The sequence below is a fragment of the Symphalangus syndactylus genome, chromosome 14, assembly GCF_028878055.3.
Source record: "Symphalangus syndactylus isolate Jambi chromosome 14, NHGRI_mSymSyn1-v2.1_pri, whole genome shotgun sequence".
Classification (NCBI taxonomy): Eukaryota; Metazoa; Chordata; class Mammalia; order Primates; family Hylobatidae; genus Symphalangus; species Symphalangus syndactylus.
Genome location: NC_072436.2, coordinates 65,566,343 through 65,627,290, shown reverse-complemented (window position 1 = coordinate 65,627,290; position 60,948 = coordinate 65,566,343). Strand labels below are relative to the sequence as shown.

Genomic DNA, 60,948 nt, shown 5'->3' with positions numbered 1-60,948 from the left:
GGCCCACGCGCCGCACAGTAAAAGCCCAAAATGCTATGATGGAGGGGGTGGGCCGCTGGCTGCAGAGCCCTCCATGCCACAGAGCATCTCTGGCTGGGAGAAAGGAGCAGGCTGAGGCCTGCAGCAGAGCGCGGGGTTGGGGACCGCTCCTGCTGGGCCCCAGCCTGGCGCCCTGAGGCCCCTGCTCCATCCCTGCCACTCCCCACCCGCCTGCTCCTAGCCTCTGTTCCAGCTCTGCCCGCCGCGCCCGCCAGCCTCCCCGAGCCGCCGGCCGGGCCCTCTGCTGCCCTCTGGCGGCCAGAGCGCGCGGTGCCGAGCTCCGCGCCAGAGGCACCGAAACCCCGCGTCCGCCCGGCGGTCGCCTCCCGGGAACAAGAGCCCGGCTGGGGACCGGAGCGGAAGGGGGCTGGGGCTGGGGCTGTGCTCTGAGGACTGCAATATGCGGTCCGCGCCAGCACCCAGCAAACGCTGCTGCGCTTACTGGGTTACTTACTAGATTCCTATTCTCTGGGGAAACTGAGAACCAAAGAAAGTAAGTGTACGCGCGCGGGAGGTGCAGGAAGGGGGGTCCTTGCCCGAAGTCGCAGAGGGACGGGGGCACCGCCGGGACCAGAACCCCGACGCCCCTAAGGCCGCCGAGCCCGCGGCAGTGGAAAAGCGGAGTCGGAGCGCCTCCAGTCTCAGCCCGACCCTGGACTGCTCCCCCCAGCCCCCGCGCCCAGAGAGCAGGAGCCAGGCAGCGGGCGGCGAGGTCGCCGGGGCTGGGAGCCGGTGCGGGGGAGGCGGGCCCTGCGGGGCGTGACGCACCGAGCTGGGAGGGCCGGGGCGGGGCAGCCAAGCAGGCTGCATATAAGGGCGGCGGCCGGGCGCCAAAGCCAGAGCAAGCGGCCTGTGCTCAGATCTTGGGAGAGCCCGATCCGAGCCCAGCCTAGCCCGAGCCCAGCCCGAGCCGCGCCCAGCCCGAGGACAGCCCTCCGGCCGCTCACCCCGCGCGCCACCCCAGCGCCCCTCGGCCGCTCTCCACCCTTCTCTCTGCCCCGCGCCCGCCCTCGCGGCCCCTCTGCCCAATGAAACTGGCCGCGATGATCAAGAAGATGTGCCCGAGCGACTCGGAGCTGAGTATCCCGGCCAAGAACTGCTATCGCATGGTCATCCTCGGCTCGTCCAAGGTGGGCAAGACGGCCATCGTGTCGCGCTTCCTCACCGGCCGTTTCGAGGACGCCTACACGCCCACCATCGAGGACTTCCACCGCAAGTTCTATTCCATCCGCGGCGAGGTCTACCAGCTCGACATCCTCGACACGTCCGGCAACCACCCGTTCCCCGCCATGCGGCGCCTCTCCATCCTCACAGGTGAGCCGGAGGCCGGGCAGGCGCGGGAGGGAAGGGCGGGGAACCCTCTGCCAGGGCGCCCCGCGAGCGCCGGTCCTGCTGCCGCGCGCCGAGTAGTGCGCTTCGCGCTTAGAGAAGCTAGCGCGCCCCGCGCGGCCTCAAAGTCAGCCCGACTTGTCCCCTGGGCGGCCACCCTCACCTTCTCCTTTTCTGCTCTCTGTGCCCCCTCTAGGAGACGTTTTCATCCTGGTGTTCAGCCTGGACAACCGCGACTCCTTCGAGGAGGTGCAGCGGCTCAGGCAGCAGATCCTCGACACCAAGTCTTGCCTCAAGAACAAAACCAAGGAGAACGTGGACGTGCCCCTGGTCATCTGCGGCAACAAGGGTGACCGGGACTTCTACCGCGAGGTGGACCAGCGCGAGATCGAGCAGCTGGTGGGCGACGACCCCCAGCGCTGCGCCTACTTTGAGATCTCGGCCAAGAAGAACAGCAGCCTGGACCAGATGTTCCGCGCGCTCTTCGCCATGGCCAAGCTGCCCAGCGAGATGAGCCCGGACCTGCACCGCAAGGTCTCGGTGCAGTACTGCGACGTGCTGCACAAGAAGGCGCTGCGGAACAAGAAGCTGCTGCGGGCCGGCAGCGGCGGCGGCGGCGGCGGCGACCCGGGCGACGCCTTCGGCATCGTGGCACCCTTCGCGCGCCGTCCCAGCGTACACAGCGACCTCATGTACATCCGCGAGAAGGCCAGCGCCGGCAGCCAGGCCAAGGACAAGGAGCGCTGCGTCATCAGCTAGGAGCCCCGCCGCGCCGGCGACGCAACCTAAGGAGGACCTTTTTGTTTAAAAGTCAAATCCAACGCGCGAGCGCGCGGACTGGCGTCTCCCCTCCCCGCGATCCGCCCCCAGCACTGGGGAGGCGCCACTGAACCGAGAAGGGACGGTCATCTGCTCCGAAAAGAAAGAGAACTGGCCAAGACTGGGACTATTCCCCCACCCCCGGCCCTCCATTGAGGCCCGCCACCCCCGTAACTTGGGGGGCGAGGGCCCAGCCGAGGGTGGATGTCTTCTCAAAGACCTAAGAGTGAGCGCGGGGTGGGGGAGGGATGTGAAGTTATCCAGCCTCTGCTAGGCTTCAAGAAACCGTCCTGCCCGCTTGAGGGTCAGGACCCACGGGGCATTATCTTGTCTGTGATTCCGGGTTGCCGTGACAGCCGGTAGAGCCTCGGCCCTCCCGAAACTAAGGGGGGTGGCGTGGGTCAAATCATAGCCAAGTGACTTGTTTACATGTGAGTGAAACAGCACGAAGGAACACAAAACAAAACTTGCACTTTAACGGTAGTTCCGATGTCAACATGGACACGAACAAAACCTTACCCAGGTGTTTATACTGTGTGTGTGTGAGGTCTTTAAAGTTATTGCTTTGTTTTTTTAATATACAATAAAATAATTTAAAATGGAAAACCAGTTGTTTTGTTTTCGTTTTTGCTTTTAGAGATGGTTGGAGTGGGGAAGGGTGGGGAGAAGGAAGGGGCTGGGCTTTGACTTAGGTGGAACCAGAACTTACCTTCCCCGGAACTGGAAGATAACCCTGGCCTTCTGAAAGCAGCTTCAGCTGCCAGAAGAGCCCCAGATGCCTGGGGTATCTATGCAGGGGATGGTTCCCTAGAAAACTAGGACAAATATAAAGGATTTCAGGGTCCCCCCTGGAGACGAACTCTTTCTAGCCATCCACCTGCTTAATTTTCTTTGGGTTCGATGACAAAAGGCCTCATTTTCTGAGAGAATGTTCTGAATTCTTCAGCGTAAAAGCCACTTGAACTGTGCCTAGCCATTTTGTCACCAGACTCAGTGTGGGCCCAGGCAAACTTTCAGACTGTTGGAGGCATCACTCAGGCCCCTGGGGAAACAGCCTGAGACTCCATCTGGAAGCAGGACCATCCTGGCGCCCACCCCCACCCCCTCACTCCAGGGTGCCACCCTGTCTGGAAACAGCTAACTCCTCAGCCTCTGCTCCCCTCTAGCTCCAGGAAGTGCTCATGCCAGGTGTGGAGCCCCATCCCCCCTCAGCCTTGCTGTCTTCCTCTCATGGCTAAGGCACCCCAGAACACTACTCTCTCTGCCACTAGTACTGCAAACCTGTTGGTGGGTGACACCTGCCAAGCCTCTAATTCTTCACCCCAGGAAGAGAGAAGAGAACACCCTCGGCATGGGCTCGCTGTGGGGATTAAGTGTGATGTTTGAAAAGTACTTAGCACAAATGCCGGCCACCCAGTAATCCAAGTAATTGGTGGCTTTGAGAGGGCGCTCAGCCCTGTGAGAGACACTCAAAATCGTCCTAGAAGGATTTCAACCCTGCTCCGTTGAGGGCGGCTCCCCACAGGACTGAACCGCCTCCAGTCATCAAAAGGCACCCCCCACCTCCCCCCTCCAAAAATAAAAGGCAACTAAGGACAGACAGCTCAGGGGCCTGTGACAGGCAGGGGCAGGGATGACCCGCCAGGCAAACTGCCCTTGAGGCCAGCCAGGAAAGAGTTCCTGTTGCACACTGGTTCAGCAGGTGTGTGTGCTGGGGCGGAGGGAGGTGAGGAGCAGAGGTGTGGTTCTCTGTCTGAACAGTGAGAGAAACATTTTCCTCTCAACTATCTGAGAGCCATCCACTATGAATTTCTCAGTACAAAAAGCATGATATCCTGAGACAGCAGAGCATAAGTCCTTTTAATTATGTGTTTGAAAAATGTCACAAGTCAAAAAAGGAACACAAGGCAGGCTCTGGCTCCCTCCACCCCCGTGAGGAGCCCTTGTCCATTTCAGCCTTGCACTCAGAAAGACCCCGGGGGTCTTGTAGTTCCACGTGCTTCATGTTTCATGGTATCTGTCAGAGCCTTAAAACTGGCCCACCCACTACTGTGAAATTTCAAGGAAATAACTGATTCAGTTAAATAACAGTCCCAAGGTAGACCTGGTCTCACAGGTGACCACCCGCTTAAATCCAGAGTCTTCTTTTCTGTCCAAAGCCACTGAAATTTGATCTCCTCCTTCACACATTCCCAGGTCCCCAATATGCCACCCACCTTCTGACAGGTGGCTACAGGTCTACACTAATGGAAGCTTTGCTAAAAACATCACCCAATCCTCCTGCCAACGAGGTCAGCTGGCAGGCATCTGCTAAGCCCCTCAACTGGTCAGCGCAGGTTATGTGCCCATTCCTAGACCCAAACAATACTCCAGGACTTCGCACCTCCTCCTCGAGAGGCAACAGAGAGAACTGCTCTTACCTCAATCTGACAGTCAAGGGAGAGCACACAAATAAAACATCCCATCTGGAAAAAATCAGGGAAGCTGGGGAAATGAGGCCTGCTCATCAACTTCTAAGAGCTCCAACTTGGCTGTGTAACTTTCAGACCTAGCTCATGGTTGGGGACCACCTGAACTGGCCCCCAGGGTTGCCTCTCTCTCAACACTGAACCCCTCTGCAGTGTAGCACACGTTGCTGCTGCAAGTGCGAAGGCCACGAGGGAAAGACCTTTTAACCAGAGCAATGGGAATCTGAAATGCCAGAAGGGTGAAGGTCCGTTCGCCTGAAGACCTCTTCTAGCCTGCGTGGAAAGGACGGCCCCTCGGCAACCCTGGGGAAGCACTGCAGATGTGAAGCGGGTTGGCCACTCTTGGGCACTGACTGAGGATGATGAACAAGGAAGGGAGCAAGAGCTGAAGGCAAGGAGAGCGCTAGGAGGCAGGGAACCTGGAGCCAGGGGCTGCCTGGCAGGGCTGTAGGCTGACACCCCACAGCATAGTTCCCTTCACTGGCTCAAACATAAAAGGAACCAAACTGTTTGGGGAAAAAGGCCACCCTCTGGCCTTTCAAAACATTCTCTCACAGTTCTATGCCATATGAGTGCAGGCTTAATTCGTCCAGCGAATTCTATGCAAATGTTTCAAGAAGCTGCTGTTAACAGGAACAATGTGTACCTGGTACACACTGATCCTATGGGGGTGGAAGGAGAGAGAGGGAAGGAAGCAAAGAGGAGCCACCTCCCTTCCTACTGTGCTCTTCAGATCTGTCAGTGGGGCCGGGTGCAGCAGATGGCCCCCTCCCCAGAGGCAGGGGAGAGTCCTCCACCCCCTCCACAGCCTCAGGAGCATTCTGACTTCCACCAGCAGGCACTCCAGTTATTATGCATCTAGACATATGGATCTACACAAGGAAGCCCCGGTGCAGCCAAGCTCTGCGCTGGCTCCCACACAGGCGACACGCGCGCAGCAGCACAGGAGCCCCGCCCCTGCAGCTTGATGTTCTGGGCTGGGGTCCACAGGAACCACGCCCCAAGGAGCATTTGGGGATGGTAGTGGGGAGACAGGCCACTGGCTTCCCCTCTTTCTCAGGAAGTCAGCCTCACTCTACTCCTTGGGGATTTCGAACATGCAGAGGCTCTTGTACTTTTGCAGAAGCTCGTTCTTGGTCCTGACTTGCTCCCGGAGGCTCTGCAGCTGCTGCTGCTGCTGCTCGGGGCTCAGGTGGATGCCGGGCAAGGTGCTGATGAGCTTGCGCATCTCCTGGAATTTGCTTTTGAGGGCGTTCAGGTCCTGGTGGACCTCCGGGCTGTCCTTGTCCATGCTGTGGGGGAAGAAGAACAGCTGTTAGCATTCACAGCTTGATACACGTCTTGGCGTTCCTGCCCTGCACCCCCTAGAGCTGGCTGTCATTCCTGCCATAGCTTTTAGAACACTTCGTTTTATATGTCTATCCCCTGACTAGGCTGTCCACCCCCAGAGGGCAGGGATGGGTTCTTTTTTAGGCAGCTGGCAAAGAGCTCCCAGGCCTAGCACACTTGCAGATCACACACAGACACTCTTGATCTTCTGTCAAGTCAACTGTCACTCTGTGAGGTCAAGAACTGTGTCTGCCTGGTCACAGGTGTCTCCCTCCCTACCCCCGGCCCAGTGTGTAGGGCACTGCAGGCACTCAAGAGATGTCCATGGAAAGAATGAATGCTTGGCAAATAAGCTCATGAACATGTTGGTTCAATGAACAAACCAATACCAATATCAGGTGACAAATGCCAAACAAAACTTGCTGAAATACGAAATTTTGTCTAATTGGAGCCATTTCTAGGCCAATCAGGAGGCTTTACCAGCTAGCAAGAGCTAATTTTAGCTGAGGTTTTGATGCTGGCTTGAACCTGTTAACATAAAGACTAATTTCCACAGAACTGTTCATAAATGTTAAATTAGTTAAAATGGAACTGATTTAAATGTCTCAGCAGACACAGGCTCTCTTCTACCACGGTCATGGACAGTCCTTGTCTTTGAGTCAAGTTCACTTTCAAGGCAGACTGTTCGCTCCATCTCACAGCTATTAGCTGCACAGAGGTCCTACTCAGTGAAAAACGAGGCAAGAACAATCTCACTTAAGATCAAAAAAACAGCCTGGCAGTTGCTCCTATACATTTTTTGTTTGTTTGTTTGAGACAGGGTCTCACTCTGTCGCCCAGACTGGAGGGCAGTGGCACGATCTCGGCTCATTGCAACCTCCACCTCCCGGGTCCAGTTCAAGCAATTCGCCTGCCTCAGTCTCCTGAGTAGCTGAGATTACATGCGTGAGCCAACACGCCCGGCTAATTTTTGTATTTTTAGTAGAGACGGGGTTTCACCATGTTGGCCAGGCTGGTCTTGAACTCCTGACCTCAGGTGATCCACCTGCCTCAGCCTCCCAAAGTGCTGGGATTACAGGCGTGAGCCACCACACCCAGCTTCCTATACATTTTTTTAAAAGTTAGTAAGTGGATGGGCTTTTGAAAACAAGTGGTTGAGACCAAAACTACAAGGCAATTCAGTAAGCTGTTCTGAAAGTAAGCCACTGAGGCATAAGAGGGAAAAACTGTCAATGATCATTAATTTTTTTAAATAAATGTTCATCCGTAGTGGGAAATATCAACCCAGATGGTGCTAATTCATGTTTACTATTCATCATTTCTCTGCTTACGCAGGCAGAATATCCATCTTTCCTGGCGATCCATCAGTTACGTCTCACACCTTGCAAATCAGATGGCCACCATGGCCAGCTCAGTATTTACCAACAGCTCTAAACTCAGAGGGAGGGTATGGAGAATCAATCACTTCTTCCAGGAAATGAGAGGCCAGGAAATGATGCCCTCAACTGAGAGACACCATTAACAGTATACCTGATCTCAGATTCTAGAGAGGATGAACTGGTATTCATGAGAACTACAAATCCTTTGGAAGGAAGCAAATAGGGAATGTCTTTTATTTTAATTCTTTGAAGTCTCAGCTCTGATCCACAAATGTGGACAGAAACCATCCGGACTTCTGAAATCCTTCTACTCGGATGGCATGCGTGTTAACATACTGTTACGAATTTAAGTCCCAAAGAAGTTTTAAAATTAAAATATAGTTTTTAAAAAAACCGACTCACATCACATGAGTCTCAAAGGACATGGTAAAACAAACAAAAAAGTACTTAAAATAGAAATTTGGATGACAGACAATTCCATTCTTGAAGCAAACATAACCTGGCCCAGAAGAAAATTTAGTTCTGAAAGTTGAAAGTGGGTCATGTTTAAGATGCTCATCTCTGAAAATCCCCAAATCGCAAGGGTTGCCTGTTCTTTGGTGAACTTTCAGGAAAGGAGACAGTCTTCAGATAATAAAAAAGGAGCTGTAAGACAAGCTGCCTGGAGGGCAGCTGAGCCAAAAGGGGCCGCGCAGCCCACAGGGAGGCCCCTCTGCAAGCCCAACTGCCCTAGTTGGTGGAGGTAAATAGCACGGAACTCCTGGAGTGAAGAGAACATGCTATTCAGAAGTGGGCACCTGCTAAGCCAGGATGACTGTGAAATATTCAAGCCAAAAGAAAAGGGACAGGCCCAAATACCAGGCGAATAAAAGCAGAAAGCTCTAAGTGGGCCTGCCTTTGTGTTCAAGGTTAGTCATCGGCCAACTATAGAAGGAATGAAAAAAGCCACTAGGTCAAGGAGGATGAACGTCGTACAAACAAGGCAAGGTCAGAGCACTTTGGTCCCAGCTACTGTGGTTTCTTTTTTTTTTTTTTTTTTTTTTGAGACAGAGTTTCACTCTTGTTGCCCAGGCTGGAGTGCAATGGTGCGATCTCGGCTCACTGCAACCTCCGCCTCCCGGGTTCAAGTGATTCTCCTGCCTCGGCCTCCTGAGTAGCTGGGATTACAGGCATGCGCTACCACGCCGGGCTAATTTTGTATTTTTAGTAGAGATGGGGTTTCTCCATGTTGGCCAGGCTAGTCTCCAACTCCCGACCTCAGGTGATCTGCCCATCTCAACTTCCCAAAGTGCTGGGATTACAGGCATGAGCCACTGCGCCCAGCCCCCTACTATGGTTTTTTTAAAGAGTGGACAAAAATATTACTGCCAGGGGTGATCCTCTGAGCATCCTTCCCATGTCTGACAGACAGTTGTATCCGTGTCGCCAGACTCACAGGCAAACATCACAGGGTTTAGGCAGGTGTCTGAGAATCATGCCCTGATTTTCTTTGTGGTTCTTCTTTTTAGTATGGACGCTTTAGTACAGATGCAAAGTGGCCAATAACTGTGCTAGAACCACTGACACAGACTTCCTCCCAAATCTGACAGTCATTTCTTTTGACCTTTTGGTGGCATCTGACTCAGTTTCCCATTTCTTCTTCCTCACAACTTCCATGCACCGTGCCTCACACTCCACTGTCCCAGCTGCCTTGCCCTCAGACCAGCTCTTACCAGTCCACTCCTCTGCCCACAAGCTCTCCTCGCACCGTACTAACTCCAGTGGCTTTCATTTTTCTAAGATCACTTTAAAAAAAAAATGACAGTAATAGGTACTTGAGGGAAAAAATTCAAAAATGACAGACAACTGAGGCTTAGAAAAGGGAAATCTCATTAACCCCTTGTTCCAGAGATAACCTCTGCTAACATGTGGTGTCTACTGTTTCAGATGGCTTTGAAATATACAACAGCATACAAAACACACAAACTTTTCTTATTTGTTTTGACAGAAATGTGACCATCCATAGTTCACATTCTTGCTTTTTCTACTTAACAAGGCACCTCAGATGTCCTTCCATGTTAACACATATACAATTAGACAGCGAAATTACCCTGGCTATTCATGGGTGGTTGTACTGTACTAGAATGACAGTGAACATCTTGTACTTATACCCTTATGTACTTGTGCAAGTATTTTGGTAAGATCATTTTCTAAAAGTAGGGATTCTGGGTCAAAGGTTACATATATTTAAATTTTTGACAGATATTACCAAAATGTCCTCCAAAAAAAAACTGTACTGATGTAGATTATCTGTAGCCACGGAGGACGCACTTCTCTCTCCTGCCCTGGATGATACTGGCTACTACTTACCTATCAACTGTGTTTCTCTGCTCCAGTTCTGCCAAGACCTATGAGGCCTTCCAGAGAGGGAGGCCTTGAACTCACACCCTTGCTTTCATCTGCTCACAGCATTACATGTAAAAAATACTCTTTTTAGCAAAGAGTGACAAAAGGTGCCGCTGCTAAATGGAGTATGAAAAATCACTGCCCTATAAAATGCCCTGAACGTGTTCATCCACTCCTGAACCCTCGACACAGGGAGCACCTCCCCAGCCAGCCTTCCTTCCTGCACTTGAGTTTCCTCCCTCCACAGTTACCAAGTCGTTCCTGCCTGGAGTCTGGCAGATGGCAAATGTCCAGCATAGACTTGCTGTCAGCAGGGGACAGGGGGAGGGTGCAGTCCCACCTACACACTCTACTGGCCGTGCTAGGACCCCTAGACTCACACCTGTGTGCCCCCTTCTCCCAGGCACCATCCTGCCAGCTCCATCTCCTCTAGACCAGCCACCTCCCATTGCCACTGACTTCCTGTGGACCCAGGTCCTCCCCTCTTCTGAAACACTTCTGCCCCACCCACCTTTAGAAACCCAACTCTGAGCAGGTCACTATGCTGCTTAAAAATTCCAGATGGCAGCCCGGTGCGGTGGCTCACGCCTGTAATCCCAGCACTTTGGGAGGCTGAAGTGAGCAGATCACTTGAGGCCAGTCCCATCTCTACTAAAAATACAAAAAAAAATTTTTTTTTTGTATTTTTACAAAGGCGTGGTGGCGTGTGCCTGTAGACAGAGACGAAACCCTGTCTCTACCAAAAATACAATTTTTTTTTTTTTTTTTTTTACACAAAGGCATGGTGGCGTGTGCCTGTGTCCCAGCTACTTGGGAGGCTGAGGCACGGAAACCAAGTGATTCAAGTGAATCTGGGAGCCAGAGGTTGCAGTGAGCCAAGACACGCCACTGTACTCCAGCCTGGGCGACAGTGAGACTCCTTTTCAAAAATAAAAAATAAAATAATTCCAGATGGCCTCCTACCCACAGACAACACCTTTCAGGCAAATTCAAACTGTGAAGGAGACCCCCCAGTGCCACCACAAGCACCTCCAGCCTTCCCAGGCAAAGCTTCCCACTCTTCCCAGGACCCATGTAAATGCTTGCCTGGCATTTCTCACGCCCACTAAGGAAGTGCTGACTCGCGAAGGCCCGCCTTCGTGGGACTTGCCTTCTGCTGGGGCCCACCTTCTGGTTATAAGTCATGCTGAGCGGATGGAAATGACATGGCAGAGGAGTGAAGAGGCTTTTAGGCAAATGGGAAACGCCTTTGCGAGCAGTCTATGAACACCCCCTATCTGTGGCCGCTCATCCTGCTCCCTGGGGTGTGGCTGAGGGAGAAGAAAGTGAACGGCAGAGGCCTGCAGTAACTGTGTGCGGACTATCCCCGGGAAGCCAGTGTGGGCACTTAGTGGGGGCCGCTTCCTGCACAACCCGGGAACAGGTCTCAGCTGGCATGGAAGGCCGGGGCAGATTAATAGATACTTGAGTGGAAAGAAGACAGTCAATAACACCCTGTTCCCACGAAAGAGGTCTGGCTGGGGCTCTTGAGGTCTTGCTGAACTGCTGAAGCGGCCAGGCCAAGGTGGAGGGGCCGGACAGCGTGCTCATCACTTGAGCCCCGTCTGTGGTGGCAAGGACGGCTCCCCTCTACCTACCTAGCAGCCTTAGACCTTGTAAAGAATTAAAACATTGAATTTTAAAAATGTTTTTAAAGTACCCAACATCGACAGATTACTCTTACAAAGTGAGCCAAAACCATCAGGCAAGGCAGCAACAACTGTAATTCAGAAGGCCTAGGCTGAGCTACTTCGTTCCAAACTCAGATTCGATTTGTTAAGTTTGAAGGAAAAAATAATAATTTTCCCCAATCTAACAGACCCCATTTCATTACTCCTTTATGATGCATTTTTAAAATGTAGCATCTATATATATCAAGAAAGTCTCAAAGTTGGGATTTATAATATTTCTTATAGGCATGAAAATGTGATTTCTTTTCCCTTTCCTCATTCCTTTTTTTTTTTTGAGATGGAGTCTCGCTCTGTCGCCAGGCTGGAGTGCAATGGTGCCATCATGGCTCACTGCAAACTCCGCCTCCTGGGTTCAAGCGATTCTCCTGCCTCAGCCTCCCTAGTAGCTGGGACTACAGGTGTGCGCCACCACATCCAGCTAATTTTTGTATTTTTAGTAGAGACGGGGTTTCACCATGTTGGCCAGGATGGTCTCGATCTCCTGACCTCGTGATCCACCCGCCTCGGCCTCCCAAAGTGCTGGGATTACAGTTGTGAGCCACTGTGCCCAGCCTCCCTTTCCTCATTCTTTAAAAATAACATAAATATGTAGTTTAATTTTTCATTCAACTGTGGGAAAGACACTAGAAGAGAGGAAAGTGCTATGGGTTCCAACTCCAAGCAGGACTGTCCCAGCCAGAGCACTCCCAGAACCAGGCGGGTCCCTGGGGGTACAGGAAAGGCTCTGGTTCACAGGGCTCTGTGCAGCATTTCTGTGGGCACTTCTAGCGGAGGGGCTAGACGGTCTGCCAGCCTGGAGGACTCCGCCCACCCAACAGCACCTGCAGCAAGAGGACCCTCTGTGGGCTTTGTGTTGGGTTATTCGGGCAGGCAATCTGAAGATGGTCTGCAGAGATCCCTGAGTAAAGGCCTAAGTTTGGGCTCAATTTGAGAAGAACGGAGAACAAAGAAAAATTAGCCAAATAACATTCACAAGATAAAATGAGCATAAAGGCAAAGAGACTAATTAAATGCTGATTATAATACTCAAAAGCGAGGCTGAACGACCTGGCCAATGAGTGGTATCAACAGGCTTGGAAGTAAAGAAGCAGATTAAAGAGGAAATGTTCCACTAACCAAAAGCATCATGATCTAGCATCAGGCAGGCTGCTAGAAAACTCCACGGGAAAGGAAGGGCCAGGGAAATACTGACGAGAAAGAGGAAGGGCGAAAAATTAACCTTAAAAGATAATTAAATGTATCATGAAGATTTAAGAACTAAAATAGTTTGGTGCTGGAGGAGAGAATGTCCATAAGTAGATCAGAAAACATATGGGAATTCAGTGCATGGTAAAGGTGGCCCTGCAAGCAGGGAAAATAACAAATATTCAAAAACAGCAGTGGGAAGATGTGGCTAACCGGGGCCCCCTTACTCTTTCCACCAAAATAAATTCCAGGAGCCTCAAAGAATTAAAAGTAAACAATGGAACCATGAAAGTTCTAGAAAAAAGAGATCAATACCTATAATTTTAGAGTGGGAAAGCCTTTCTAAGTAGGACCAAAACTCAGAAGCCATAAGGGAAAGGCTTAACAAATCTGACTACATGAAATTACATGCATCTGAATGAAAAACAAATAGAAAAACCATGACTATGAACAAAGTCAAAAGAAAAGCAACAACCTGGGGGAAGTATTTACAGTACATTTGACACACATTATTTCCTTTCTGTACATAAAGAAATCTGACAGAGAAATGGGCAATTTATAGGGAAAAATAAAAGTGACATATAAAATCGCCTATGAAGGGATGCTTTATCTAACTTAATGAAAGATCAATATATCATTTCTGACCTATGAGGTTTGCCAAAGTTAAAAGTTTAATGGTGATGGCAGGTGATGGGGAAAGACACAAAAACTGTTGGTGGAAGCACAGATCAGGGCATTCTTTCTGAATTTGCTCAGTGACCCAAACGGTAGATTCACATATCCCATTGCTAGAAATTTACCCCCACAGAGACTACCAAGAGTTCACCAAGATAGCATGGGCAAAGATGCTTGCTGCAGTGCTGATTCCAGCAGCAAAATGCAGAAACAATGACGGTGTCCTTGAGCAAGAAACTGTTTACATAAACGACAGCACGTTTATAAAGTGGAGTATTACACAGCTTTGCAATGGAGCTGGGAGGAGTGAAGGGAGAGGCCCACTTTCCATTTCATATCCATGGGTACTTGTAGAATCCATCTACAACTTTAATTTTTGTTTAATGCTTTCTGGGTGGCAGATTTATAGGCCATTTTAGGTTAACTGAAGCAGTCTAGTCTACAAGGGCTGAATTTTGGAAAAGAGTTAGCTAAAAAGACGTAATGCTCTAAATTTAGCATAACTATCACTATAAAAAATGTTTGTACCCTATGCTCCAGCAATTCTACTGCTGGGATTTATCTGATCACAAACTTACTCCTATACAAAGATGCTAACCCCAGCACTGCTGATAATAGCAAGAATAAGAAAAACACCTAGAAGCCCATCAACAGAAAACCAGTTGCATCAGTTATGGTGCATCCACAAGATGCAATTTTCTGCAGCTGCCTTAATGAGGTAGATCTTTATGTGCAGTATGGAAAGGTGGCCAAAAAAGACTAATCAGTGAAAAAAGTCAAGTACGACATGGTCTCAATTTGTATACATTTTTGAAATGACATTCATATGTAATTCCCAGAAGGAACTTAGGAAAGTATTAACAGCAGTTACTACAGGTGGGGGGACTTGGGGGAAGGAAGCTTTTTCCATTTTACATTTCTCTGTACTTCTAAACTTGCAGTTGTTACTTTTATTAAATAATTTTTCAAAAACTCTGAATTCTTTATGAGAACAAGAAAGGCTAAATTCACTACTTCAGGTTTTACCTCCTTACTCATTCCCTGTGCAAGAAGTAAACAAAGAATAAAAGGATCATTGGGGAAGTTATAGGAAAGGAAGGGACCCAGGGCCAGAGAACACCACCTGGGTGGACCAGACATGGTCCCAGCCCTCATCTCCACCTGCCAGGACTGTGTCTTGACTGGCTTCCAGCCTGACAGTTTCACTAGCTCCCCATCCCTCAGAAGACCCCTGCACTCTGTTTCCTGGCTCTTCCCTCCTCCCCAGCCCCCTCTTCCTGCCTTGGATGTATGCTCAGCACCACCAAGTTAGAAGCTGACTCCCATGAGTAGATGCTATTTCTTGGCTTCGTGTCCTTACATGTTTTTCCTATACCAACCTTCCTCCTGCCTCCCTTTCTTATTGTTGGCATCACTCTTACCAAGCCTTCTGACTCCCCCAGGCTTCACGAGGTCTCCTCTCCCTTCCTCCTCTGCCCTTATTCCTCCCTCATTCACCTATAAACTCAAAGACATGCCTATACTGAGGGTTTTCAGATTGCATCCTAGCCTCTTCTCATGTTTACAGCTGCAGAACCACTCCATTCCTTTGTGACTACTGTTTCCTCCAAGTGGCTTTTTCTGCTCTTCTGTCTTGCCTTTCTCTTTTTCCCTCTCTCTCTTTCTCTCCTCCGTCTCCTCTCTTTCTTTCTTCCTTCTTCGAGACAGAGTCTATGTCACCCAGGCTGAAGTGTAGCAGTGCGATCATGGCTCACCGTAGCCTCAGCTCCCTGGGTTCAAGCTATCCTCCCATCTCAGCCTCCCCAAGTGCTGAGCTTGCAGACAGACATGAGGCACTGCGCCTGACCCGTGTCTTTCTTACCAGGGGGTTTCTTCCTATGCTTAGTGGCCTTGGCCATCCACTCATATATTTAAGAAAACACTAAAAGGCTTAGTGGAAGCTCTGCAAATGAGTGATGCTTGTTCATTTTCTCAGAATTAATTGACTAGGCTTTTTTTTTTTTTCAATGTCTTTTTTCTTAATTGGTCACGCACCATAGAGAGGGCACTTCCACTCTCTTTGGTTGCCAAACTAGAAGCCAGGTGGGGGAAGGCTCGGGTGGGGTCTCTCTTCAGACTGTGAACTTTCTCTTAATCTCTCTTTTCAGTATGGCTCCCCCTACCTACCCCTGCAGTGTGCCTGGTGTCCCCCAGTCTAGGTACTCTCTGGCTTACTCCTTCCTAACAATAAATCTTGGGAAAGTAACCTTTTAACCATCTGCCAAGTTGGAAGAAGGGTAGTCACCTGGCCGCTTGGAGGGGATGGGAGGTGGGACAGCACTGTGGGGATCTGCTTCTTAAACAGACTTCCAAGTAATCTTCCTGTTCTTAGACCCACCTTCACCCCTATTTCCAGAGGGTCCTTGCACTAGAGTTCCTGAGATCTGGGGATAGGCCATAGTTAACAAGCCAGGTGCTTAGGAGTTGGTAGATGAATTAGCCTGGTCATCCACTTTGTGGCAATCATCTCCTGTCCTATTCTTTTCGGTTTTATGCTTTTTATTTTATTTTTGAGACAGGGTCTCATTCTGTCGCCTATGCTAGAGTGCAGTGGCATGATCTGGGTTCAAGTGATCCTCCCACTTCAGCCTCCCAAGTAGCCAGGACTGCAGGCACACACCACCATGCCTGGCTAATTTTTTTTGTATTTTTTGTAGGGACGGGGTTTTGCCATGTTGCCCAGGCTGGTCTTGAACTCCCAGGCTCAAGCGACCTGCTCGCCTCAGCCTCCTAAAGTGTTGGGATTACAGGCATGAGCCACCGTGTCTGAAGGTTTTATGCTTTTTTTTTTTTTTAAAAGTCCCTTCTCTGTCCTTTTAGATGGAACAGAGACAAGCACATGTGATCAATTCACTATGTTTCACAGGTACGCTCTTAAGTACATCTCCCAACAATCCTATGACATAAGCATTCCCATTTCACAAGAAAAAAACAGGCTCAGAGAAGCTAAGCTACTTGCCAAGGTCACCCAGTCAGCACATTATAGAGCTATTACATAATCTGAACCTCTCTTTTGAGGTCCACTATGGACATATTAGAGATAAGAAGATTATGGCCTAGAAAGGTTAGGCATTTATATGAAGATTAGAAGGCAAGAAAATGTCAGTACACAGATTTGAACTCAGGGCTGTCTAACTTCAAAGCCTGTTCTCTCTAGTATAACTTACTACTACATCTTTAAGGCCAACCCAACCCAGCTGCTCTACCAGGGCTCAAGAATATACTCTTGGGGAGTTCAAGAGCTGTCCTTGTGAATGTGTACATTTTGTGTTTTCATTTTTCCACATTTTTCTTAAAACCAGTAAACTAGGGTTAATCTGAATAAACCCTTTATAATCCAGCACTGCCCTAGGATTACAGGGGCTCCATATGTATTTCTGTCTGTGATCATTATCACAGGCTCACGAAAACTGAACAGGCTGCCTTATCCTATAAACATTATTTATTTATTTATTTATTTTTTTGAGGCAGAGTCTTGCTCTTGTTGCCCAGGCTGGAGTGCAATGGCATGATCTCGGCTCACTGCAACCTCCACCTCCCGGGTTCAAGTGATTCTCCTGCCTCAGCCTCCTGAGTAGCTGGGATTACAGGCACCCGCTACCACACCTGGCTAATTTTTGTGTTTTTAGTAGAGATGGGGTTTTGCCATGTCGGCGAGGCTGGTCTCAAACTCTGACCTTGTGATCCGCGCGCCTTGGCCTCCCAAAGTGCTGGGATTACAGGCATGAGACACCACGCCTGGCCCCTATAAACGGTATTTAAACACCAAGCGAAGCCAAATGAAGCCAGGGTCTAATGTGAGAACAAAGCCTTTGTAGTTCTTTGAAAAGTGGCAGAAGAGCATCAGGTCATCCCACAGCAAGTGAATCTAGTTTGCTTAAACTCAAAAGTGGGTGGGCCACTAACAGTCAAGACCTTCACGTTGTAACAACTCCATTTCAGTAAAACAGTGAAGAGCACATTCATGTTCACCTGAATGTTACTGGAATCGTAATTTTCTTTTAATTTACTTTGTTTTGGTCTTTAATGGCTGAGTAAGAGTTACAAGCCTAGGGGTTTACACCTAGTGTCACGTGGATATACAGTGAAGTAACATAATGAAAATAATTTACAGCCTGGACAACATGGTGAAACTCCATCTCTACAAAAAATACAAAAACTCGCTAGGTGCCGTGGCTCATGCCGGTGGTTCCGGTTACTTGGGAGGCTGAGGTGGGAGGATGGCTTGAGGCCAGGAGGTTGAGGCTGCAGTGAGCCGAGATCACGCCACTGTACTCCAGTCTGGGTGACAGAGCGAGACCCTGTTTCAAAAAATAATAATAATTTAGGCAAACATGAGGGTCAGTGAGACTTTTGTGTTTTTGTTTTTGGTTTTTCCTTTACAGAGTCACTCTGAAAACTCAGGCTACCCTGAAGTCTGGCCAAAAGGATGAAAATCATTTCCTTTGGTACTGTTAGAACAAAGTCAGTACAGTTGGGTCTAATCATCTGAGGCAACTTCTGTGTTTTTGTTTAGTCTAATGTTTCCCATCGCCACCGCTCCCCGCTCAATCTTTTTAAATTATGGGTTATTCCCAATCATGTCTTTTTTTCCTTCTATCTGGTGAAACCTTTGGGGGTGAAAAGTTGGCCCCTTTTACTGTGTCCATCCCGTAGCACTTGGCACAGGGAAGATGATGCTTATCTGTTGAGTTTGTTGAACTAAGGAACTAAAGTGAGTATTATCAACATTAAAGGTGAGAAAACTGAGGCTTAAAGAGATTTAATTTGCTCAAGATCGCTGGGATGCATATATGAGCCGCTGGACAAGAGTCTGCATTTAGTCTCCAAGCTGGCTTCATTCTTAAGGATTTCCCACCTCTCAGGCTCAAATCGTTTGCTTAACTCATGGAACGTCTCTGTGGTCTTGGCAAAGGCCTCTTCCCGCTCTGGGTCTGAGTTTCCCTATCTGTGAAACGGGGGCGTGCCCCAGAGCGCCAGGGCCTCTTGCAGCTCTGAAACGGCTGAGCGGAGAAGCTGGAGGGAGTATGGGGCCTGGTCCTCTCCTAGGTTCTTACCATTTGATGATGTTGTGAACCAAAGGTAAAAAGGAGTAGTTCTCTTCCTCCCTCGCGCGGGCAGGTGACTGAGGCCGTGGCGCCGGCGACTGCTGCGGTTGAGGCGCAGGGACCGGCGGCGGCTGAGGGGGCGGCAGCGGCTTGGTGTCAGGCAGCGGCTGATCGGACGTCGGCGGCAATACATCCTCCGCCTGTCGCCCGGCTGCCACCCCAGCAGAGGCCATGGCTCCTGGGTTAGGTTAGCCCAGAGGTCGGCTCGCCGAAAGCGTCGCGGACTCTACACGTCACCACCGCGCGCCCTGTAGGGGCGGGGTGTGGAGGAAGGCTCTGAGCGTGCGCACTGGGCACTCGGCGGGAAAAGGCGCGGAGGCGGGGGTGGGGAGGCTGTTGCTAGGCAACGGGCCGTGGGTGGGACTGGGGTGCCTGGATTTGGGTTGTGAGTCAAGATTGTTAAATTATTAAATAGTGAGAAATAGGGGTTTATTTCAGAAATAACAGTCTTCTTTTTTTTTTTTTGAGACGGAATTTCGCTCTTGTTGCCCAGGCTGGAGTGCAGTGGCGCAATCTCAGCTCACCGCAACCTCCGCCTCCCGGGTTCAAGCGATTCTCCTGCCTCAGCCTCCCTAGTAGCTGGGATTACAGGCATGCACCACCACGCCTGGCTTATTTTGTATTTTTAGTAGAGACGGGGTTTCTCCATGTTGATCAGGCTGGTCTCGAACTCCCCACCTCAGGTGATCCGCCCGTCTCGGCCTCCCAAAGTACTGGGATTACAGGCGTGAGCCACTGCACCTGGCCAGAAATAACAATCTTCTTATTCCTATTCACACGATGAAGAGGGCCCCAAAGCCACAAACACAGGAAGACTTGAGATTAGTAAGGCGCAGCCTGGCCCAGTGCACCCAAGTCTGGAGAGGAGCCAGTGGACCTGCGGGAGGCATAGACAGCACTTACCTGCTGGGTGAGGCACCAAACCCGGCCCAGCCCACAGTGCAGGACATCGAGACCTCGTGCTTAGCCCTAAGGACGCAGAGGCAAAGGGATTGCGGTCCCTTCAATGCTGCATGGTTGCTTAGAGAGAGTCTAATAATCCAACTCAATGCACATTTAGTATGCACCTGCTGGATGGCCACCTGTATGTGTGGTTGCAGGCAGGCTGTCCTTGCTTTCAATACAAGGTAGAGGGGATTGGTGCCAGGAATCAATATCATATCCTGGAAGAACGACAAGGTCAGGTACTCTCCATACCCTCGGGCCAGTTCCCCAAGCCCCTAGGTCCCAGTTTCCTCACCCCTAAAATCATATTTAGTTCAGAGTCATGGCACAGCCTAAACTGCAGTCTAACTTCACATGCGTGGCTGACCCCAAAAGGTCTTGTTGGCATGAGGACTCCCTAGGATCATAGGGCAAAGATGGGTTTATGGTTATGCTTCTCAAAACAAGTTTGATATGAGGGCTATGTAGTAATTTTCCGGGCAATGGGGACACCCACCCTAAGCTTAGCTAGTGAGTAGAAGACTTGAGTGGAGAAAGCTGTCAACTGGTGAGCCCATTCTGCTGTAATCCATCATCATGGGCAGTACAGAGAGGCGAGGAGGTCCACATCCACATAGCATGATGAACAGGAGCCTTAAGAGCAAGGTGGCCAGGGAAAGGATCAATGCTGATATTTTCAGTCCTATTGGGAGGGCTGTGCGGAGGCAGATCCTTGGGGAGTAGGACCATAGACGGAAGTGCTGTTGGAGGGTGCGCTGTACAGGTTCTGTAGTAAAGGGCCTCAGCACAGCTCTCTGCAGCAAGAGCTGCCCATGGTGCTCCAGAGAGAGAGCAAAGGGAGGGAGTGGGTTGCAGAGTTTTCTTCCTTCTAACTATTGACCTCTCCAACTAAGGGAAAGTTCAAGAGTTCTGGTTGAGCATGGAGGAGAAAAAGGCCAGATGTGCTTGAAGAGACTGTATACCCTTGGAGTCATCTGGGGAAAGATAATATAGTAATAGTAATAATAATAGTAATTACCACAACTATCATGGAATAAAAGTAGATACAGGGAACAGAGTTACAGTCACTGTCTCACTTAATCCACAAAAAGAGGTCTAGAAGATGGATGTCAGGATCCCCATTTTCTAGACGAGAAAACCAAGACTTACAATGGTTAAGATCCCAGCCTAAGGGTCAGCGCAGTTGCTGACTCCAAGTCTATGATCTTAACCAACACTAAAGAGACTTCGGGTCCCTACCAGTTCTGTAACTTTATGATTCAAAATGTTAAAGTGGGTTTGAATTCAGAATTCAAAAACCAATCCAATATTCATCAATAATATCCCCATGGCAATCACACGTCATCTTTGCCCTCCCAGCGTGTTTTATAACTTAATTATGAGCCACAACTATAGCGTTGTCAGAAAAATGAGGACACCTCTTAAAAGAAAAAAACACTTGAGGTATAAATAGATATAGCTAAAGAAAACAAGTTGAAAACCTAGGAAGCATGAACCAGTATGGTGCATTGACAGTTTGCCCTAAAAATAGTTAATATAATTAGTGGCGAAGAGTAAAGCTGACTTCATAATGTTGCAAGCGGATGTCAGAAAAATACTGCCTGTGCTGGTTTCATTAAAGCTGAAATTGCCGCAACAAATGTGTGTCTGTTTATAACCTGCTCTGTTAAAAGTCAGGAAAGACAGATGCTCCATTGATATGTAAGGAGAATGTATTGTGGTGAAGGAAACTTCACCCCACCACAAGGGAAGCTCTAAGGTCAGTGCTTTCTTAGGTGAATTTATGCCGTTTCTCATGGGGCCTTGTCCGGTTAGCGGTTACAAGGTCAGGCTTTGGAGCCAGCAGCCTGACTTCAGCCTCAACTCAGCCTCCTTGGAGCTTCGTGACTGGGCAATTGCTTAGCCTCACTTCGTGCAGCCATGCTACCTCGCAAGACTGAATGGGCCATTACTTGTAAAGCACTTAGAGTAAGTATCTGTGCACAGTAAATAGTAATTCTTCTTACTATTCAGATTTAGGGCTTATTACTTCACCAATTAACAAAACCCAGACAGACAGCAGCTAAGAGGAATGATCCACATCACTGCCCTTTGATAAAAATGTAAGCCAAACATGCAAGCCGCAGAGGCGGTGTTCAGTTTTCTAGCAGCCATATTAAAAAATAAGAAAACAGGTCAGGTGTCATGGCTTATGTCTGTAATCTCAGCACTTTGGGATGCCAAAGCAGGTGGATCACTTGAGGTTAGCCTGGCCAACATTGTGAAACCCCGTCTCTACTAAAAATACAAAAATTAGTCGGGCGTGGTGGCGCACACTTGTAGTCCCAGCTACTTGGGAGGCTGAGGCAGGAGGATTGCTTGAAGCTGGGAAGTGGAGGCTGCAGTGAGCTGAGATCACACCACTGCACTCCAGCCTGCGCGATAGAGTGAGACTCCGTCTCAAAAAAAAAAAAAAAGAGAAAACATAGGTGAAGCTAATTTTAATGATACATTTTATTTAACCCAATACATCCAAAATATTATAATTTCAACATGTAATCAATATTAAAATTATTAATAGGATCTTTTACTGTTTTTCCTACTGTCTTTGAAACCGGGTGTGTGTTTTACACTCATGGTATATCTCAATTCCAGCTAGTCACATATCACTGCTCAGCATCCAAATGTGGCCAGCAACTACAGAACTGGATGGTGCAGAGAAATGGATTCATATCAACATAGATGACACTCACATCATAATGGTGGAAATGGAGGAAAAAGCGAGTTGTACAATGGATATAGAGCATATATTTTTTTTCTTTTGTTTTTTTTGAGGCGGAGTCTTGCACTGTTGCCCAGGCTGGAGTGCAATGGCACTATCTCGGCTCGCTGCAAGCTCTGCCTCCCAGGTTCACGCCATTCTCCTCCCTCAGCCTCCTGAGTAGCTGGGACTACAGGCACCCGCCACCGTGCCCGGCTAATTTTTTTTGTATTTTTAGTAGAGACGAGGCTTCACCGTGTTAGCCAGGATGGTCTCGATCTCCTGACCTCGTGATCCGCCCGCCTCGGCCTCCCAAAGTGCTGGGATTACAGGCGTGAGCCACCGCACCCGGCCGGATATAGAGTATATTACCACTTATGTAAATGTTGAAACATGAAAAATAACATTCTCTATTGTCCATAAATATGACATCTGTGCAAATGTATTTGAAAAAGGAACTGGAGGTTACACCCCACATGGATGGGACAGGGGATGAAGCAAGGACTGGGAAAATAACAGGCACAGCAACTTTCTACATGGTGTTTTACCTCTTGTATATGAGATAACTTGAAGCAGATAGGATAAATATGAACAATGGCCAAATAGACGGGTGGGTGCAAGGGGGTTTGGCACATAGAATCCGTGCTCTGCTCCTCTCTGGCTCTATGACGTTGGGCAAGTTATTTAACCTCCCTGAGCCTGGGTCTCCTCATCTGCAAAATGGAATCATACAGTACCTACTTAATGGGGCTGCTGAAACAGTTACAAGAGTGAATGTATGTCAAGAGCTTCAAACAGTGCCTGGCACATAGTAAGCATCTATGTTTTAGCTACTACAGCTACTTAATTTTTTTTTTTTTTTTCAAAAAACCCCGGAGTAATTATTCCTTATGCAATGAACTGCTACTACAAGAACACATACAAAAACCAGACTGCACCCAGAATTGAACTTTCAGATGCTCAAAGTGGACCCGTATTGCACATATCTATGAATATTCTTGTGATACAAGAATTCTGCTACGTGAAGTCCAAAAATAGTCACGTCTCCGTCAGACAAACACCATGGGTCTTGTTAAACCGATCATGTCATCATATGATAGAGGGCTTTTTCATCAAAGCTATATTCTTACTTATGATTCATCCTTTTCTTTTCATAACCTGGAGCCTCAGGCAGGTGGAAAAAGCTACACGATACTTTGATTTTTGTGAGTTAAAAAAAAAAAGGCGGCAATCATTGTTCTGGCCAAATGTAGTGCAATGTATACCAGGACTCAGCTCACTGAAGCCACAATTCATTGCATAAACCTCAGACAAAAGCCCTTTGCTCGGTCCACCCTGCTGATTGTCTTTCTTCTCTCTCTGGGCTCTGCTTGAATCTCTCCTTTTTATTCTTTGCAGCCGTCCTCCCCTTACTCTGAGATACTCCATTATGTTCATTTTCTCAACTCATTTCTGTTAGTGGTTTCATTTCTCTTTTTTTTTTTTTTTTTGAGATGGAGTCTCGCTCTGTCGCCCAGGCTGGAGTGCAGTGGCGCAATCTCGGCTCACTGCAAGCTCTGCCTCCCGGGTTCACGCCATTCTCTTGCCTCAGCCTCTCCGAGTAGCTGGGACTACAGGCGCCCGCCACCACGCCCGGCTAATTTTTTGTATTTTTAGTAGAGACGGGGTTTCACCGTGGTCTCGATCTCCTGACCTTGTGATCCGCCTGCCTCGGCCTCCCAAAGTGCTGGGATTACAAGCGTGAGCCACCGCGCCCGGCCTCATTTCTCAGAATCATTTGTTTTGGGGGCATTTCAGCATACAAATCCAACTGTATTTTTTTCAGACTGAATGTTCTCCTTGAGTCTCTTCTTTTAGTCCTTCTGTTTGTGATCTTTCATCAGACCTTCACCAGCTGCCCTTAAATTACCAAACAGCTTTTGATATAATACAAATGAGAGGCAATCCATTCCAGGAACTAGCTTTTATCAAAAATGGTTCATTATTGTTCTGACGCCATATTTTTTCCTATCTCTTTACTAAGTAATTTTCATCCGAATTATTTGTTAGCCAATTTCTTTTTCTGTTTACCAGCTGCTCCCCAAAAGCCTCAATCTTAACCCCTTCTGTTGATCCTTTTTTTAAGAAAAATACCCTTCTTCTCATGGTCATCTTTTTGTTTTTGTCACTCTTCCCCCCAGCTTTTTTTTTTTTTTTTTTTTTTGAGACAGAGTTTCACTCTTGTTGCCTAGGCTGGAGTGCAATGGCACAGTCTCAGCTCACTGCAACCTCCACCTCCTGAGTTCAAGCGATTCTCCTGCCTCAGCCTCCCGAGTAGTTGGGATTACCAGCACCCGACACAATGCCCAGCTAATTTTTTTGTGTTTTTAGTAGAGATGGGGTTTTGCCATGTTGGCCAGGCTGGTCTCAAACTCCTGACCTCAGGTGATCCACCCACCTCGGCCTTTCGAAGTGCTGGGATTACAGGCGTGAGCCACTGCACCTGGCCTGACTCTTCCCCTTTTCTAGAAGTTGTTTTGGGTTTCACTTTACTAGATTTATTGTACATCTTTTGACTCTTAACTCCAGTTTCAAAATTGTAAATAAAAAATTAGCCAGGCAGGAGAGTCGCTTGTACCCAGGTAGCAGAGGCTGCAATGAGCTGAGATTGTGCCACTGCACTCCACCCTGGGTGATGGAGTGAGACTCCATCTCTGGCTAAAAACAATTAGACAGGCATGGTGTTGCCTATAGTCCCCAGCTATTTGAGGGACCAAGGCAGGAGGATTGCTTGAGCCCAGGAGTTGGGGGCTGCAGTGAGCTATGATGGCACCACTTCATTCCAGCCTGGGCAACAGAGCGAGACCCTGACTCAAACAACAACAACAACAACAACAACAACAACAACAACAACAAAAAGATTATGCAACTGGAATGCCAAAGAGGCTGGGATTTTTGCTGCCTCAAAGTGTGGTGTGGCTTGTGAGGTCCCAGCCTGATAGTCACAGGGAGCACAGAGAGTATTACGGTTGTTTATTGACCAACCTTGTGCTGGGCATTTTGCGTAGATTTGCCTCCTTCTTATGAAGCTCTGAAATATCCATTACCCTACCTGCCAGAGGGGGAAACTGACGTTGAGCCTTTCTCTTGAAGGCTCGCACCTCGACTCTTTCTGAACCCTGAGCCGCCGAGTTCTTAGATACAGCTTACTCATCTTGTCATCTACAGGGACCTGACTGCCCTCCTTCCTGCTAGCTTTCTCTGTGTGGGACGGAGCACGCTGGGGGCTGGAGGGCTGAAGGAAGAGTGCAGCCAGCCAGGAAGGTTGGATGGCAGCTCTGCTACCTCCCAGTAGTGTTGGCTCATGCAGGTGCTGACCTGGAAGGGTGAATCGTGGCATCGGTGTGCGGGCGATGCAGAGTGAACCCTCCCCGATCCCTCCTCCTTTCCCTTCTTTAAGTGGGTCAGGTGGAGGACGCAGTGGTCATAATCTATGACACTGCTGTCCTCAGTCACTTCTCCCTCCCACCCAACCAGCTCCCTCATCTGCAGATCAGGAATCCTCGCACTGGGGATTTTGCTGCTTTCATGAGGAGGCTGCAAGTGAGATGATGTAGACAAAGGGCTCTGTAAATAAACCAGTTAGAATTTGGGGACCTGGTATGGGAAGCCCTGTGGCCACCTAACACCTGGTAGAATGAATCTAGGGGTCACATACTCACTTCTGGCTCCAACAAACGGTGTGGTCCCTCACCTAAGAGCTGCGAGGAAATACCCCTGGCCATCCGCAAGCCAGGTGTGGGCACCGGCTTCATGCCCAGGTCTTGCAGGATCTGATAGACAGAGGGGAGGAAGGGGTGCTCCAGGCCAGTCCACACTAGAACAAACTGAGCTTCAGAATGAAGGGGACCCTGGCGATGGTTTCATTCATTTTTCAAGTGAGGACGCAGAGGCCCAGGGAGGCCAAATGACTCACTCACGGTCATGCAGCTGGTGGTGGGAGAAGGGAGATATCATTTGCATATTTTTCCCCTCCAACTCTCATGTTGAAATGTGACCCCCAGTGTTGAAGATGGGGCCTGGTGGGAAGTGTTTGGGTCATGGGGCAGATCCCTCATGAGTGGCCCTCCTCACAGCAATGAGTGAGTTCTTGCTCAATTAATTCACATGGGAGCTGGCCGTTAGAATCGGAGAACTCTCTCCTCTCTCTTGCTCCCTCTCTCGCATGTGGTGCACCCACTCTCCCTTCACCATCTGCCACAAGCAGAACCTTCTTTTTTTTTGAGAGAGAGTCTCGCCCTGTTGCCCAGGCTGGAATACAATGGCACAATCTCGGCTCACTGCAAACTCCGCCTCCTGGGTTCAAATAATTCTTGTGCCTCAGCCTCCCGAGTAGTTGGGACTATAGGTGTGTGCCACCATGCTCGGCTAATTTTTGTATTTTTAGTAGAGGCAGGATTTCACTATGTTGGCCAGGCTGGTCTTGAACCCCTGACCACAAGTGATCTGCCTGCTTCGTCCTCCCGAAGTGCTGGGATTACAGGCGTGAACCACCATGGCTGGCCAGAGTGGAAACTTCTTGAGGCCTCACCAGAAGCAGATACTGATGCCATACTTCCTGTACAGCCTGCAGAACCACAAGCCAAATAAACCTCTTTTCCTATAAATTACCCAGCCTCAGGTGTTCCTTTATAGCAACACACAATGGACTCATACAAGGTGGGATATGGAAATAGGAACAAGTACATGACCTTGACCTCAGGAAGAAATCAGGAACCAAAAGGGACAGATGGCTTTCAGGATAATGTTTCTAGCCTGTGTTCTACCTCCCCATTGTCTTAATTGGTTTTAAATCTGCAGTTCGCGGGGCACAATGGCTCACGCCTGTAATCCCAGCACTTTGGGAGGCTGAGGCGGGCGGATCACTTGGGGTCAGGAGTTCAAGACCAGCCTGGCCAACATGGCGAAACCCCATCTTGACTAAAAATACAAAAATTAGCTGGGTGTGGGGCCGTGCACCTGTAATCCCAGCTACTCGGGAGGCTGAGATAGGAGAATTGCTTGAACCCAGGAGGCAGAGGTTGCAGTGAGTCGAGAACGCGCCACTTTGCTACAGACTGGGAGACAGAGTGAGACTCCAACTCAAAAAAAAAAAAAAAAAAAAAAAAGAGAAAAAGAAAAAAATCTGCAGCAAATGCCTATCATTGTGGTTTTTCATGTTTTGGAAAAATCCAGGGCTGGCAGTCATGAGAGGGCTCAAACCCAGCTCCAAGCAGGGGGTAATGAGCATGCGGGGCTGTCCAGCCTCTGGTGAGCCATTGCTGGCTTACATATGTCTTGATTTTTCCAGTGGCCTTGGTGACAGCTGGCAAGGGACACTGCTTATGTAATGGCCTTGCCAGAGATTGCTTTAACTGCGGGGAGAGAAAAAGCGTGGGAAGAGCCATCCCCAGGCTAGGAAACAGAGGAGCTTCCTTTTTCCTGCAAGGAAAATTCAGGGGCATCTATTAAAAACTTCTCGGCAGACAAGCTTATGACCCTATAGTGACCACCAAGCCTCTAACTAGATGTCACCCTAGAAGCCAGGTGAGAGAAAAGCCAGCTGTGGGGCAAGTGCTCCAAGTTGGCCCCAGGCCTGCATGTTAGAGTTAAGCTAGTTGCTATGGTTTGAAAGTTTGGGTCCCCCAAAAGTTCATATGTTGAAATCCTAATCCCCAATGTGATGGTATTAGGAGGTGAGGCCTTTAGGAGGTGATTAGGTCACAAGGGTGGAGCCCTCATGAATGGGATTAGTGCCCTTATCAAAGAGGCCCAAGGGAGCTCATTGCCCCTTCTGCCATGTGAGAACAGAGTGAGGGGACATCACATGTGAATCGGGAGGCGGGCGCCCACCAGACACCACAGAATGTGTTGGCACCTTGAGCTTGGACTTCCCAGCATCTAGAACTGTGAGCAATAAATTTCTGCTGTTTATAAGCCACCCAGTTTATGGTATTTTGTTATAGCAGCTGGAATGGACTAAGACACTAGTTTCCTAGGTGGAAGTTGGCTTTTCTTGTAGTGTGAATCAGTGGAAATGGACTAAATATGCAGAGTTACACTGGGCAACAACGAAAAGAGGCCACAAGCCAGGCATGATAATCAGCCACAGGGCAGCTTCTCATCGTTCCATCTTGGGCTGCAGAGAGCACTGGCCTGAACTGTGTCCCCTAAGGGACAGATCAGAGAACAGGCCCACATCTGCCAACAGCCAGCTCCGTGACCTTGGGTGAGTAATTCAACCACCTCATACTTGAGTATCTCAGCAATAAAATGGGAGTCACGCCCCTCCCATCTCAGTGCTATCCGGGGGATGGGAGGGTGCATATGTGCAGTATCAGGCCAGGTCTGGTGCTCCTGAGACACCCAGGAAACAGAGTTAAGGGAGCGATTCCTGTTCACTTCCTCAGTCTGCTTTCTGTTTTTTCTTCTTATGTTTGTTGTTCACACATCTTGAGAGTTGTTCATGTGCATGGTTCCCAATTAGCCAGCAGTGCAGAAAAGAAAATCAGAGATAAGTTAGGGTAAACAGAAGTCATGTGGTTGCATTTTTTTTCCTGCACTTTTTGCATTTCAGCTCTCATTTTGTGTCATATGCAACCTGACTCACAAGCTCATCATCGGTGTTAACACTACCTTAGTGATGAAAGATTAGGATACTAATAAATATTTATGGAACCCCTGCTCCATGTGAGGCCATGTTATCAGGTGCTGTGAGGATATGAAGGGTATAAGAAACGGTGTTTGGCTCATGAAGCTTTTTAATCTTGTGGGTAAAATGAAATGTTGCATGACTGACAAGGCTCACTGGCGTTAGCCAAGGATTAATTTCCCAGCTGAGACACCTGTTCACCCTCCATCCATTCAGCCACAAGCAGATGCCACTGAGTCTGGTCTGAATGATGTGGGCCATGTCAAGGAACCCAGCCAGCTCAGCCTCCTGCAGAAGAGGCGTAAGAAAGAGCAAATGTGGAAGAAAAGCAGCTCTTAAAACAGCCTTAGTCAGGGGATCAGAAAGGAAACAATTGCAGGATTATTGTCTGAGGAAAAGAGAGATCACACCAGATGGCAGGATGCAGGGGGAACAGATCCCAGGATTGGCACAGCTCAATTTAAGGAGCTAAAGCCACACAGATGACAAAACAAAATCCTCCAAAAGCTCAAGTTTAGATCCAAATGGGTTCAACCCCCCATGACAAAACCTCTAAAAAGTTAATCAAATCCAGAGAGAATGCATATAAGTGAAGGAAATTATTTCATAAGGATAAATAAATCTATGAGAAAAACTAATAAAACTAGAGAGAGGGGTGCATCCTTCAAGGTCCTATTCCCTGCCTCCTGAACGTCTTTTCTGGACACTGGGCTTACAAAGTCTCTCCCTTTCCAGAACCCTCCATGCGTCTGAAGCTGCATCTGGCCCTTCAGTCTGCCAACAACGTGGCCATCCATCCTTCATCCTAATGACCGGCGTTCAGCCATTATTCCCAAAGAATCAGCCATGCGTGGTGCTGATAACACCTAGCTGCTGCAGCTGGAAGACAGGGATTTAAATGATCTGTAGTGCCATGGGGACGTTTCTGGCAAAAACAAAACAAACAAAAAAAAAAAACACTTTGTAGTCAAATATCATCCATTCCCTACTCATGCCCTACCCAGCTTCCATTCCAGCCCTGGGAGATGAAATGTCACTGGGTGGAACTAGTCATGATCATCACGTTCTCCTTGGCCAGTGGCTGGTCTTCAGGTGGCCATGGGACTCAATTTTGGCCATTAATATTCATTTATTTACTTCTAATTTTTTAATTTTAATTTTTTTTTGAGACAGAGTCTCACTCTGTTGCCCAGGCTGGAGGACAGTGGCACAATCTTGGTTCACTGCAACCTCCGCCTCCCAGGTTCAAGCAATTCTCCTGCTTCAGCCTCCCAAGTAGCTGGGATTACAGGCATGCACCACCACACCTGGCTAATTTTTGTATTTTTAGTGGAGACTGGGTTTCACCATGTTGGCCAGGCTGATCTGGAACTCCTGGCCTCAAGCCATCCACCCACCTCAGCCTCCCAAAGTGCTGAGATTACAGGCGTGAGTCACTGCACCCAGCCTATCTTCTCCTACATTTTAAATGTATATGTGTGTTTTGAAGATAAACTTGAGCTCATTTTGTTTTGTAATCTGCTTTTTTTCTCCTAACAATTTGCTGTGAATGACTTCCCATGTAAGCTAATATTTATTTACAACATGATTATCAATAAAACAGTGCATTAAAAACTAAGCCAAAGGAAAAAACCCAGCAAATTCCTGTAAAATGGCAATAATAGGTTAGGATTTGACAGAATTTTAAGAATCATAGAGATGGCAGGTAGCTTTTGGGGACCATTTTTATTGAAATGAAGCAATTTTTACTTCCTCTGGGATTCATATTTGTTGAGCTGTCCTGGAATCTCAAGATATCCCTGGAATTTTTAAAAGGGGGAATTATTTATTATTAATAAATAATTACTTCATTAATATTTATTAATATCCTATTGTTCCTTCCTGCCAAAGGAAAGTATTAGATATTAAAAGTTAAATATACCTACATATATGACCATGCATACAAATGTGCTCTCTATCAGCACTGTTGCTGGGTGAGAACACCAAGGGTGGCAAACCAAGGAGCAGGATCCATGCTGCTGGTGGGTGGGGAAGGTGCCTGCATAGAAGGAAGGCACCAGGCCTTGACAATCTTGCCTTCTGGCCACCCAGTCTCATGACTGACATTTTGAATGAGTATTGAACAGACCAATCTTTGCCTTCATACTCTTCTCTACCGTTGCTTCATCAAAGTCTAAACAACAACTGGTAGGCAATGCAGTATTTACCTCAAGAAGGCACAGGGAGGGGATATAGCCCTCCTCATTACATGTGTGTTTACTTTCCTGGATGGGCACCATTATGAAGCCCCTGTTGGCAAGCAGCAAAGCCCAAGTCACCCATCCTAGGCTCAGCAGGTCCCTGAAGACTTGAGAAGGACCTTAATGGGTGTCTCGTCACACCCTCATCATCAGATAAAACAGAAATGTAAGTACAGTTCCCACCAGATGAGTTTACAGTCCAAACACATGACCACACATGAGAAAGAGAAAGAGAAGATTAGAAATTATACCCAAGGACAGAGTTGGGTTTTATTTTCTGGAATTAAAAAACTAGTCATCGGAATTCCCAAATCATTCTCCAAGAAGTTGGTTACCAGGGTTACCAGATAAAACTCTAAGTTTTGAAGTGTGAAAATGAGGTCTAGCTGGCAAACCAAGGGTGGGAGGAAGAGAGAGAGAGACAGAGAGACAGAGAGAGATATTTATTTATTTTTTATTTTTATTTATTTATTTATTTATTTATTTATTTGAGACGGAGTCTCGCTCTGTCGCCCAGGCTGGAGTGCAGTGGTGCAATCTCGGCTCACTGCAAGCTCCGCCTCCCAGGTTCACGCCATTCTCCTGCCTCAGCCTCTCCGAGTAGCTGGGACTACAGGCGCCCGCCACCACGCCTGGCTAATTTTTTGTATTTTTAGTAGAGACGGGGTTTCACCGTGGTCTCGATCTCCTGACCTCGTGATCCGCCCACCTCCGCCTCCCAAAGTGCTGGGATTACAAGCGTGAGCCACCACGCCTGGCCGAGAGAGATTTATTATGGGCAAGAGAGAACTGGTTTCACCTTGTAGCCCTGACCACTAAGAAAGAAGCTTGGCAGGATGCTAACTTTTGGAGGCAACATCTATTCCCGTGCACTTGAGAATACCGTTCTAATTCATTTAGGGGTTAACTGAATAACTACTAGTTTCAAGGGGAGCCCAGAGCAAGAACACAGCCTACAGTAAAACTAGACTGCGATGGAAGCAACTGTTACCACTCAGGTTATGGAACCCTGATCTGAGAGTTTTAGAGACAGCGTGGCAGACAAGGATGCTGTGTAGATATCTGGAAAGTGCAGATAGGAGAGTTGCGGCAGAGCCCGAAGACAGGAGGACCAGCATGTCTAGCAGATAACTACTTCTGATGTTTTACTGGGCCCAGGTACAGACTAAGCACCTGGCCATGGGGCATTAAATGACTCTGTGGCCAAAGATGACCTTCATGAGCTGGGTATTAAATTCAGGTGAGTGTAGAACAGTTAGTCAAATATTTGGGAAATGGTACATTTGGGTTTAGGACTGCCCCATGGTGGGCAGACAGACCAATCTCAAAGCAACTCAGAGAGCTTCAGTAAATTCATGAATAGATGACCCAGAATCCGATGTTGTCCAGCTCCGTTGCACCAATACCTCTCCCCTGACACACATCTATGGCCTCATGGTAGGGACGGGGAGCTCTTTATGACCAGCTGGGCTAGTTCACAGCTGTGCACTCTGTTGGTGCTGGCTGAAAATGGGCTGCTGCTCACTACAGCCCCATTCAGCAGTGGCCCGGAAGGACAGTGGTCAAGGGAAATCCTTCTGGTGGGTAGAGTTGGGAGCACTAAGCCTGGCTATCATCTCACTGTAGAGGGTGTGTCCTGAGATGTGCATAGGCATGGATTCCGGAGCAGTGGCATCTGGCTTGCCTGGCTGATAGGGGCCTTGAGTGTGGCAGTCCCAAATTTAGCAAATAAAATTAACACACCCAGTTAAATTTTCCAATAAACAAATGACTTTTTAGTATAAATATGTCCCAAATAGAGTATGAGACACACTTATACTTAAAAAAAATTATTGCTTATCTGAAATTCAGATTTTACTAGTGTCCCAGGTTTTATCTGGCAAAACTACTTGAGGGAGCGACTGGCTGTCCAGTATTTTACCTGCCAAACTTCTTTATGAACCCACCTGAGGGAGTAACCCTGGAAGGCCACAGACAAGGAACTCTGGGGAAGAGGCACGGAGCTGGATCTATGGAGTGGGCACACACGTGTGGATCTTCGTGTCTGACATAATGCCCCGCAGAATGTCCTCTGCAGGGAGGCACGGAGCAGCAGGCAGACAGGACGGCTTGTCCTGTGGATGCAGCCAGGCTCTCACCACCACCTCCTCAGGGATGACAGTGGCCCGTGATTAGAATGATCATCCTGATAGGTAGGGATGCTATGCTTGGGCTCAACAGTGTGGGATCCATCTCACCCACACCAGCTCAGCTGCAGCCACTGATGAATGCATATATGCCCAGTGGCAATCTATGGAATAGAAGAAATTTATGCTATGTGTTTTTTGTTGGTTTGTTTTGAGACAGAGCCTCACTCTGTTGCCCAGGCTGGAGTGCAGTGGTGTGATCTCGGCTCACTGCAACCTCCGCCTCCCCGGTTCCAGTGATTCTCCTGCCTCAGCCTCGTGAGTATCTGGGATTACAGGCACGCACCACCACGCCCAGCTAATTTTTGTATTTCTAGTAGAGACGGGGCTTCCCCCTGTTGGCCAGGATGGTCTCAAACTCCTGACCTCAGATGATCTGCCCCTCTCGGCCTCCCAAAATGCTGGGATTACAAGCATGAGCGACCGCACCCAACCGCTATGAGTTTTTTTAACCAAAATAAAAAAAAAAAAAGTGATAACAGCGTATTCCACTGGGCTCTGTTGGAACCCGGTGAACACTCTCTCTTGGAACCTGGCAGCCATGGTGTGAGGAGGCCCAGACTAACTCTCGCAGGAAATCACGTGGAGATGCCCCAGTTGTGGGTTCCAGCCAACCGCCCAGCTGAGGTCCTAGGTGCCACATATGTGAGTTGAGGCCACAGCAAGTCACCCTTGGCTGCCAAGGCTCCCCAGCTGGGGCCCCAGCTATGGTGGGGCTGACAGACCAATCCCTTGTGCCTGTCTTCCTGCCAGACCCACAGAGCCCATGAGCATCATAAAAGGATCGTTTGACACAGCTCAGTTTTGTGATGGTTTGTTGCCAGCAATAATGGCTGGAGCAGGTGTCTTAGAAATCATTCCTCCCCAAGGTGTTTCTTCCCTAATTCTGTACAGGGTTTCCCAAAAGGGAATCTTAAGGGCAGCAGGAGCAGGTAACGTAAGACCCGCCTCATTCCCTCCTGTTCTTTACAGTCACACGGAGGTCGGCTTCTGAGTACAGGTCCTGGGGCACGTTCCTCTGCGTTGCTCCCCCACAGTGCAAGAGGCCATCTGGGACTGAGGGTGTCCCTGGGGTGGTTGCTGATAGCCTTGCACTTCCCTTTGACAACATGGACCTTGCCTCAGGGCATTTAGAGTTGCCTCGGTGGGAAGGACAGCGCCAGCACACCTCTGCGGTTATTGTGGTCCTGAGTGGGTCCAGCTGGTCTCAGCATTTCTTCACAGTCCACTTTCCAAGGGGGTGAGGAGGCTCTTGCAGCATTCCTTATTTGGAGGGAGGTGGTGCAAGAGAAAGGGGGAGAGGCCAGGAAGCTGCTGAGGGACAACACAACAGACACCCAGATGCCAGAAAGCACAGGTGCCAAAGCCGGGTGTCACTCACTCATTCTTCAGGGGATGTTTCCCATGCTCCTGCAGGCTCTGTCAGGCTGAGAAAGGCGAGCAGCTCAGCGCTCAAGACAGACACATTAGAACCAGAGAGTGTCCAGGTGTCTATGAGGGACATTTCATCACTTTATCATTTTTTTCTGTATCCCTTTTTTTTTTTTTTTTTTTTTTTTTAGGAGTTGGAGTCTCACTCTGTGGCCCAGGCTGGAGAGCAGTGGTGCAATCATATTTCATGGCTGCCTTGAACTCCTGAGCTCCAGTTATCCTCCCACCCTAGCCTCTCAGGTAGCTGGGATCACAAGCACGTGCCACCACACCTGGCTCTCTAGCCTTTTAAAATTGGTTATTTTCAGTAAGTCTTTCCTTCTTTCTTTCTTTCTTTCTTTCTTTCTTTCTTTCTTTCTTTCTTTCTTTCTTTCTTTCTTTCTTTCTTTTTTTTTTTTTCCCAGAGTCTCACTCTATTGCCCAGGCTGGACTGCAGTGGCGCGATCTTGGCTCACTGCAAGCTCCGCCTCCTGGGTTCACACCATTCTCCTGTTTCAGCCTCCCTAGTAGCTGGGACTACAGGTGCCTGCCACCACACCTGGATAATTTTTCTTGTATTTTTTAGTAGGGACCGAGTTTCACCGTGTTAGCCAGGATGGTCTCGATCTGACCGCATGATCTGCCTGCCTTGGCCTCCCAAAGTGCTGGGATTACAGGCATGAGCCACTGCGCCCAGCCTATTTTCAGTAAGTTTTTCTAAAAATTTTTCTGAAGTCTGATTTTCTGATGAGTTTTTAATTGATTCTTTCGAATTTTCTAGATAAGCCGATCACATCACCAACAACTGATGGGCTTGTCTCTTGCTTTTTAATCTTAATAACACTTACTTCTTTTCTTTGTTCTATTTGATTGGTAGGACTTCCTGAATAAAAGTGAGTGATAGCTTCAGAGCTCTTGTCTTGTTCTGGACTCAATGGGAATATGGTGGATGCTTTACTATTAAATTTTATATTTGCTATTGGTTTTTGATAAAAACAAGAGGTTAAGGAAATTTCCATCTACTTTTAGTGATTAACTTGTTCATGATTTTCCTAATGAACTTAACTCACTGGTCAAAGTTTAATTTCTGTTCAATAGAACAGTCTTTAATAAATGACCAAAATTTCATCTGGATAAAGAATGGTTTGCCTGTGAACAAAATTCTCCATGAGACTGGACTGTGTCTGGTGAGTTTGAGGATCAGGTAGAGGTTCCTCGGGGAAACCCTGCTAGGGGCATCACCTCTGCTTGCTCCATGTAAAATCCTGTCACATATCCCTTTGAATGTAAGCATCTTCAGTCGTCAAAGAAAGAATCTGGGTTAGGTTTCTAGCTAAAAGACCCTATGGCTGTGTTTCTCCAAGGCTTTAAAAAGGACAGTAAATGAGAGGATAATAAATGTTCAAATTCAAAAATAGTTATTCAGTGGTAGAATTATAAGTGCTGTTTATTTATTTATTTATTTATTTTTAGGCAAGTCGAGTGAAGCAGTGGAAGTGGAGAAGGAACAAAGAGATCTGTAACTGCTTGTGATCAATTAGTTGTAAACGCTACTGTGTTTAAAAATAAATAAACAGCACTTATTGGAGATGTCTTCAATGGTGATGATGATCATGGTGATGGTGATAGTGATGATGGTGATGGTGGTGATGGTAGTGATGGTGATGGTGATGGTGATGACAGTGATGATGGTGATGGTGATGATGGTGATGGTGATGCTGGTGGTAGTGGAGATGGTGATGGTCATGATGGTGATGGTGATGGTGATGATGGTGGTAGTGGAGATGGTGATGGTCATGATGGTGATGGTGATGGTGATGGTGATGATGGTGATGGTGGTGATGGTGGTAGTGGAGATGGTGATGGTCATGATGGTGATGGTGATGGTGATGGTGATGATGGTGGTAGTGGAGATGGTGATGGTGATGATGGTGATGGTGATGGTGATGGTGATGATGGTGGTAGTGGAGATGGTGATGGTCATGATGGTGATGGTGATGGTGATGATGGTGGTAGTGGAGATGGTGATGGTCATGATGGTGATGGTGATGGTGATGGTGATGATGGTGATGGTGGTGATGGTAGTGATGGTGATGATGGTGATGACAGTGATGATGGTGATGGTGATGATGGTGATGGTGATAGTGATGATGGTGATGGTGGTGATGGTAGTGATGGTGATGATGGTGATGGTGGTGATGGTAGTGATGGTGATGATGGTGATGACAGTGATGATGGTGATGACAGTGATGGTGATGGTGATGATGGTGATGGTGGTGATGGTGATGGTGGTGATGATGATGGTGATGGTGATGATGGTGGTAGTGGAGATGGTGATGGTCATGATGGTGATAGTGGTGATGGTGATGATGGTGGTGATGGCGATGGTCATGATAGTGATGGTGGTGGCAGCAATGATGATAGTCACACAAAGCCAACAATACTGAGTAACGCCTTCTGCCTGGCACATTCCCAAAGCCAGACATGAATTCACTGTTCAGTCCTCATTGCTCATTTCCAGCCTCATTGATAACTCCATAATTTATGGAAGAGGGAAGAGAGGCACAGCATGATTGGACCATGCACATAGCTATGTAAATGGTGGTGCTGCCAGGGATAAAAGGCCACCAAAGCCAGGCCGTGACTCCTGACACCACCTCTCCTCCTACTGAGAGACAGCCTCGTGGAGAGGGGATAGGTTCGGTTGCTGGAGCATCCCAGGCCTCCAGAGGGTGATGAAGGGCAGGGAAGAAAGTCTGGGCAAAATGGCAGGCCAGCGAAGCTCCCCTTCTTGGGGCAGAGTGCTCCCACACCTTAGACACCCTCATTTCATTCTTTTTTTTAAATTTTAAAACATTTTTATTATAAAAGTAATACAAATAAAAATAAACATTGAGAAAAGACAAAGTCATTCATTTACTGCCTCCCATCCCACCATAACCACAGTTAGTAATTTGATTTACTTTGTCATCTTGTTATCAAATGCTTGATGTGTTATTTCAGCTATGATTACACCCACTCATACACTTTTGCATCTTGCAATTGTTACTTAATGTAACATTCTCATGTTTTTAATAATATTCATTACTAATTTTATTTTATTTTTTTTTCTGAGACTGAGTCTTGTTCTGTCCCCAGGCTGGAGTGCAGTGATGTGATCTCTGCTCACTGCAACCTCTGCCTCCCGGGTTCAAGTGATTCTCCTGCCTCAGCCTCCCGAGCAGCTGGGACTACAGGTGCCTGCCACCATGCCCAGCTAATTTTTGTGTTTTTGGTAGAGACAGGGTTTCACCATGTTAGCTAGATGGTCTCAGTCTCTTGACCTCGTGGTCCACTTGCCTCGGCCTCCCAAAGTGCTGGGATTACAGGCGTGAGCCACCATGCCTGACCCTAATTTTTAGTAAGTACATTATGTATCATTTGTATATACTTGTTTATTGACTATTTCCTAGACCCAGGGACGGCAAACTATGGCAACACATGAGTAAATAAAGTTTTACTGGAACAAAGCCGTGCCCATGTTGTTTATGTATTGTGTGTGGCTGATTTTATGCTTCATACAGCAGTGTTGACAAGTTATGACAGAAACTGTAGGTTTCAAAATCTAAAATAGGGCTGGGCGTGGTGGCTCACACATGTAATCCCAGCACTTTGGGAGGCTGAGGCAGGCGGATCATAGGGTCAGGAGTTCGAGACCAGCCTGGCCAATATGGTGAAACCCTGTCTCTACAAATACAAAAATTAGCCTGGCATGGTGGCAGGCACCTGTAGTCCCAGCTACTCGGGAGGCTGAGGCAGGAGAATCGCTTGAACTCAGGAGGTGGAGGTTGCAGTGAGCTGAGATCGTGCCACTGCACTCCAGCCTGGGCAACAGAGCAAGACTCTGTCTCCAAAAAGAAAAAAGAAAACACCTAAAATATTTACTTTCTGGCTCTGTACAGAAAAAGTTTGTCGATATTTACCCCAAACTTTTAAGTGGTTTATAATTTGGGCTACTAAAAGTAACGTCACTCGCAACATCTTTGTGCATATAATTTTTCATACCTTGTACAATTTGAAAGACATTAACAAAAGTGGAATAACTGGGTCTAATTAATGAAGACATTTTTAAAACTGATACTATCCCACACCATATCTCTTGTAATATTCAAGCTATGATATAATAAGGATGGTGGTAATAAGAATGAAAAGGAAGGCCCAGAACTCTTGTGGGTAGCATGTCTCCTGTCCCTGTTACTCAAGACATGTAAGTTTATACTCTGGATGAACATATTTTGAGTTTTGATTTAAATTTAACCAAGAAATAACAGTCATTACAATAGGAAGACCAGTTGAAAGAAATCTTTTACTTTCTACTGGATAGGAAAAAGCAGAAGTAGGTGACAAGGTATGTATAAAATGACATTCCAAGATAGCTGCAGTGGCCAAAAGGCACTGGGAGAGTTGAGTAAGAGAAAGAGATGGCAGTCTCAACAATGAACTAGCAGTGGGAGCAATAAACAGAGTCAACTATGAGTGCTATAAGTGTGGGATGACAAAAACAGCACACAGACAGGTTCTACCCGTCTGAACACATCCTAGGCGTAAACCTGTATACGACTGTAATTAAACCGTCTCTAGATAAGAAAGTTTTAAAGAAACCACCCTATGTTTTTTAAGAAAGAAAAAGTCTTCTACCTGGAGAGGTTTGTTTTTTTTTTTTTTTTTTTCTGGAGTCTCACTCTGTCACCCAGGCTGGAGTGCAGTGGCGTGATCTTGGCTCACTGCAACCTCCACCTCCTGGGTTCAAGAGATTCTCCTGCCTCAGCCTCCTGAATAGGTGGGATTACAGGTGTGCGCCACCACGCCCAGCTAATTTTTTGGTATTTTTAGTAGAGACGGGATTTCACCACGTTGGTCAGGCTGGTCTCGAACTCCTGACCTCGTGATCCACCCGCCTGGCCTCCCAAAGTGCTGGGATTACAGACATGAGCCACTACACCAGGCCTAATTTCATCATTTCTAAATATTTAGGGTGGGTGCCCATCCAGGCATCCTCGGGGGCCCACGAGGGAGCTCCGCCGCAGTCGCCAAAGCCACGAACACCACACAGACCCAGGCCACTGCAGCCAGGGGTCAGCTTGAAATTGCTGCGCTCCTCCATGCCGGCCGGTGCGGCGCTCCCATGGTGCACACTTCATTGTGAGACTATTCTTGCTGGTGCTGTTTAAGAAGTCCTGTTCTCTTCTCTGTTTCTCTCCCACGTGAGCCTCAGGAATGGAGGTGCTGGCAAGGAAGGCCCGAGGTGATGACAGGAGGGAGAGAGTTGATAGTGCTTCTGCAGCAGCCCCCCTGGGACATGAGAACAACTCTGCCCTGCTGGGGTGAGAGGCCTGTCTAAGCATCGAGATCATAGAACTAAGACAACGGACGTCCCTCTCTGTGCAAGAAGCCTTCCTCAGTATCTAAATCCAATTTTTTTTTTTTCTGATAAAGTAAGCTGTAGTCCCAGCTACTCAGAGAGGCTGAGGCAGGAGAATGGCGTGAACCCGGGAGGCGGAGCTTGCAGTGAGCTGAGATTGCGCCACTGCACTCCAGCCTGGGCGACAGAGCGAGACTCCGTCTCAAAAAAAAAAAAGCCTCAACCTAAATACATTTTAATCATTTTAATGAGCTACTCGGTGGACTTGGCTTGGCAGGGTTTTTACATTTGTTGTTCAAAGCTTTCTTTGAACACAACAGTCAAGGTACTCTTGAAAATGGAATCCTCAGGGTTTTACTAGCCAGACTGACATCCTCAGAACTGGTTTCCTGGCTTCTCTCATAAGGGATATATGGGTGAGAATGAGATAGAGAACATTCTTTTAAAAAATTTCAAGAGTAGCTGGGCGCGGTGGCTCACGCCTGTAATCCCAGCACTTTGGGAGGCCGAGGCGGGCAGATCACCTGAGGCTGGGAGTTTGAGACCAGCCTGACCAACATGGAGAAACACCATCTCTAGTAAAAATACAAAATTAGCTGGGTGTGGTGGCACATGCCTGTAATCCCAGCTACTTGGGAGGCTAAGGCAGGAGAATCGCTTGAACCCAGGAGGCAGAGATTGTGGTGAGCTGAGATTGCGCCATTGCACTCCAGCCTGGACAACAAGAGTAAAACTCCCTCTCAAAAAAAAAAAAAAAATGTAAAAGAGTATCCTAAACTAAAATGAAAGCACGGTACCAGTGCCACCTCTGCATGGCCTCCTCCTGCCCATTGACGGCTCTGGTCTTGCAGGACGGACCACGCAGAGCACTTGGTTGGTGCTGTGTCCAGCCTGGACCCTGGCCAGCTGTGGCCACACACAGTGTGTGACTGAGTGGAGGCAGCACCAGGGCCTCCACTGTGGAACAGCTGCTCAAAGGAAGGGCCCAGAGCCAACAGCGACAGGCAGCAGCCGTGGAAGGCCAGGTGCAAAATGCCAGAGATGACAGAGGAGACTGCTGACTGAGGTGCAACTCCATGCCCTTCTCCAAGAAGAATAGCTCCAGTGTCCACAACTGTGTGTCCCCTACAGCCCCTACTGTATTTATAACCATCTGCTCCTACCACCTGCCACCTCACATATTAGTGGCACTTATTTGAATACTGCAAATTACTATATTAATCTGTAAGCTTCTTGGGTATCAAAATCTCTCACATAACACCTGCTCCAGGTACTTAGGGATCCTGGGACTCCAGGTACCACTCCACACACCTGCTCCAGGTACTTAGAGATTCCAGGGACTCCAGGTACCATGCCACACACCTGTTCCAGGTACCACTCCACACACCTGCTCCAGGTACCATGCCACACACCTGCTCCAGGTACTTAGAGATTCCAGGGACTCCAGGTACCATGCCACACATCTGCTCCAGGTACTTAGGGATTCCAGGGAATCTGGGTACTGCTCCACACACCTACTCCAGGTACTTAGGGATTCTGGGACTCCAGGTACCTCTCCACGCACTTGCTCCAGGTACTTAGAGATTCCAGGGACTCTGGGTACCACTCTACACACTTGCTCTCCAGGTACTTAGGGGCCCCGGGGACTCCAGGTACCACACCACACACCTGTTCCAGGTACTCAGGGACCCCAGGTACTGCTTCAGGTTCTTAGATAATGCTAAATGCCCTAATTTCTTAACAGTTCACTTTCTCCTTTCCTCCCCAAGCCAAACTCCCAATCAACATATATCCATCTCTACTAGGTGCAAGACACTGTTCTGGACACAGGAGATGCAGGTGTGGACAAGACAGACAAGGTCTCTGCCCTCATGGAGCTGGTGCTCCCATGGAGAAGAGAGATTAAAAACAAGCCAACCAATGCATCAGATTATCTCATGGGACTAAGAACTCGGAAAGACACAGGGCAGAGCACCACAGTAAGTACTGATTGGACACCTTTTCCTCAACAAGGTGACATTTGAGTCATGGCCCAAATGTTGAGAAGCCACATTCAAGGAAAGAGGAAGATGGAGGTGAGGGACCCACGGAGAGTGGCCCGCGGAGTGAGGGGAGAGGCCCTGGAGCTCATAGCTCAGAGGTCATTGTCAATGGGACGCAGCTGCAAGGTGCAGGGCGTTGAATGCACAATACTCCTGTAGCTGTTGGATTGCTTTGCTCTTCATTAGGGACCTCCACAAACATTACCTCGTTTTCATTTTGCTCCTCATAACAGCCCTGGGAGGTCGAACAAATGAGATTCAGGAATTGACGCAGTCCACATTATCAATAAATAAAACGAACCCTCATAGCCCTCTCGATCTGTAGTTTTTAAATGAGGACTCTTCTTTCAAAAGATTCACTTCACTCTAAAAACTCCTGTGAAATTAGTGTTTGTCTGTAATTAGGGCAGTTGCAACTGAACAACACAGCATCAGCTATTGTCTGTTTCCCCGCTCAACAATGGACTGTTTGGATTTGAATAAGGCCCACTTGCCTTGGTCCAAATGGCAAGATTTATGTTAAATTGGATTTCAGAGGCTGCATTCGTGTGTGACAGTCGACAGGGAAAAGCAGCCAACGCAAACAGCCCTCCCGGCTCCATCCAGCCTGACCCAGTTAGGCAACATAGGGGCGATCGCAAACCTGAACACTGGCGACAAGCGGCAGGCACCCAATGGGCTGTAAGTAAGGGCACCAAGTCCCTGGAACCCAGGAAGGCTGCATCTACAAAGGAAAAGCTCAAATGACAAATGCCAGAATAGACACCCCATCACAGCAGCCTGAGCTCAGCTTTGTTCTCAAGGCCTACTTCCAGGCTTGCACAAGAAATGGTGAGATGAATTTTCTCTCCCAATCTAGTTGCTTACCTGGGCTGTGGCTTGCATTCTCCAGACCCAATCAAACAGCACTGATTTTTTTTTTTTTTTTTGAGACAGAGTCTTGCTCTGTTGACCAGGCTGGAGTGCAGTGGCTCGAACTCGGCTCACTGCAACCTCTGCCTCCCAGGTTCAAGTAATTCTCTTGCCTCAGCCACCTAAGTAGCTGGGGACTACAGGCATGAACCACCACACTTGGCTAATTTTTTTTTTTTTTTTTTTTGGTGGAGATGGGGTTTCGCCATGTTGTCCAGGCTGGTCTTGAACTCCTGACCTCAAGTGATCCGCCCACCTCAGCCTTCCAGAGTGCTGAGATTAAAGGAGTGAGCCACTGTGCCTGACCAGCACTGATTATTCTTAAAGTCCAATGAAAGGGCCAGGATTTGTGTGCAAGTCTGTACATGCAGGCAGGGGGTGGCGGTGGGATTGAGAGTCTGAGGTAAACCTTGCCAGGGGCCAGCTGGGCTTCACTGGGAAGCACTGTGTTAAATACGTAGCAGCAACCACATTCTGAGTACCTTCCATGTGCCAGACCCTGAACAAGCTTCTCTCACATGAGGTATTTAATTTAATTTTTAAAGTTGTATATTCAATAGCAAACAAAGATCACCACTACAAGCCAGGCATTGTTCCAGGCACTGGGAAGACAGCAGCAATGGAGAAGACTTCCAAGAAGGCTTGCTTTTGGTGGGACTTCTAAAAGGGAAGATAAAGACAACATTTAGACAAAAACATAACTTCAGATGGTGAAATTAGAAGCCCTGGATTGATTCTCAGATATACCCTTGTGGCAGAGACTGCCTAGTTGTCCCCCAATATCGAGGCTCTTCTATAGCAGCAGAACTCCAAGTTTTACCTGCATGCATAGTCACTTAGGACCCAGACTTTATTCTCCCAGCCTCTCTTTCTGCTAGGTGAAGCAATTGACTAAATTGCAGCCAATGAGATGTAAGCTGAAGCCATATATACAATTTTAGGAAGTGTCCCCTACAGGGACAGGGTGAGACCTTCCTCCCTTTACTTGTTTTGTTTGTTTGTTTTTGTTTTGAGATAAAGTGTCACTCTGTCACCCAGGCTGGAGTGCAGTGGTATTTTTTTTTTTTTTTTTTTGAGACAGAGCCTCGCTCTGTCACCCAGGCTGGAATGCAGTGGCACGATCTTGGCTCACTGCAACCTGCATCTCCCAGGTTCAAGCAATTCTCCTGCCTCAGCCTCCCGAGTAGCTGGGATTACAGGTGCATGCCATCACGCCTGGCTAATTTTGTATTTTTTGTAGAGATGGGGTTTCACCATGTTGGCCAGGCTGGTCTCAAACTCCTGACCTCAAATGATCCACCTGCCTCGTCCTCCCAAAGTGTTGGGATTACAGGCGTGAGCTGCTGTGCCTGGCCCTTTTCCTCCTTTTTGCTGCCTAGAATATGGACACAATGGCTGGAGCTTCAGCAGCTATCTTGGACCATGAAGGAAAAATAAACAATTTTGTTTAGTTCGTGGTGCTCTGGAGTGCGATTTCTGTTATTCACAGCTGCACCTAATTATGTTAAGTCTTTCCTATTAATTGTGTAGCTTGGGGTAAAACTGGCTCAGACCTTCTGTTTCCTCAGCTGTGAGATGGGATTGATGATAATGCCTACTTCATATTGCACCATGCTGGTGGCTTTCAAACTTCAGCATGCGTCAGAATCCCCTTGGCATATTAAAACAGTGCTGGGCCTCACCTGAAGAACTTCCGATTAAGTAGCACCCTGAAAACCAGTAAGTCTAACAAGTTCCTAGACGCTGTTGCAGCTGCTGCAGATCAGAGACTACACTGAGGCCTGCAGCCTCTGCAGGGAATGACCCAGGAAGGTCTAAATTGCCCATACAAAGCCAGCGTGTTTGGCTTCTGTCCCATTTAACAAGATTTATGCATCCTGTCAAACATGCTGCCAGTCACCTCTGGCCTCTTCTATGCCTGCTCCTTGGCTTCAGGGACCTTGATCCCCACCTTCTGGAGCAGTGAATCTGATGCAAATGCTGTTTACAGAGGGATCTGGCAGTGGCCCATCCCCAGGAGGGACTTCCATGTGACCAGCCTGGCCTCTGACCCACTCCTCCACTGCAAGGAAATGATCCCCACTCCAACGCGTCACAGAGCAGCCCATCGCATGGGTCATTCCGCAGAAGAACTACCTTCTGGACCCTTCCTTCTGCCACCATATGCCATTCTGCTATTTGCAGAGGTGAGTGGGTAGGGACAGCTCCTCACCAGGGGCTGCCAGACATTCAGTCAGAAGCATCATTTTCTTACTTAGGATTCCCGTGGGAGGCAGAGGGTGAATCTCAAGGCTGGGATCCCTGTCTCCACTGGCCACTTCAGCAATGCCCAGACCACCGCTCTGCCCAGCGAAGGAGCCTGCCCTCTCCTCCGAAAGGAAGCTCCCCTGCCCTCAGGGAGGAGCCTCCCTCTGGAAGGGCTGATGCCAGGCACAGTGGCAGCCCAGGAGGCTTCCCCTCCCCATATCCTCTTGGAAGGGACAGATCCTCCTCTCAGGGCTCCTGCGTGCTGGTGACATCCCAAGCCCTGCCCAAGACAGCACCGTCAGTGCAGCTGTCAGTCCCCCGCCCCAGCCATTTCCATCAAGGGGGTGGGTATTATCTGTTAAACCACTGTGAGGCATCAGGCAGGTCTAAGGGACGGAGACGCACTTGTGTCCCTTAACTAGTGGTTAAGAGGGCAGCTCTGATCAAATCCCAGCTCTGCTACTCTTTAGTGACATGGCCTTGTAACTAAGGCCACAGCCATGCCTGGCCTGTGGCTGAACCTGTCTCTGAACCTCAGTTTCCTCCTCTGTAAAGTGGGGACAATAATAGTGCTTATAAATGGCATCAACCAAGGTGCTTGGCCATAAGCAACATAGACCAACTCTGCTCACTTTAGCAGAAGAAGCATTTCTTAAGAGGGTATTGGGTATACACTGGTGCCAAAAGACAAGCGTAAGAATAGAATATTCCTAGCAGCACCATTCAAACATCAAATGCCCATTCACAATAGAACAGGTAAGCTGGCTATGGCCCTTCACACCAGACAGCACGGAGGATGGAGAAACCTCAGCTACGTACAGCAGCATGGATGACTCTCACCCACGCTAACTCAAAGAAGCCAGACACGAAAAGAGTGTGCACTATATCATGCTGTTTCTTTAAAGCTCAAAAACAGGCAGAACCAATCTAGAAATCTGGTGGTGGTTACGTTTGGGAGGAGAGAACCTGGGAGAGTCTCTAAGGTGCTGGCCCTGTTCTGTTTCTTGGTCTGGGTTCTGATTACATGAGTGTGTTTGCTTTGTCAAAATTCATTGAACTGCACACTTAGGATCTGTGATCTTTTCTGTATGTATCCGATACTTCAGTAACAAAGTTAACTTTGAAAAAAAGCAGAAGGCATGTTTGGTTGCTCATGGATGCGCTAGGAGAGTCAGAGGGCTAGGCCTGAAAGCCAGAGTCCGGAACACTGCCCCCCAATTTTTTTTTTTTTTTTTTTTGAGATGGAGTTTTGCTCTTGTCGCCGAGGCTAGAGTGCAGTGGTGCCACTTCAGCTCACTGCACCTTCCACCTCCCGGGTTCAAGCAATTCTCCTGCCTCAGCTTCCCGAGTAGCTGGGATTACAGGCACCTGCCACCACACCCAGCTAATTTTTATATTTTTGGTAGAGGTGGAGTTTCACCGTGTTGGCCAGGCTGGTCTCGAACTCCTGACCTCAGGTGATCCACCCGCTTCGGCCTCCCAAAGTGCTGGGATTACAGGCGTGAGCCACTGCACCTGGCCAACACTGCCCCTAATTAAGGCATGGAGCTGGTTCAAGGGAGGAAAAGGTGGCAGGCGTTGCAGCCAGAGGGGCTGGGTTCAAATCCCAGCTCTGCCAGTCCTTAGTTATGGGACTTTGGACAAGTCTCTGGGTCCCTCTGAGCTGTGTCCTCATCTGTACGATGGGGTGCCAGCCCACAGCTTATCCCACCACCATCCACACCGGCACTGCCTGGGAGCCCTGACCACGCCTGGCAGAATGGATCCTGGATGGTGCCTGCCCCTTCACAGCTGAGCTCAGGGTGAGCACATCTGATTGGCCAGCCCTGGGCACGTGACCACACTACACCCTGCAGCACGTGGGGGTCAGTGCGGAGCTGGGTGCAGGGTCTGGCTCAGGGGTTCCATGGAGCCCCAGGGTGGGCTTTACCCGCCAAGATTCTGATTTACCTGATCTGGGGAGAGTCTGGAACGTGGCTGTTCTTTTTAAGCTCCCCAAATGATTCTAGTGTGAGTCAAAGTTGAGAACCACTGCCCTGAATCTTTATCTTTGAATCTTGAAAACTTTCTAAAAGGAAAACGATCCCAGAGCCTTCAGAGTTTCTGTCCATTCGAATCTAGTACTAGTATACCTTGTTTGAAATTAACCTTATCTAGCGCCATCTAAGGTTCAGAAAATGAAGCCATTGTGGGATCATTTGCCAAAGGACTTGTTGACATCTGTTTTTATTCTTTTTTATTTTATTTTATTTTTCTTTTATTTCCTTTTTTGTTTCTTAATCCAAGTGAACTCATAAAGTCTGTTTTTAAGTGGTACTTAAGCAGTTAAAATATGACTCAGTTTGACTCTATTGAAACTGCTTTAAATAATTTCCAAACAAGGTAAGGTTAGGAGTAAATAAAATAGTCATGTTTGGGAGCACGAGGAGCCGGCAGCTTTTGACGGTCTGGTGATCACGCAGCCACGCAGGACCAGGTCTCGACTCTCCTTGGGTTTTGTGGAGCATTAAAAAGGAATAAGGAAATGGGGTGGAGGAGGTCAGCTAATTCTGGGAACAGAGCTAAGATTGCTGTGACTGGGGACTGGTGGGGTCATCAACTCTTTCTTGGGTAACTTTGGCCATGCTTTTTTTTCCTCTGCAGAGTCTGAAAAGGCTACCTGCTTTAGTTTCCTGTGGTTGCTGTAATCATTACAACAACACAAATGTAATGTCTCACTGTTCTGGAAGCCAGAAGCCCAAAACCAAGATTTCTGCAGGGGTGTGCACTCTAAAAGCTTGAGGGGAAGATCTTTCCTACCTCCTGCAGCTTCTGGTGGCTCCATGTGTTTCTTGGCTTGTGGCCACATCACTCCAATCTCTGTCTCTGTCTTTGCGTGGCCTTCTTGCCTGTGTCTCTGTGTCTTCTCCTCTTCTCTTACAAGGACACTTGTCATTGGATTTAGGACCCACTTGGATAATTCAGGGTGATTTCACCTCAAGATTTTTAATTGTATCTGCAAAGACCCTGTTTCCAAATAAGGTCACATTCTGCGTTTCTGAGACATGGACATCTTTTGAGAGAGTCATAATTCAGCCCACTCCACCACCTTTGCTCAAAGGATGCTTCTGCATTTAACTGAGATTCAGCATCCTGATTCCACAAGCGTACTTTGGCCTAGTTCTGGATTATTTCAGATTTGTCTGGGCCAAGTTCCTTGAACCCCAGTGCCCGGGTCAGCAGGGATCATTTACCATGCAGATTCTGAGGGAGTAGGTCTGGGCAGAGCTCAAGATTCTGCATTTCCAACAAGCTCCCAGGTGATGCCAACAGAGCTGCTGGCTAGGAACCTCCCTCTGAGCAACACGTCTGGTGACTATGGGAAATATCCAGGTCCCACCCTGGTGATCGTGATCCAGAGGCCCATTCTCTCCAGGCAGCTTTCAAATCCCACTCTGAACCAGGGCCAGCAGCCCCTGCCCTGTGCTCAGGAGCAAGGCCTGCAGGCCAGGAATGAGCCAAGCCAGCCTGAGCCCCTAGCCGCCTCCTAAGAAGAGTGCTTCCCAATCCTGAAGTTTGGCTGGGAATTCCAATAGAATCCGTGACCTTTCAGGAAGCATCTACACTCTCCCAGCCCCCTCCCTCTTACATACCACCCCTCAGTCCTCCTTCTCTCTTGCCCTCTGATAAGTTCCCCCTTGGGTCCTCAGACAAGCCACGAGGCCCTGCCAGCTGCCTCCTGGCTGGATGTAACCCAACCTCACCGCATGGTGGGGATGGCCCAGGTGAGGGCACAGAAGGCCCACCTCCCTCTAGCCAGGCCCTGTGTCAACAGGGCTGCCAGCACAGGGACAGCGAGACCAGCTGGGGAACTGGTTATTTTAAGTGACTCCCAACAAATCCTGTCATTTCCTCAGCTGTGAAGACTGACAGCCCTCGGCACTGTGGCAAATGCAAGCCACTCTTTCCAATGATCAGCGTGAGAGGAAGAAAGGGAGACCCCGTAGGGGAGAGGAGGCCTCCCCTGCCGGCCTGCATGGGGCTGAGGAGTGGGGCAGGGACAGGGGTGACGCAACTACAGCTGAGTGACTCAGCCAGGGTCTGCTATCTTACATATGGTGGCCAGGACCCAAGATCCCACCTGTGGCAGGTGTCCCTGGGGGCAGTTGACACCTCAAAATAAAACTTGAGATTGCTCATGCAACTGTGAAAAGGAAACATTTTTTTTACCATAAAAGAGCCATTTAATGTGAGACCCCAATAGCCTCTGGCTGTCTGTCATCCTGATCTGACGTGAAATGGATTTGATATTATCTGCAAACAACCACACATTCCTTTAGAAGAAAGTCACCTCCACAGAGGATACATGACTTGTTTGTTTGTGGTCGGCTATGGCTTTGACTTTCCCTGCCACGCTGTTTGCCTTGGTTAATGACCAGCCGGAAGTACCCTGCCTCGTGTTTGGCTGATGAAAACGCTGACCTTTTCAGGAATGATTCCAAACCAGGCATCTGTGGATGACTTACCTCATACCTTTCATTGCTCCCCACCACGCTGCATTCCCCAAAAAGGAAGTAGCTATTTTAGGCAAGGGAAAATGAGATGGTGGGACTTTCCCCAAAAGCAGGCTTGTGCCTGATGCAGGGTGGAGGAGCCCCACGCCCTGTGGATGGACAAACACAGCATCATCCATAGACGTTGCCCATGGGTCCAGTCCATCCATCGGTGACTTACGGGCAAAAGGGAAGGAAGGAAAGGAAAGAAGGAGATTGGTGAGCAGTGTTCTTTGCTATTAGGCAGAACTGGACCAATGGGTGGCAGTCACAGAAGGGCGGAGACCAGCTCCACAAAAAGAATTACTTCTGCAAGTACTGAGCGTCCTGTCACAGAGGTTATATGAGCAGGGGCAGGATGAGGAGACTGTTTTTATTTACACTCTGATACGAGGAGTAGAAGTGGACCCTGACCTTGAGAAGCCTAAAATTTTTCTGCAGAGGCAGGTGGGACCTGATATGGCAAGTGAACATCAAGGCCTGCTTTGCCTCACAGGGCAGCTGGGGACCAACCCGTACAAATCCAACATGCGGAGGAAGCCAAAGCCGGAGCAGGAGGCAGAGACCTGAGGATGGGCTGGAGCCTGTGTGCGGGGCTTTCTGTCACTTGCAGAGTCCTGGCTGGTGCACTGAGGAGCACTAGCGTGTATGGCGTTCTTTCCATGATTGGAGTTCAAGGATGGGAGAGCAGGGAGATGGAGTAGTTTGAGCTCCTGGGGAATGATAACATCTGGATCCTGAGAGGGGAGGAAAAGCACATGCCAGCAATGACATAGGATCAGAAAGGTGCTCAGCATGGGGCTCTCTGTGGGAGAGGCCCAGGTGCTGGCACCTACGTGACTGAGGGCTTGTGGGAGGGGGAGGGAAACTGCTTTGCAACAGCAGGGGACCCAGGTGGGGTATGTGTGGGTTATGTCCCAGTCACCTCAGGAAAGAGGGGCATTGAAGGGTGTGCCCTGGATCCACCTCTTTCCCGAGTCCTCCCATGATGCAAGCAGCCTAGGATCAGACTTCCTTGAATTCTAGCTCATCTCCCATGGAGGCACTACTTCAGCCAGAAGACCACCTGGAGGACTTCATGGGGTTTCAGAACCCAGGGCACTCCTGCCTCATGGTATCAATGACTTTGCAGTATTGTGATAGCATGTGATACCACGTGTCATACGCAGTAACAAGGAGGGAGACTGGCCGAACTTTGAAGGCATCCTTCCTGTTAGAATTTCAACTACCTCCATACCTAGTACAGGAGAGGGAAGTAAATGCAGTGGAAATCTGATTTTTTTTTTCCACTCTGTTCCCCAGGCTGGAGTGCAGTGGCACAATCTCAGCTCACTGCAACCTCCGCTTCCCGGGTTCAAACGATTCTCCTGCCTCAGCCTCCCGAGTAGCTGGGATGACAGGCATGTGCCACCATGCCGTGCTAATTTTGTATTTTTAGTAGAGATGAGGTTTCTCCATGTTGGTCAGGCTGGTCTCAAACTCCTGACCTCAGGTGATCCGCCCGCCTTGGCCTCCCCAAGTGCTGGGATTACAGGCATGAGCCACCACGCCCAGTCCCTGATTTTGTTTTATGGGCAAATTCGCTGTTCAGGGATGGAGCAGCCTGTGATATCAGTATGAGTCCATTTGTGAAACTGAAACTTTGTAACAAGAACTAAGATAGTTATTGAGAAGTGCTTTAAAAATGATCCAGGGAAGCTTTCCAAAGTGACTCTGTCCCTGGGAAGGGAGGAAGGGACCATAATATGCCTGTATCAGATTTCTACTGCTGTATAACAAATGACCCCAAAACTTAGTGGCTTGAAACAACAATGAATATTTATTATTTCATAGTTTCTGTGGATCAGGAATTCAGGAGTGGCTTAGCTGGGTGATTCTGGCTCAGCAATTTCATGGGGTTGCAGTCAGGGTATCAGCTGGGGTTGTGTCATTGGAGGCTGAACTGGGGCTGGTGGATTTACCTCTGAGGTGGTGCACCCCCATGCCTGGCAGGTTGGTGCTGGCTGTTGGTGGGAGGCCTCAGTTTCCCACCACATGGACTCCTCCACAGAGCTGCTTTAGTGTCCTTACAACATGGCAGCTGGCTGCTCCCGAGGAAGTGATTCAAGGAGAGCAAGGCAGGAACCATGTCTTTTATGGCCTAGCCTTGGACATCATTTCTGCAGTCCTACTGGTTGCCAGATGGGTCCTATTCAGTGAAGAGGGGACTCTCCAGGATGTGACTACTGGGGCTCACTGGGCAGCATCTCAGAGCTGCCACCATGCTGCTGCATGGTTGGCCCATCTGGAACACTTAGTCTTCAGTCACTGGGTTTGATTCAAGAACAAAGAGTTAGAAACTCTTCACCTTTTGAATGCAAGGAAGTAGGCTGACCCCTCAAAGTGTGCCAGACAAGCCATTTTAAGCACAGTTGGGTGAGATGCAAAGAGGAAGGCTGCATACTCGCTGCTTACCTGGAATGTTTGGCGCCTACTCATGCTTTCTATCCACAGAATCTCACTGATAGTTTGTCAGCCTTGCATCCCATCTGCCCCATGTGGGTCCTGTGGAGCTGCTGGTCAACCTATCCCCTGGCTTTGGGGGAATGTGACCCATGTCTGGCCAACTGTGGTGCCCCATTTCCCTGTCTAGAGTTGTTGGTCCAAGAGGAGGCTCTCTCTTACTCTGAAATAATGAGCTGAGGGTTCACTGTGTATGCCTGAAGCTATCAGACAATGAAGAAAGAAGAGAGAGAAAGAGAGAGATTTAAGCACCTGGGTCCAGCTATGACTGAAGCTAGCAAGACACCCATCTTTGTTCTCTGAAATTATGTAAGAAAGTAAACTCCCTTTTTTGAATTTTGCTTGTTTACTTTTGCTTAAGTTAACTTGAGCTGGAATTTCATCATCACAATTAAAAACATCCTAACAACTTATCCCTTGAAAATCATGTGCTTTGTAGCAGTAACAAACAAATGAAGAGCAGATTTTCACTTGATTAAAGCCTGACCAGACCAATGACCCATACCCTGCTGTCTGCAGCCTACAGAAACCGCCCTTCCTCTACCACCAAAGGAAAAAAGCTAACACAAATTAGAAGAAACAAACAGACCTAAAGCAAGCCACAGCTGTCTCCTGGTTGGTGCCAATGTGCCAGCATTGAGCTGGCCCTGCCCGGATGGTTTTCTTGTCACCCTGGTTGTCCTCAAGCTCTGTGAGCATAAAGACTGTGTTTTCTGTGTTTTCACAGCCAACTTCATATGGGAGTTTACAAGCAGATATTCAAAAGTGGCTCCTTAAATAGACTAAAACGCATAATGCTTGTTTTCAAACTAATAGCCAGCGTTCAATGAGTCCTAACTATGTTCCAGGCCTGGGGCTGAGTGCTTTACCTGCGACGGCTCACTCAAATCACCATGAGTGGAAGGCGGTTTCTATTATTATCCTCATTTTACAGATGAGAAGACCGAGGCCCCAGGAGTTCATGATTTTCCTAACGTCACAGGCTGCTGGAGCTCATCTGAACGCTAACACCTTTTACTTGTTTATTTCACCCTGAAACATTGACATTGCTGACGTGCTATAGGACTTCAATTCCTTTAAGATGGAGAAATGAAAATAGATGTCACCCCACTACCATCACTAAACACACACACACACACACACACACACAACCCTCTCTCACCGCCCTGGCCAAAGGCCTGAAACCAAAACACGGTGTTCTCTCTGCGTTATTAGCCATTACCACCCGTAAGGAGCCCAAGCAATGTTTTTCCGAGAAGGCCCAGGGTACAGGGGGTGCCATTCATGGAGAGCTCAAGTGCCCGGCCTGGCATTTCACAGGCCACTTGTGCATGTCTAATTGTGTTTTCTGTGTCAGGAAGGCGGGCTGTGTTTGTCAGAGGCTCATTAGGACCCTGGCCAAGGGGTTGTTTGTAATTTCAGGGCTGGGTGAGGAAAGTGCAGGGTGAGGGTTTCTGTTCCGAATGGACCTCCTGCCGAGCACTGAGTCAAGGTTGCCAGCCAGCACCAGCCTCCCCTTCCCCCTTTTCTGTTTTGTTTTCCCCAAGCGTCTGTTTGTTTTGCTCCTGCAAACAAAAGTCAAAGAGAATATATGGCTCCTAGTGAGTGAAGGAAGCAGACTTTTCTGGTCCTTCCAAAAGCACAGCAAGCCCACCTAGTCCCTTTGTATAGGGGGATTGAGCTGAGTTAGAGCAAAGAATCCCTTCACCTCACATCACTGGGCCAGCGATGCCAGCCAACAAGCCAGGAGATCCTTGTGCATTCCTGTCACAGCTTACCACGAGGCCACCAGCGTCCTACTTGGGTCTATGGGTGGTATTATAAGAAATCCTGGTGCTTTGCCTGCAATGAGGGCATCCAGCCAGCAGGTGGACTGTGGGAAGTTTGCACAAGACCAAAAGAGCAAGGCCCTTGAGCCCTACCTTAAGCCCGAGTAAATGTCAGCAAGATTGATCTTTTCCAGTTGTGTTTTGTATCATGTTGAACAACCTACATAGAGCAGCACCAAAACAAGGTGACACTGAGAGATTACCAGGCTAAAATTAATTAAAAATAATATATGCTTTCAATTGTGGTGAAAAATGTATAACACATTTACCATCTTAATCCCTTTTATGTGTACAGTTCAGTGCCATTAAGTGCATTAACATTGTTGTGGGACCATCACCACCATTCATCTCCAGAATGTTTTTCATCTTTCCAAACGGAAACTCTGTACCCATTAAACAGTAACTCCCTATCCTGTCCTCCCCCAGCCCCTAACAGTTACTGTTTTACTCTCTGTCACTATGAATCTGACTACTTTAGGTACCTCATGTAAGTGGAATTACACATTTACTATTTGTTCTTTTGTGACTGGCTTATTTCACTTAGCATGAAGTCCTTAAGGTTCAGCCATGTTGTAGCATGTGCCAAAATTTTCTTCCTTTTTCTTTTTTCTTCCTTTAAAAATTTCTTCCTTTTTAAAGTTGAATGATATTCCATTGTATGTGTAAACCCAAAGTATCTGAGACAAGTCTCAATCAGTTTCAAAGTCCATTTTGCCAAGGTTAAGGACATGCCCGTGACACAGCCTCAGGAGGCTTCCAGGTCATAGGTGGATTCAAAGATTTTCTGATTGGTGGTTGGTTGAAAGAGTTTATCTAAAGACCTGGAATCAATAGAAGAGAGTGTATGGGTTAAAATTAGGGGTTGTGGAGACCAAGATTTTTATTATGCAGATGAGGTAGCAGGCTTCAGAAATAATAAATTCTTTTTTTTTTTTTTTTTTTGAGACGGAGTCTTGATCTGTCACCCAGGCTGGAGTGCAGTGGCGCGATCTCGGCTCACTGCAAGCTCCGCCTCCCGGGTTCACGCCATTCTCCTGCCTCAGCCTCTCCGAGTAGCTGGGACTACAGGCGCCCGCCACCACTCCCGGCTAATTTTTTTTGTATTTTTGGTAGAGACGGGGTTTCACCGTGGTCTCGATCTCCTGACCTCGTGATCCGCCCGCCTCGGCCTCCCAAAGTGCTGGGATTACAAGCGTGAGCCACCAAGCCCAGCCTAATAATAAATTCTTTTAAGGTCTCTGTTTTAATGTTAATATTGGTCAATTATGCCTGAATTTCAAAGTAGGGAGGGTATAAGGAGGCATGCCTGACCCCTTATTCCCATCATGGCTGGACCGCCAAGCAAAACCTTTATTTTTGTTTTTGTTTTTTTGAGACAGAGTCTCGCTCTGTCACCCAGGCTGGAGTGCAGTGGCACGATCTCGGCTCACTGCAACCTCTGCCTCCCAGGTTCAAGCGATTCTCCTGCCTCAGCCTCCCAAGTAGCTGGGATTACAGGTGCCTGCCACCACACCCGGCTAATTTTTGTATTTTTAGTAGAGACGGGGTTTTATCACGTTGGCCAGGCTGGTCTCAAACTCCTGACCTCAGGTGATCCATCCGCCTCGGCCTCCCAAAGTGCTTGGATTACAGGCATGAGCCACTGTGCCTGGCCTCAGATTAACTTTGGAATGCCCTTGGCCAAGAGGAGGTCCATTCAGTTGGTTAGGGGGGCTTAGAATTTTATTCCTGGTTTATGTATGGGTATACTGCATCTTGTTTACATATTTATCTGTTAATGAAAATTTGGCTTGTCCCATCTTTTTGCTATTTTGAATAATACAACTATAAACAAATGTCTGTTCAAGTCCCTGCTTTCAATTCTTTTGGGCATATACCCAGAAGTGGAATTGTGGGTCATGTTGTGACTCTATGTTTAATTTTTTTTTTTTTTTTTTTGAGACAGAGTTTTGCTCTTGTTGCCCAGGCTGGAGTGCAATTGTGCAATCTCGGCTCACAGCAACCTCCGCCTCCCAGGTTCAAGCCATTCTCCTGCCTCAGCCTCTGGAGTAGCTGGGATTACAGGCATGCGCCACCACGCCCGGCTAATTTTGTATTTTTAGTAGAGACGGGGTTTCTCCATGTTGCTCAGGCTGGTTTCGAACTCCAGACCTCAGGTGATCCGCCCACCTCGGCCTCCCAAAGTGCTGGGATTACAGGCGTGAGCCACCGCACCCGGCCTATGTTTAATTTTTTAAGGAACTGCCATACTATACGTGGCTAACAATTTTGATTGATACATAATCATACTATAGGGTCCACGTGATATTTTGATACATGCACACAATGTGTAATGATCGTGTCAGGGTAATTGGGATTTCCATCACTTCAAACACGTGTCATTCCTTTGTGTTGAGGACATTCCAAATCTTCTGTTCTAGGTATTGTGAAATATACAATCCATTATTGATAACTATAGTCACCTACTATGCTGTCAAACGCTAGAGCTTATTCCTTCTATCTAACTGTATGCTTGTACCCATGAACCAACCTTTCTATCCCCTCTCCCTCCTACCCTTCCCAGCCTCTGGTAGCCAGCACTCCATTCACTTCCTCTGTGAGATCCACCTTCTGAGCCCCCACATAGGAGTGAGAACATGCAGTATTTGTCTTTCTGGGCATTATACCTGGCTGAATTTGATGTCAATTCAACAAATATGTATTGCGCATCGGCTGTGTTGCCTGATGAGACCCGGAGCCCCCATGGAGTCCACAATATAGACAGAGAAGCCCTAGATGTGTGTGTGGGACTCTAAAGGCATGAGAAAGCTAGCCCTGCTGCCATCTGCAGCTGGAACAAAACAGCGGGGCCCTATGAGCCCTGGGCTTAGCTGGGAGTCTCCCACAGGGATGGAGCCCAGACATCAGAAGCGACTCAAAAAGGAGTTCTTGGCCGGGCGTGGTGGCTCATGCCTGTAATCCCAGCATTTTGGGAGGCCAAGGTGGGTGGATCACCTGAGGTCAGGAGTTCACAACCAGCCTGATCTTCATGGTGAAACCCCGTCTCTACTAAATAGAAAAAACTTAGCCAGACTGAGGCAGGAGAATCACTTAAACCTGGGAGACGGAGGCTGCCGTGAGCCAAGATTGCACCACTGCACTCCAGCCTGGGCAACAAAAGCTAAACTCCATTTCCAAAAAAAAAAGAAGTTCCTTTCTTTCCCACTGGCCTGGGTTTCCTTCCCTCTGGGCCTCAACTTGATTGCCTCTTGGCCTTTTAGGGGAAGGAGAGGGCGATTCCTAAGTGAGACCACCCTCCCCAGACCACCTGACTATGCCAGCCGAGTGAGAGGGCAGAGAGAAGTGATGGGCGATGAAATTGGGGGCCTGAGAGAGACCCTTGAGGGAGCTCACGCCAAGCCCTAGGAGGACACTGCTGCGTGCCTAATGGTACCAGAACTTTCTCCATGGGTGGGGTCGCAGGCAGCCCTGAATGACCCTGGGTTACAGTGCTCCATTGACAAGCCCCAGTCCTGTCAGTTCTATAGAAACCACTCTACACACCTTAGCTTACCTGTGTGGCAGGCGGGTATCACTGGGCCACAGAGGGAAGGGTCAGCACTGAAGGAGAGTGGCTGAGCCGTCCTAAAATGGGGTCCTCTACAGCCAGGTAAAGTGTTTTGCTGGACGTAGCCAAGGGCAGAGGGTGAAATGGGCCCATATACAAAGCAGTTCGTAAAATGAGCCAGACAGAAACCAGGACTCCAGTGCTCACTGTTCTGAGACTCAAGCGAGACACAGTCACACCAGCTGTCCAGTGATGCTGAAGGAAAGAAGACCACTCCCCCTGCTCACTCTCTCTCCCCCAGACTCCAGCCATCAAAAATCCAGTAACAGGGCCGGGCATGGTGGCTCAGGCCTGTAATCCCAGCACTTTGGGAGGCTGAGGTGGGTGGATCACCTGAGGTCAGGAGTTCGAGACCAGCCTGGGTAACCTGGTGAAGCCCCGTCTTTATTAAAAATACAAAAAACTTAACTGGGCGTGGTGGCGGGTGCCTGTAATCCCAGCTACTCGGGATGCTGAGGCAGGAGAATCACTTGAACCTGGGAGGCGGAGGTTGCAGTCAGCCGGGATTGTGCCATTGCACTCCAGCTTGGGCGATGGAGGGTCTCAAAAAAAAAAAAAAAAAAAAACTCCAGTAACCAGCATCCCATAAGCAGCCTTGGCTGCATCCCATTTTGTTTCAGTGTTTATTGTTTTTTGTTTTTGTTTTTGAGATGGAATCTCACTCTGTTGCCCAGGCTGGAGTGCAATGGCACAATCTTGGCTCACTGCAACCTCCAACCCCTCCGGGTTCAAGTGATTCTCCTGCCTCAGCCTCCCAAGTAGCTGGGATTACAGGTGCCTGCCACCGTGCCCGGCTAATTTTTGTATTTTTTAGTAGAGACAGGGTTTCACCATGTTGGCCAGGCTGGTCTGGAACTCCTGACTAAGTGATCCACCCTCCTCGGCCTCCCAAAGTGCTGGGATTACAGGCATGAGCCACCGCACCCGGCGTGTTTATTGTATTTTATTATGTTTTAATATCCTGAATTTTGGCCAACTGTAATGTGGCCACCAGTTGATACTCCCCTCACCAAAATGAATCACCCACTGTTGCCCACTTCCTGATTCTGAAGAATGAAGGGGAGTGGGGGTAGGAGGGGGACCACAGCCAGATGGACCCCTTCATCCCTACATCTGTATCTTCACTTCATTCACTGTCCCCTGGCCAGCATCATTTGCAGCTGCGACACAGACACTGAGTCTGGCCACCCCACCATACACCTCATTTACCACCTTGAGGGGATGCAGCACTATCTGATGTGATAAAGTCTTCTTAAGCAGCTGGGACTTTGGAGGTCAAGGCAGTAACTTAACCGCCAGCTCACAGCCCAACAGCACTCTTGGGAGGTGGGGCAGGCTCAGCTCCTGCAGCCGACAGGGGGCTGCCCATTGATCCAGCCTCTGAAAAGTGACTCACTCACATGCCGATTGGACTCTGGTATCTCCCAGAAGCAATGAACAGCCTGGTCTCTCTCATCTGCAGACAGTGTGCTCACGATACAATCAGAGCTTTGCAGGCAAAATTTCCTTTTCTCCAAGTATTTCTGACAGGTGACTCATCCTCCATGATCCAGTCAACCTAAACACACACAGCCATGGAGATACAAGCCTAGGGTTCCCTAGGAGAGTATAGGAGATAAGTACAAGAAAGAGGAATGGGAGAGCGAGGGAGGGGTTTGATTTTCACTTGTCACAGCCACAAGAAGACATTCAAAGCCCCTGGGGGTGGGAGCATAAAGTGGGCATCTTAGGGCTGTGTCACTAGCACACACAGAACTCAGATTTCCCAGGCAGCTTCTTGAATCAGAATCCTTGTCTGCTAGAATCAGATGGTGTCTTTGAGATTGTCCATTCATCCCTAGAGCCACAAATGCTGGCTGAGCTCTTACTGTATACAGAGGCTGTGCTTGGCACTTGGGGGCATATGGACATACTTAGAAATGGATCCAAGCCCACAGTTTAGTAAAGGAGATAAAACTATAATAAAAGGTAGAAAACTATCATTGTCAAAAGAGAGGTACAGGAGCCTGAGTTTGAGTGTCTGAATGTGGCAGACACCACAGTGACATTCCCAGGCATTCTTCCTTTCCTATTGACAGAACTCAGAATCCTGATCCTACTCAGGGAGGAAGTTGATATCTCTAGATTTCAGAGAAGGAAGTCCCAGTGTTGGGGTGGGCTTGAGATCCAGTTCTGGATGCTGGAAATGTCCGAGAGGGCTTTTGGGAAAGACATTACTGCAGCCATCCCTGCCTCCTGACTTTGAAAGTTGCATAATAATGGCTGGAGCCACAGCAGCCACATTGTAATTAAAAGGCAACACTCTTAAAGACCAATAAGCAACACTATGAGGATGATGGGGGAGAAGGAAGAAAAGATTTGCCTGGTCTTTAATGACTCCATGGGTAGTTGAATCAATGCCTGTAGCTGCCCATCTCCCAACTTCTTAATATATGAGGGAAATAACTCCAGATATTATGAAGCCACTGTTGGGCAGGTTTTCTGTTACTTGCAGCCAAAAAATTCCTGGCTGTTCCATTTGGATACTGCAGGGGTATGGAAAAAAGAGAAATTAATTTTCAGTTGAATGGATTAGGGAGAAATGGGTTGAGAAGCATGTAACTTAGGCCTTAACAATGATTTGTGTTTTGAAGGCTGGAGAAGGCATTCTAAAGGAAAAGGTCGTCAATACGATGATGATGATGATGATGATGATGATGATGATGACAGCATCATTTATTTGGCATCTACTATGGTCCCAGTGGTGTTCTAAGACTCTACACATATAGTATCTCATATAATCCTCAAAGCAACCCATCGGGAGAGATGTTATCATGTGCATTTTGCAGAGATAAAATAGCTTCAGAAGAGTGAAGTAACTTTCCTCTTAAGTTGAAGAGGCAAGAGTCAAGCTCCACCCTGAGTCTGCAGTCTTTATTTATTTATTTTGAGACACAGTCTTGCTTGTCACCCAGCCTGGAATGCAAGGGTGCAATCATGGCTCAGCCTGGATCTCCTGGGCTCAGGTGATCTTCCCACCTCAGCCTTCTGAGTAGCTGGGACTACAGGCGTGTGCCACCATGCCTGGCTAATTTTTGTACCATGCCTGGCTAATTTTTGTACCATGCCCAGCTAATTTTTGTATTTTTTGTAGAGACTGGGGTCTACTGTGTTGCCCAGGTTGGTCTCAAACTCCTGGGCTCAAGCGATCTGCCCACCTT

The 60,948-nt window shown here is 48.3% G+C and overlaps 2 protein-coding genes across 3 annotated transcripts; one reads left to right on the top strand and one right to left on the bottom strand.

The window, feature by feature from the left end:
* The first annotated feature begins 600 nt into the window (after positions 1-600).
* On the top strand, positions 601-2,793 carry RASD1 (ras related dexamethasone induced 1). Of its 2 annotated transcripts, none has more exons than XM_055241094.2 (2): positions 601-1,353; positions 1,639-2,793. In XM_055241094.2, the coding sequence occupies exons 1-2, from the start codon at positions 1,068-1,070 to the stop codon at positions 1,719-1,721; spliced, it is 369 nt and encodes a 122-aa protein (XP_055097069.1). In that variant the 5' UTR covers positions 601-1,067; the 3' UTR covers positions 1,722-2,793. The 2 variants fall into 2 exon arrangements, with proteins under 2 accessions (XP_055097069.1, XP_055097068.1); XM_055241093.2 differs by having other exon boundaries at positions 612-1,353; positions 1,565-2,793.
* A 1,233-nt stretch (positions 2,794-4,026) lies between these two features.
* MED9 (mediator complex subunit 9) lies at positions 4,027-18,750 on the bottom strand. The gene is made up of 2 exons (XM_055241099.2): positions 18,435-18,750; positions 4,027-5,947 (listed from the first exon to the last, which is right to left on the bottom strand). The coding sequence occupies exons 1-2, from the start codon at positions 18,656-18,658 to the stop codon at positions 5,731-5,733; spliced, it is 441 nt and encodes a 146-aa protein (XP_055097074.1). The 5' UTR covers positions 18,659-18,750; the 3' UTR covers positions 4,027-5,730.
* Positions 18,751-60,948: the final 42,198 nt, after the last annotated feature.

Excerpts from the sequence above, each read along its gene's own strand:
- MED9 (XM_055241099.2), bottom strand. The coding sequence starts at position 18,658 with ATGGCCTCTGCTGGGGTGGCAGCCGGGCGACAGGCGGAGGATGTATTG. Across the intron at positions 5,948-18,434 it reads GTTCACAACATCATCAAATG|CATGGACAAGGACAGCCCGG; the intron begins GTAAGAACCTAG and ends CTTCCCCCACAG.
- RASD1 (XM_055241093.2), top strand. The coding sequence starts at position 1,068 with ATGAAACTGGCCGCGATGATCAAGAAGATGTGCCCGAGCGACTCGGAG. Across the intron at positions 1,354-1,564 it reads GCGCCTCTCCATCCTCACAG|GAGACGTTTTCATCCTGGTG; the intron begins GTGAGCCGGAGG and ends TGCCCCCTCTAG.